The sequence below is a fragment of the Nicotiana tabacum genome, chromosome 2, assembly GCF_000715075.1.
Source record: "Nicotiana tabacum cultivar K326 chromosome 2, ASM71507v2, whole genome shotgun sequence".
NCBI classification, from domain to species: domain Eukaryota; kingdom Viridiplantae; phylum Streptophyta; class Magnoliopsida; order Solanales; family Solanaceae; genus Nicotiana; species Nicotiana tabacum.
Genome location: NC_134081.1, coordinates 110,225,573 through 110,297,661, shown reverse-complemented (window position 1 = coordinate 110,297,661; position 72,089 = coordinate 110,225,573). Strand labels below are relative to the sequence as shown.

At 38.1% G+C, this 72,089-nt stretch overlaps 3 protein-coding genes and 1 long non-coding RNA gene across 5 annotated transcripts in view; 2 read left to right on the top strand and 2 right to left on the bottom strand.

Moving 5' to 3' along the window:
• The window catches only part of LOC107818964 (uncharacterized), a 12,421-nt gene extending 3,577 nt beyond the window's left edge, over positions 1-8,844 (top strand). For both annotated transcript variants that reach the window (XR_012702448.1, XR_012702442.1), the window contains exons 5-7: positions 5-67; positions 8,246-8,440; positions 8,556-8,844. This is a non-coding gene — a long non-coding RNA (uncharacterized LOC107818964). The remainder of the gene's footprint in view (positions 1-4; positions 68-8,245; positions 8,441-8,555) is intronic.
• Positions 8,845-41,090: 32,246 nt separating this feature from the next.
• On the bottom strand, positions 41,091-45,064 carry LOC107807565 (MYB-like transcription factor ETC2). The gene is made up of 3 exons (XM_016631974.2): positions 44,902-45,064; positions 43,850-43,937; positions 41,091-43,725 (listed from the first exon to the last, which is right to left on the bottom strand). Exons 1-3 carry the CDS (start codon positions 44,951-44,953, stop codon positions 43,569-43,571), a joined length of 297 nt encoding a protein of 98 aa, XP_016487460.1. The 5' UTR covers positions 44,954-45,064; the 3' UTR covers positions 41,091-43,568.
• A 1,984-nt stretch (positions 45,065-47,048) lies between these two features.
• On the bottom strand, positions 47,049-47,819 carry LOC142167855 (polyubiquitin-like). The gene has a single exon (XM_075228058.1). The coding sequence runs from the start codon at positions 47,817-47,819 to the stop codon at positions 47,049-47,051; it is 771 nt and encodes a 256-aa protein (XP_075084159.1).
• Positions 47,820-54,988: 7,169 nt separating this feature from the next.
• Positions 54,989-56,646, top strand: LOC107807567 (peroxidase 3). Its single transcript, XM_016631978.2, has 4 exons — positions 54,989-55,264; positions 55,375-55,572; positions 55,847-56,009; positions 56,088-56,646. Exons 1-4 carry the CDS (start codon positions 55,055-55,057, stop codon positions 56,504-56,506), a joined length of 990 nt encoding a protein of 329 aa, XP_016487464.1. The 5' UTR covers positions 54,989-55,054; the 3' UTR covers positions 56,507-56,646.
• Positions 56,647-72,089: the final 15,443 nt, after the last annotated feature.

The following is a 72,089-nucleotide window of genomic DNA, read 5'->3' as shown; positions in this document are numbered from 1 at the left end:
TTAGGCTCCAGCTCTGGTGCACCCTATGAACAACACCATGTAGAGACATCTATCGTCGCAAACAAAGGTTTGTCTCACTTTAATCTTTTAACAACATTTACTACTGCTCTCTTCTCAACACTAATAAGATATATTGTTGCAACTAATGTACATAGGTTATAAATCAAAAATAATATGTTTGAACTGGAATATTAGAGAACTACCCAGTGATGCAACCATTTTAAAAACTGTACCGAACTGTAAATATTGTGGAGCAAAAAGATTTGAATATGAAACAGCAGAATTTTATTGTAACAATGGTTCAGTTAAGTTGATGTCACATGAAATTCCTAATGAACTCTTGAATCTATATTTAGGCAATACCGAAGAATCTGAACACTTTCGTACCTACCTTAAATTTTACAATAATATGTTTGCGTTTATTTCACTTGGAGTGAACTACGACAAAGCACTGGCAAAAAGAAACCAAAGAATTTATACATTTAAAGTACAAGGTCAAATGTATCACTTCATAAATGATCTGATTCCAACAAATCGTCAACCACGAAATTTACAGTTGTATTTTTATGATGAGAACACAAAAATATTGAATCGAATGGCTTCTTCAGATATACTTCGACAGTCGATTGTTGAGAAACTAATGGGTATACTAAAGATAAATCCTTATTGTATCTTCTTGAAATCTCTTATACATATTCCAGAATTATCAAACTTTTATATTGCATTGCGATGTGGCTCTGGCTTAGATCGACGAATATACAACTTTCCAACTGTGTCAGAAGTAGCAGCATTATTGGTAGAACAAGAAACGAACAATAATAGTTTTGCACCCCATATCTGAATTTATACTCACAGTAACAAAAGCCAGTTAGTAAATTACTACTATGGCTGCTATAATCCTTTGCAATATCCGTTTTTACTTCCTTATGGTCAAAACGGCTGGCATTGCGGTATTCCAAAAATCCTGCAACCTAGAAATAAATTGAGAAAGCGAGCTTACTATGAGACCGAACAACTTTCAAGTGTCGCTAACATGTGCTCAATTTGTGGACTACTTGATATAGAAGAAGATGTTTTGCAAAAGGGAAAACGAAAAAGAAATAATATTTCTTGTCGTGAATACTACTGTTACAAACTCTAGATGAGAGACAATGAGGAAAATATCATTTTACATTCTGGTAGATTATTTCAACAATATTCAGTTGATGAATTCATAAAAGTAGAAACTCAGAGGTTGGATTTTGCCTCATTTAACCAAGATTTATTTCGGGTTAATGTACTACAAGGAATTGTAGATATCTTAAGACTTGGCGAAAGAGAAGCTTCTAAGATAGGAAAATAAAACTTTCTTCCGACAAGTTTTACGGGTGGTCCGAGAGATATGCGCCAACGTAGTGCAGTATTTTGAAAAGCCTGATATATTTCTGACGATGACATGCAATCCCTCTTGGCCCGAAATAAAGTAACATTTGCTCCTAACAGACGAAACTCAAAATAGGCCTGATTTAATTAGTCGAATGTTTAGAGCAAAGGTAGAAGAGATGAAGACAGATATATTAAAAAGAAACATATTTGGAAACGTTGCAGCTTATATGTACACTATAGAATTTCAAAAACGCGGTCTTCCACATGCTTATTTCCTTATTATACTTACTGATGACTATAAATTTTTAACGCCGGAGGCTTATAACAAATTTGTTTGTGCTGAGCTGCCTGATCCTGATACAAACTCTTACTTACATAAGCTTGTTATTAAACACATGATGCATGTGCCTTGTGGTAATTTAAATCCTGCAAATTCATGTATGAAAAGAAATGAGTGCAAATTTAAGTACCCTAAGAGCTTCGCTGATGAGACAACAAAAGGAAAGAACTCATATCCAATTTATAGAAGACGAAACACTGGTAAATCTGTAAAAGTTAGAAAATAACTTCTTGATAACTCATGGGTTGTTCCTTATAATCCTTATCTGTTGTGTAAATATAATTATCATATAAATGTGGAAGTTTGCTCTGATATTAAAGTTTTGAAATATATATACAAATATATATGTAAAAGACATGATAAAATTTCATTTGGCTTACACGAAGATAACACAAATATACAAATAGATGAGATAAAAGAGTATCAATCTGCTAGATGGGTGTCACCTCCGGAAGCTATGTGGCGTTTATTTGCATTTTCTATCAATGAAATGACTCCAAGTGTTTATCACCTCCAGTTACATCTTGATGGACTACAATTTGTCTCCTTTAAAAAAACTGACACAATAGACAGTATCCTGAAAACCCCTATGATTAAGAAGACGATGTTCACAAAATTATTTTTGATGAATGAAACAAACGAAGATGCTAAAGAACTTAAGTTGTTGTATAAAGATTTTCCACAATACTTCGTATGGTCATCTATCTACAAAATGTGGACTGGACGACAACGAGGTCATGTTATTGGCTGCATTGTAACATGCCATCCAACAGAAGGAGAAAGATATTACCTTAGATTATTACTAATGAATATGAGCGCACCAAAATCATACGAAGATCTTCTGAGAGTAAACGGGATATGTTGTGACACATTTAGAGAATCTGCGGAAAGAAGAGGGTTGTTGCACTGTGACAACAACTTGATTCAATGTATGTCAGAGGCTGCATGTTATCAAATGCCTTATAGTTTAAGATGTTTATTTGCTACAATATTAGTACATTGTAGCCCTGACAATCCAAGGGAACTGTGGAAACAATTTGAAGATTCAATGTCCGAAGACTTTAAGAACCTAGCCAATATAACGGCAAAAGATGTCCACCTTGCTGTCCTAAATCACATCAATGATATATTACATTCTATGGGCTGTGATATTAATGAGTTCAACCTTTTTTCAGAAACTATCACATCTTCGAAAATGGCAAATGAAGCGAAGGAAGAATATTTCGAAAGAAACATCATTGTGAGCGACGAAGATTTATTGTTGCATAGAAAATTGAATACAGAACAGAAAATGGCATACGGCGTAATCCTTCAGAGAGTATTTGCTAACAAATTATGAGCATTTTTTATTGATGGTCCTGGAAGAAGTGGTAAGGCATTCTTATATTGTGCCTTATTAGCAACTGTGAGATTTAAAGGATTTGTAGCATTAGCAACAACAACTTCTGAAGTTGCAGCTTCGATCCTTCCAGGAGGACGAACAGTTCATTCACGTTTTAAATTTTCAATTAATATTGATAAAAAGTTTTCTTGCAATATCAGCAAGCAAAGCTCACTGGCGTCTTTGATTCGCGATGCAAAATTAATTGTGTGGGATGAAGTATCCATGGCCAAGAAAAATATGATTGAAGCTTTAGATTTTCTTTTGAAAGATATAATGGACACAAATGTATTTTTTGGTGGAAAAGTTGTGTTTGGAGGAGATTTTAGACAAACTCTTCTTGTGGTTCGAAGTGGAAAAAGGAAGACTTCATTCGGAAAAGCATATTAAACTCCGAAATATGGAATGAGCTTGAAAAACTTCGATTATTAGAGAATATGCGTGCGAAAATTGATCCCTCTTTCTGTGAATATTTGATGCGGATTGCAAATGGAAAAGAAAAGACAAACATGGATGGTAAAATAGAAATTCCGAGGTCTTTTATTTTTCCTTATGTTACTGAAAAAGAATCGCTGGATCTTTTATATCCTGATTTGCATGCATCTTTTCACGATTCTTCTTTTTTAACTTCTCGTGTTATTTTGACGACAAAAAATGACTTTGTTGATGAAATAAATGATAGACTTATAGCTCAATTTCCTAAAGACGCCAAGACATTTACTGCAATGGATAAAACTCTTGAACCAAATGATCAAAGCCAGTTTGAGAATTTTCTACATTCATTAAACCCTGCTGGTTTACCTCCTTACAAATTAATTTTGAAGGAAAATTATCCCTATATGTTGTTACGAAACTTAAATCCTTGTGAAGGTCTATGCAATGGTACACGATTGATATGTTGTGATTTTAAGAGCCATGTTATAAGCGCTAAAATTGCGAGCGGTGATTTCAAAAATACACATGTATTTATTCCCATAATACTGTTGTTATCTTCAGATGATGAGAAGTTACCTATCCCATTTAAAAGAACACAATTTCTGGTGTGCCTGTGTTTTGCAATGACGATAAATAAAGCACAAGGACAAACATTATATTATGTTGGTATTTATTTACGTGAGCCAGTGTTTTCTCATGGCCAGCTATATGTTGCTTTATCGAGAGCAAAGAGTTCAAGCCGTATAAAAATATTAATCCGACTACCTACGGTGGATAACGATGATGACCAGTCTACATATAACATAGTATATGATGAAATCATTCAAAAAGCCTTCCTATAATTCCACAACTTTCTTGTTCATATTCCTTGATTTACCATACATTGTTTATTTCAATGATTTTCTTGGGGCCTGAAACAATTTCTCTGCAATTTTATAAGCACTAAATAATAATTGTTTTGTGTACCTTCAAACGCTTGCTAAATTTTTAGTCTTGTGATATAGTTTTTCGTTGTGCAATATACAATCAAAATGCTCATTGTGAAAATTTTCAAGGACCAATCAGTGAAAAATCTATAATTACAAAGGCTTGTTACATATTTTCACGATTTTCGTTGAACTCTGTGAAGCTAACCTACCTACTACTTGGAAAAAATCAAGTTTTTAACTCTGCCTGTATTTTAGTTACACTACTGCATCACAGCCGGTCCCAAGCCCGGACAAAAGAGGAGGGTTTACTGTCTATCTGTGTTTTACAATTCTAAAATGCAGGATGATTACTGAAACAACAAATGTTGCATATTCTAAAACCTATACGGTATATCACAATGCTTCTCTCACCCAGAAGAACTTTTTGTCGCTACCTAAACTCTGTTCTTACTGACTGGCCTGGCTCGAGTACCCCCTCCTAGGTGACTCACAAATGTTTATCTCCATTTTGCTTACAAAAATATCAATATTTTATCTTTTTCATTTATGCAAAATTTGGGGTTATTTTGGATGTGCCTTTTTGTTTAAAACTTTTCATCATTTAAATATAGTTATTGCAAGTGGTTTTGGAGGAGCACATGTTCATAATTTTAATTTTGGGTAAAACGTGGGCGGTGACGTATTTTGCTTTGTTTCTTCGACTTTGTTGCTGTCATGATTTGATTTAATAGCTTTTGGAGTGAGTTTGTTCATACTACAACAATTCCATAATTTTCTTTTTGGTTTTCTATGTGTTTGATTTTTGTTATTAATCTATGTCAGCCGGATTTGCGGTCGCTTTGGATGCCATTTGGCATTTGAAGATGTTTCATTGTAAGTTACTCCAGAAGTTAAGTTTATTTCTATTATCTACATAAATGAATGGCTAGCCATTTATGTAGTACTAATATGATAACCCTTTCACCTATTCATATAAGTATATATATAGATCTTACACCGAAGTCAACTCTTGAATATTTGAGACATTCGTGTACCATAAAAGCTGTCTAGCTTTCTTTCCGTGGTCTAAAGGAATAATATGTTTTATTTTCAAGCCTTAGATTTTCCTTGGTGACCTTTACTTCCATAAGATAAGTATTTTTATTTTTAGTTCTTCATACAACAGAACTGAGCATTTTGATTTTCATCAAAGGAAGAAGGTTTATTGTCTATTAGCAACAACTTTCTCATCTCTTTCTAACCTATTAAAGCCATTATGGTTGAGCAATCGGTTCCGTGTTAGGTATTTTAGTTGATGCTGTCCATGGAGTTTTATTAATATATTTACTTTCGATATCAATTTCTTTATCTAAATGTTCACGTTTCACACTACATTTGTTGACTAATTTTATACTTTTTTTAGCAGAATTTTTTTCGTATTATGCACCATTAAGCCATGATAGCTTAAGGAAGTGAGATTGGACCTGAAATGAACGACACGTAAGCTATATCAAACTACGGTGATGGTATAACCATTGTTAAAAAGGCTACAATGCATTAGCAGAGGTTTCAATCTTGGAAGATAGAAACCTTGGAAGATGCACTACCGCTTTTTTAATAATCGTTATATGCTATCAAAAACAAAACTCTAGAGTCAGTGCTCTTTTTTCTAATCTCTTCATCTTCTTATCCGGTATGCTTTTCTTTCAATTTTTTGCTCACTGATTTATTGAATGGCTATTTAGTGTTTGCTTTCTTGAAAACTATATTGCAGAATAACTTAGAGGTATTACTTTCATAGAGGTATTTGCATATCCTCTGACGACTAAATTTCTGTGAAATTTTTGGATAGAGACAATGGCATACATCCTAATACCATATGTTTTGAAATATAACTTTGTCACCACGTAGGTGAGTTTCATCTAAAATATTTTATTTTAATGATTTCTCGAAAATATAACTACCTTATGCTAAAGTTTATCAGACGCACATTTAGAATCAATTACAATCCCATTGAACCTTAGATAGCAAAGGCAGGACCTGAGGTCCCCAAATTTGACTGAAACGTAAAAGATTTCATGCTTGGTTGGTGTCAGGTAAATGATAAATTATTTCATATAAGCGCACTTTATTGAACTCTTTTAAAATACAAACACTTGGGAGTTCGGAGTATAGAATCTACATACAAGGCTGTTCGAGAAGATCTGACCCCTTATTATACGTTTCACAAATGGTATGAACTTTAATTTACTTCATTATTTTTAGTTTTACCATGATTTCATTTCATTGACTTTGTTATAGATATAGTACTTTTATTTTGTGGATATCTATTATGCTGGAGTAGTATCTTCAATTCTTGGTAGGACATATTTTTAGTTGACAGTGGTAATCGTTGGCTAATACATGAACCAATCAGATGGGTTGATTTAGAGAAGAGAGGCTAGGAACCTTTGTTTTAGGGGTGAGTGAAGTATAAAATGATTGAAAATGTTACTACTGTATTGTTAATAGTTTCCAGGATTAGCTGTTTAAAAGAGAATTTATTTAGCTTAACAGTTTCAGATATCTACTAACCTTCCATCGTGAAGTCATCTTCTGAATAAACATGTGAGAGCGAGGCCATTTTGTGAATTACTACTGAAAATAGTTGCTGGTAGACTATTAATATTGGACAACTTTCTCCACCAAATATCAGACCAGAACTTAATTCTGTTGGTACCATTGTATATACAATATGTTGCGTAAGTACCTCCCCACTTATTAACGATCCATTACAAATCATGTACTATAAGTCTATAATAGAGTCTAACTTATTTAAGTTTTCCGGTTTACTTCCTCATGTTTGTATTTACACCTAGCTTATTTAAGTTTGCCTGTTTCCTTCCTCATTTTGTATTTATCGCGCATGACCTTCCCACAAATAGGATACTTAATTTTTCTCTGTTTCTTTGAATTAATTGCTTTTAACTAATTGCTTTTGCTCTTCCATTCCGGTTGATCATTAAATTTGTATTGTTAATCCCCACAAATTGCCTTCCTTCGCTTTGACCATACTCTTCACTAAAACTTTTAGACTGTAATTCTATACTGACTTAGGATATGATAGTCACAGCATTGTAATGCTTACTACTGTTTTAGGCCTTAAAGGTAACTGCTTATTTCTTCATGTAAGCGCTTGGGCCTAGAAATGATATCTTTTTCTTCAATTTTGTCACAGATTTGAGCCAATGGACCTAGAAATGAGGTTTCAATTCATATTTATAGTTCTTTCATTGTATGATAATCTTCAATTTGCCTCAAAGTACACAACTCTTTCCTAATACGAAATTGTAGTCAGCCTTACTAGGAGTTTAGAGGTAATCAATGAAAGTTTGACAACACTCAATTTAGGATTTAATGAAATTAGAGTATGTAATTCCTTCACAGTACAACCTTGTACTTCTCTCTCGAAAACCCAGCTTCATGCACCAACTTAGTTTAACTTGTGCACAAGATGAAGAAGCTTGCAGATAATGAAATAAAAACTCTAGTTGCACTATATTTGGACATAAGGTGCTACTAAATTCTGTTACTACATCACTGATCCTAGCCATTCAACATGAAGAATATATGTCAAAGCATTATCGTGCCTCAAATATTTATCTTTCTTCTATAAGCTTAATTTGTTGCACTAAGTGCAGACATTGAGAACCTTTTTATGCCGGTACAGATTCTGGTGGAGAATCATGTGGAGTGCTTGCTCAAACCATATTTTACGCTCCCACAGATAATAAAGCTAAGTTTTGGTAATTAACTATTCTCTGTCATTCATTACAGATTACGTCATGTTTCACTTTTGCATACCAGACAACGAGCATGACTACAGAGAGGGATCTGAGCAATATAGATTATTGAACATTGTCTTGCATCAGTAGACAGATTAAAGCAACCTTGGCTGATTTTTCCTTCTCATTCTGTGCAAGCCTTTGTATCGCATAGTTAATTCAACTTCTCAGCTATCCTACTTTGCAGGTATCTTTCTATGTAAATATTGTACTCTTTACATTGGCAAACAATATTTATCGAAATGAAACACGCTCTAATCCAAACTGTTGGGCCCGTGCAAGCACGGGCCAATCCTATCTAGTTAAATAAGATGCAGGACTTGAGCGGTGTCACATGGGAAGAGAAGCAGAGTCGAGGGAGGTGGGTAGGACAAGGCCGAGTCTTGTGCTACACAATATGCATGCCTAAGCCAACAGTAGCAATGGTTGAATACTATAGGAAATAGGAATAGTTACTCACATTAGTAATATATAAAATATGAAGGGTTACACCCCTTCAAATATATTTAAATTATTTATTTATTTATTTAAATAAGTAAAGAATTTAGATTAATAAGAGGGTAATTTGGTAATTCAACTTTTTAGTTATGAGCTTTCCCACTTTTAATATAATATAGATATGAGTACACTATTTTTTGATTTTTCTCTTTATGCATGTGTATTATGTAATAGTAGTATAGTCATATATAGTTGCCTGGAATTAATTAGTAGAACTGTATACCCTATTGGTATAATTATGTGTCATATTGGTATCATATGGTAGTTGAAATATTTTTTGGTTGTTTTAGCTGTATTTTTAAGTGAATTCTATTCTTAAATGATTTATATGATCATGTTTTGCTGTGTTGGATTTTCTTGTACCTATGGACATAGATTTTGTATATTATGTAATAATTTTTATATTTATATGCAGTTGTTGGAATGACCACGTACAACTATATACCCTATTAGTATAGCTATATACAATATTGGTATCATATGCTAGTTGAATTATTTTTTGGTTGTATTAGCTGTATTTAATTGGTACACTATTTGATTTCCTTTTAATAATAGTAATATAATACAATATCTTGAAATATTTTATTATATTAATATGTGGTACACTATTTTTTTATTTTTCTCTTTATGCATGTATGTTATATAATAGTAGTATAGTCATATAATTACCGAAAATTAATCAGTAAAACTGTATACCATATTGGTATAGTTATATGCCATATTGGTATCATATGGTAGTTTGAGTATTTTTTGGTTGTTTTAGCTATATTTTTAAGTGAATTCTATTATGAAGTTATTTATATGAACATGATTTGCAGTGTTGGAATTTTTTTGTGCCGATAGACATAGATTATATGTATTATGTAAAAGTTTTTATAGTTATAGGCAATTATTGGAACGATCCCATACAACTATATACCATGTTAGTATAAGGAATGAGCAAGTTATTTTGTGAATATTTAGCTTGCAATGCGAGCATGCAATTTTCTCATACTTTTATTGTATCCTTTAATATTTTGGTACAGTAGTATAGTCGTAGATAGTCGTAGCAATATTCTAGAGCAATCATATATTCTTTTGGTATACATGTATACCATATTGGTATCATATGGTACTAGAAGTCTTTTTTTTTTACTTATATTTTTATTGCATTTTTTAATATTTTATTATCATTTCTATTCTAACTACTATATATGAAAATTTAATGGCCGTAGATTATGTTTTCTTGCTCCATGACTAGTTGTGTTACTGCTAATGGTAGAGTGTGTACTGATATTTGTAGGGAAGGAGGTCAAGGTTTGCATGGCAATCACGTGGAATTAGAAAAGGAACAAGAAATAAAGAAAAAAAATAAAAAGGAGTAAAATTTGAGTGTGAAATAAGTTATGATAAAAATAACAATAATACGATTTGGACAAAAATAAATGAATAAAAGATAAAAAAGAAAATAATAAGAAGAAAACGAGAAAAAAGAAAAGGAGAAAGAAAGAAAAAAAGGAAAAAAGAAAAGAGGCATAAAAATAAAAAAGAATTGGAAAAAAAGGAAAAAAGAAAAGAGGCATAAAAATAAAAAAGAATTGGAGAAAAAGGAGAAAATTTCTCACAAAAACTACTATGGGTAGGAAATGTAATTAGTTTGATGGGTAAAAAAATAAATGGGCAGATAAAGATAAATAGTTTTGTTTTTGTGGGTAACTATGTCTTTCACCCTGGGCCTTTTTCATGATTATCCAAGCAGCCCAAAATGTCATGATGTATTAAAAGCTTTATTTACTTAAACAAATGAATATAATTTTCCCCAAATAATACCTGGCATATATATATATATATATATATATATAATAAAAGGAGAAGCCTAGCCTGATGCACTAAGCTCCCGCTATGTGCGGGATCCGGAAAAGTGTCCGACCACAAAGATTTATCTTGAACCCGTGATCTCCTGATCACATGGGAACGATTTTACCAGTTATGCCAAGGCTCCCCTATATATATTTATATAATCGGTGTATAACTTTATTATTTAGCTAACGACTGTTTTGTATAATTTGTTTTGGTTAACCGACCAAATCTTGGATGATACCGATGCAATTTTTCCTATTTCATTATCTACTCTTTTATTGTTTTTATTTTCTTTTTTACTTTTTTATTTTTCACAACGAGTGAAGTCCTTTCAATTGTTATATACTCTACTCTAAAACAAAGAGCCAATAAATTTAACACAGTCATTTTCTTTTTAAGCAAAGGGAAAAAGAATGATGATCTGTTATGAGTATTAATGTATTACCATCTTTTGTTGCGTAATTGTTAACCCTAAAAAACGGATAACAATTAAATTTATAAGTGGTTTTAAGGATACGTGGGTTAATTCAATACAAATACTAAATTGCGTTAGATTAAACAGATAAAGGACGTAATAAATTGTCAAACCAATCAAGAGTAGTGATCCCAGACTTAGTAACACCTTAATGAAATGTCTGCCTTCGTTTCCAGGCTCACGTTATTGAAGAATTGATGAACAAAAGTAAGAACTTTGAATAACACATAAAATAAGAATATATTGCCTTGATATGCATGTTACAGTATACCTAATAAATAATTAGACCCCCATTTATATAATAGATGAGTTTTACCCTAAGTGCAATTCCACAAAAGTAAAAATCTTCCGTTTAACTAATCACCGGTTTTCTGCCGATACGTGTCGAGGTTCACGCCGTGACATCCGGCTGGTCACAGATATCACAGCCTTTTGTTGGTCATGCTTGATTATCTGGTAATGCTCTCCGAGATATTTGGGATTCGAACCGATTCTCGGGGTCGTGGCCCCGATACTCCCGAGGGCAGATGTTTTGCCCGGACCCCGGCTTTAACTAATCACCGATTTTCTGCCGATACGTGCCGAGGTTCACGCTGTGACATCCGGCTGGTCCCAGATATCACAGCCTTTTGTTTGTCATGCTTGATTATCTGGTAATGCTCTCCGAGATATTTGGGATTCGAACTGATTCTCGGGGTCGTGGCCCGGATACTCCAGAGGGCAGACGTTTTGCCCGGACCCCGGCTCGAGGGGATCCTTGCCTCGATTCCGGTCCCTTATAGTCACGTCTCTTCCTCCATTTATTTCATCGAAACCGATCCCATAGGCTCGGGTTCACCCGTACACAGATAGTCCCCTCGTTTCTCGGAGAGTAAGTTTACGGTAACAACGAGAAACGATATGTGCACTTCAATTCCTTCTTCAATACTCTGTGACAGAAACGACAAAGAATCCAAAATTAAACGCGTGTCAGCCATCGGCAGGTCATCCCTGGATGTAAAACGATGCAAAGTCTCTAATAAATACTCCCCTCATTCGTTCACTTTTTACCTTTTGATCAAGCTTCTACCTTCGAGTCTTCAAGATATCACTGCCCTTCTTCATACTCTAACATTTTTACCTCAATTCTTCGAGATTCCTCAGTAAATTGCAAGCTTCTACTTATTTTCTATCCAAACCAGCGCATTTGACTTTCTCAGTAAAGCTTTTACCTATCATCTCCCAATTTTTATTCATATTTTTCAAACTTTTTCCAGATATCAATGGCTAAAACTTCCAAAAATGTTCCCCAAATAGTTGCTTCCTCTTCTTCACAGCTGATCGCCGAAGTTGAGGAGACCACTCTCGATGTGGTCGTCCTCGAGAGAACCACTCCAGGCGTGGCTACCGATGAACCGGCTACCGCGCCTCCCTTAAAAATGTTCATCCCCTGGGGGTACTCGGTCGAGGATGATTTTAAGGTCGAAAAGCCCTCGTCGATGCATGGCCGGTGTGAGGCGGTATCTAGGTACATATGCTCCATCACCGAAGACGTCCTTCATGCGGTTCGAAAGGACTGTGGCTGGGCGGATAAGGATGTAATAATCCCCGGGCCCGAGGACGCCATTACTACTCATGTGGAGGGGTATCTGAGTGTTTACACTTATCCCTTCACACTGGGTCTGGTGGATTCAGTTATTCTTGACTACTGTACGAGGTATGAAGTATGCCTCGGTCAGATTCACCCATCGTTGTGGAGGATCGTAATCCTTCTTTGATACTTTGTGAACACAATCGACTCTTGTCGGTTCACCATCGATCATCTACTCCGTCTGTACAGTCCTCGAATCTTCCAAGGGGAATGATAAAGCTCATACGATGGTCTAGCAAAGCCCCATTCTCAAGCATCGATGAGGACCGGGATCGGGGCTGGCAGGGACGCTTTGTCCGGTGAGGACAGTAGACTTGATCCCTACTGAGTTTAGGCCATTCCCCGAGAAGTGGAATGTATCACGTAAGCATAACTTTCCTTTAAATGTCGATTTTACGTTCATCTTCTTTTTCCTCTCCAGTATTTGCGGTGGTGTAGCTGTTGCTCGAGTCCCAAATGCCATTTCTCGGCTCAAGGAGTGGATCGAGGGAATTTATTCGTAGATGCCTTATTCTGAGCGCATATGGCGCGAACTCTCGAAGGGCCGTTGGGAGGCTTGTTCTCACGGTAAGATTTCTTTCCCGAATAAGTAATATTAGGCTCATTTTTCAGCACCGTATTCTTATTCCCTCTCTTATATTTTCGCAGGCTTGCCTAAGACCATTGAGCTTAGGTCTTTAGTAAGGGACGACCACTTGTCCGTTGATCCCTCCGCTTCGGGGCAGCTTGGGGTCGTAGCAGGAGAGAAGAAAAAAAGAACGCTCCGAGTTCCCCAAGCTCAGAGAAGAAGAAGCCAAGGAGAAGGTTGACATGTAAGCCAAATGAGAGTTCTAGCTCCCGAGCACCCTACTCGAACTCACTTTTTCGGCTCAGGGACGAACCCGAGGAAGGTGATATTTTTATGTCATGTGAGCTGACCTCCCTCGAATAGCGGGCGACAACCGAGGGGGAAATAATGGAGGCTGGTCCCCTTCAGGTTCGGGAAGCCGATGTAGAGATGAGGGCTGAGACCTCTCGAGATGCCGGCTCTAGTCTGCCCGGTGTCATAGATATTCCGGGGTCACCTTCATTCACTAGATCCATGTTTGACGAAGCCCGAGCGGTGAAGGAGCGATCCAACGAAGGGGGCCATGGAGCGGACGATCCCCTTCGTTCTTTTTTTGAAGGTGTGGATTCGACCGCTCTGGAAGACTTCTCCAGGTTTGGTAACTTGGAGGTGCCGAGGAAATACCCATCTTTAGAGGTCGGCGGGCTGAACTCGAGCCCAAAATTAATCAACCAGTTACCGGCTCCGAGCATTGATCCCAGCCGTAAGAGGCCAATAATCATCACCGTCCGGAGAATGCCCGGGTTCTTTCTACACCCGTTTGAGTTGTGAGCTACCTCCGGTGCCTGGTAATCGAAGAAGACCAAGCGAAAATGAACGAGGTGGATACGTCGTGCTTGTTTAACGAAGCACAACATGGCCTAAACTGGGTAAGGCATCATTACGTTCTTCCATCTTCTAACTTAGTTTTTGATATTTCTCACGTCTTCTCTCTTTTATCTTTTTGCAGGCCTCGGTACTCTATCATGAAAGTTTTCTTCGGTACCAGGCTGAGGTTAACCAGCTCGAGGCTGAGGACAGGGAGCTCGCCGAGAAGAGGGTCACGTATAAGCTTCTCAGTGAGCAACACGAAGTAGTTATCAAGAGTCTCCGGGCCGAGTTGGATGCGGCTCAGAAGGAGTATGCCGACCTGGTGGAACAGGTAAAGATTTTTGAAGTTAGCAATGACAACTTAGCCATGGAGACTAACAATCAAACTTTGCAGGTCCAGCAGAAGGTTGACCGGATTGACCAACTCCGGGCTGAAATGAACGAGTTCCAGGCCATGGCCGATGTCTGGAAGGAAAACATGGACCGACTGGCTTTATAGAAGGAGACCGCCAAGGACCAGCTGGCATCGGTAGAGGTCCAACTCCGAGTGGCAAAAGAGAAGTCGATGCACGGGCTCGACAAAATGAGGACCTCCAAGCTCAACTAGGCTCGGCTATTGTTGAATGGGATGCCTTTGGCAAGGAGCTTGAAATAACAAGGTCTGAGTCGTAGATAACCAGGGTAGACGCTGAAGAGATGGTGGCCCAATATAGGGCTGATGTTGAGGCAGCCGAGGCCCGTTTAAAAGTCACTGTTGAGTACGTGAAACAGTTGTCTCGAAGGGAGACCCTCGAGGAGATCCATGACCGAGGTTTCGACCAGTCAGCCGAGATCGAAGAGGCGAAAAGGCTTAGGATGTTTTGTCTGTACCAGTCAGCCCGGTTCTGTGAAGATCAGGCATAAGTGCCTTAGGATTTTTTGTCTGCATTTTGTACTTTGATTTTGTTGAGGCCGTTTTCATTTGCCTTTGTAAAGACATTTTGGAATGTATATATAAGGTTCTTTTTCCTTTTGGCAATTTTCAAGTCTATTACCTTCAACATTCTTTTTACAATTGCAAAGATTTCAAATGCCTTAGCATGGAATAAAACGTAGTAATAAGTTATTGTTCGGAGGTCCGAACAAGAATTGTTTTCGATGTAAGTTTCATTTGAAACTTGTGGGAGTTCGATATGACCGGAATCTTTGCCCAAAGCGTTTGTTTAGATATTTTTAGAATATAATTATGCAGAGGGTAACCTTTGAATCGGTTTAGAATTTTGAAGGCCTTATGTTTTGATTACCGGCTTCGGACGTCTTCGAGTCATTTTTAGGGTTGCCGTAGCCTTTTAAGTTCAGGCACTGCCTAATAGGCTTTGTACCTCCGGGCGTTGATAGCCCGAGCCGTCCGAGCTTGCCTTGGATGATAGTCCCCGAGTGGGGCTGGCCGTAGCCTTTTAAGTTTAGGCACTGCCTAATAGGCCTTTGTGCCTCCGGGCTTTGATAGCCCGAGCCGTCCGAGTTTGTCTTGGAAGACAGTCCACGAGTGGGGATGATCTATTGGATCCATATAGAGATGGCCATTGGGCTCGATATCTTAAGTAACAGAATGTAATAGTCTTAAGGGACAAAATATGTATCTGCAAGGTAGAAACTTTCTTTCATTCATGTGCGTACTATACAAGATTGTAAGTGTGTACAAGTTTTGTGTTGTGACTTAGGTAGTCTACTCGGGAACAGTTCATTTGACCGTTTGTCCCTTACAATAAATCCTATCCACCGAGCTTAGACTGTTCAAGCACAAAGTTTCCGTCCTTGCTAAAAATCATTACTCGAGGGTGATGGCCCCTAGTATTCGAGGCCGATCGTCGAAAGGGCTCGGATACTGTTGATGTGACCATCGACTCCGCTTCATAACCGGTCTTGGATTCTAAGTTAGCATGATCCACTGTTGCCTCGTTAAAAACCTTGCCAGAAAACCCATTTGGGACAAAAATAGTTCAAGAGAAAAGGAGTGCAACGCGTGCTTTCAGGCCTAACAACTACATCATCCTTTTGCTATTTCCTGCAAGTTTTAGTCCAATTCGCAATATATGTAAAAAAAAAAAAAGAATGAATGGGGTCGTACCTTAGCAGTAGTATCGTTTTAAATGGGTTACGTTCCAGTTGTTCGATAGTTGCTCACCGTTCCCTGCTTCGAGTTTGTATGAACCTTTACCGGTAATCTTGATAATTCGATATGGTCCTTTCCAATTCGGTCCCAGCTTCCCTTCGTTCGGGTTCTGGGTATTTAGTGTCACCATTCTTAACATCAAGTCCCTGATATTGAAGTGTCGGAGGTTGGCTCTCCGGTTATAATACCTTTCGATCCGTTGTTTCTAGACGGCCAACCGGACGAGGGCGGCCTTGCACCTCTCATCCAATAGTTCCAGGTTCGTGCTCATGACCTCACCGTTTGACTCTTCGGTCGTATATCGGAACCTGAAACTCGGTTCTCCTACCTTGACCGGTATTAGCGCTTCGGCACCGTAGACCAACGAGAACAGGGTGACCCCAGTACTAGACTTTGAGGTTGTATGGTATGCCCATAGGACTTTGGGTAGAATTTCCTTCCATTTTCCTTTGGCGTCGGTCAATATCTTCTTAAGGTTTTGGAGTAAGGTTTTGTTTGTAGACTCCGCCTGCTCGTTCCCACTAGGGCGATAGGGTGTTGATAGGATATTTTTGATCTTATGGTCCTCGAAAAATTTGCTTACCTTACTGCCGATGAACTGTTTCCCGTTGTCACATACGATCTCGGCCGGCATTCCGAACCGACATATTATGTGGTCCTAAATAAAATCAATGACTTATTTTTCTTTGACTTTCTCAAAAGCCTGAGCTTCAATCCATTTAGAAAAATAGTCAGTCATAAATAATATAAATTGAGCCTTACCGGGTGCCCATGGCAGGGGACCGACGATGTCCATTCCCCATTTCATGAATGGCCAAGGTGACAAGACCGAATGCAGCAGCTCGCCGGGCTGATGGATCATAGTTGTGTGCCTCTAATAGCCGTCGCATTTTCGTACGAACTCCTTCGCATCTTTATCCATGTCGATCCAGTAATAGCCGACTCTGATTATCTTACGAGCCAACGATTCGGCCCCCGAATGGTTCCCACGGATGCCTTCGTGAACTCCCTCAAAACGTATTCGGTGTCTCTCGATCCCAGACATATGGCTAGTGGGCCATCGAACGTTCTTCTGAACAGGGTGTTATCCTCGGACAGGATGAACCTGGCCGCCTTCGTGTGCAGAGCTCTCGATTCTTTAGGATCCGAGGGCAGCTTCCCGGTCTTCAGGTAATGTATATATTTGTTTCTCCAGTCCTAGGTTAATCTTGTCAAGTTTATCTCGGCGTGGCCTTCTTCCACTACCAAGTTCATGAGTTGTACGACTGTTTCCGAGCTGAATTCATCATCATCAACCGACGACCCCAAGTTAGCTAGAGCACCAGCTTTGCTATTTTGATCTTCGGGTACATGTTGCATGGTCTACTCCTTGAATCGATGTAGTGTTAGCTGTAGTTTATCCAGGTATCTTCCCATTCGTTCATCTTTCTTTTCGAACATCCCATTGACTTGATTCAACACAAGGAGGGAATTGCATTTAGCTTCGATCACCTTAGCCCCCAGGCTTTTAGCCAGTTCGAGACCTATAATCATGGCCTCATACTCGGTGTCATTGTTATTCAATTTCATAGGTCTAATAGATTTCCTAACTACGTTACCCGTGGGCGGCTTCAACATGATGCCGAGTCCGGACCCCTTTGTGTTCGAAGCACCATCCGTAAAGATGGTCCAGATCCCCGAGGAGGTCCTCGAGGTTAACAACAATTCCTTTTCGACTTCGAATATTAAGGTCGGCGTGAAATCGTCCATGAAGTCTGCCAAAGATTGAGATTTGATTGTAGTTCGGGGTCGATATTCAATATCGTACCCACTAATTTTCACAGCCCATTTGGCCAATCGTCCCGAGAGCTCGGGTATTTTGCATTATGTTCCTCAATGGGTAAGTAGTCACGACACATATGGGATGGTATTGAAAATATGGCCTTAACTTCCTGGAGGCGCTTAGCAAAGCGAGCGCCAATTTCTCTAGGTGAGGATACCTCATTTCGGCCTCGCCTAGAGTCCTGCTAACATAATATATAGGGAATTGTGTACCTTCTTCTTCCCGGACTAAAACTCCACTTACCGCTATCTTGGATACAGCTAAGTACAGGTACAATTGCTCGTCTGTCTTCGGAGTATGAAGTAAAGGCGGACTCGAAAGGTACCATTTGAGTTCTTCCAAAGATTGCTGGCACTCCGGGGTCCACGAGAAGTTATTCTTCTTCTTCAATAACGAGAAGAACCGATGGCTCTTATCGGAGGACCTTGAAATGAATCGACCCAAGGCGTCTATGCGCCCGGTTAGTCTTTGAACAGCCTTGACATTGTCCACCATAGTGATGCCTTCTATGGTCTTGTTCTTGTCGGGATTGATCTAGATTCCCCGATTGGACACCATGAATCCAAGGAACTTCCCGGATCCGACTCTGAATTCGTATTTATTCAGGTTCGGGTTCATATTGTATTTCTTCAGTATGTTGAAGGTTTCCTGCAAATGTTTCAAAGGGTCCTCTGCTCGCAGGGACTTAACTAAGATGTCTTCAATATAAACCTCCATTGATTTTTCTATTTACTCTTTGAACATCCGATTTACTAGGCGTTGGTAAGTGGCACCAACATTTTTTAGTCTGAATGACATTACGTTATAACAATAGGTGTCATATTTAGTGATGCAGGAAGTCTTTTCCTGGTCATCCGAATCCATCCGGATCTAGTTGTACCCGGAATAGGCGTCGAGAAAGTTGAGTATCTCATGGCCGGCCATCACATCGATCATGCAATCGATGTTAGGCAAAGGAAAAGAGTCTTTAGGGCATGGATTGTTCAAGTCTTTGTAGTCTACACGCATTCTTAATTTATTTCCCTTTTTAGGCACTACCACTATGTTTGCTAACCAGTTCTGGTACTTAACTTCCCGAATGGAACCTTATTTTACGGAGTTTGGATATATCATTTTTGATGAATGCGTGCTTGACTTAAGACTGAGGCCTCCTCTTCTATTTGGGGTCCTTTTGGGCAGGATCAGATTGCAATGGTCGAGGCCACTTAGTATCTTTTATGCGTCCGATGGCTGATATGATCGCGACAGCGTCGACGTTGACGTTGACGTTGACGTTGTACTCCGATAACCTTGGTGCTTCCCTAGACCCGATGGGTCTGTCAAAACTGCTTTTGCTCATGAGTCCATGGTTATTATGACCTCGGTCGCCTCTTCTTTCACTCCTCACAGTGTTGCGTCCGGACCCATTACCCCTTCGATCTCCATTATATGGTTGATACCGGTCTCTATTTGATCTTGGTTCATGATCAATGTCTCTTTTGGATCTGTCACTAGCTCTGACGGGCTAAACAGACCTGGAAGGGGCCCCAAGGTGATTGTCTTCGACCTTGATTTTGGATTGGTACCGGTTATGGACATCGGCCCAAGTTACCGTCGGGTATTCTATCAAGTTTTGCTTCAACTGTTGTGAAGCCAATGAGCCTCGGGGATTGAGTCCTTGGGTGAAGACCTGAATGGCCCAATCATCTGCGACCGAAGGCAGATCCATCCGTTCTATTTGAAACCTCGATACGAATTCCCCGAGCATCTCGTTATCTCTTTACTTTACCTTGAAAAGGTCTGATTTCCTGGTCTCGACCTTGATTGCCCCGGCGTGCACTTTTACAAAGGTATCTGCAAGCATAGCAAATGAGTCAATAGAATTAGGAGGTAAGTTGTAATACTATATCATAGCTCTTTTCCACGTCGTTTCCCTTTACGGCGAACATATAAGAGGTCACATATTCGTTTGGATTTGGTAGTCCCATTATATTTCGGGATTCGGGAATACATAACTTCTTTGGGATTGGCTTCGTTGCTGCGCTTGGAGGGAAAGGCTTTTGGACAAATGTTTTGGAATCCAGGCCCTTCAGTATCTGTCACGACCTAAATCGGAGGGTCGCGATGGGCACCCGGTGCCTTATTCAATCGAGTACCAATGTAACATATCTTTCTTATCACACCATCATAGGTAAATGGGCCAGAAGGTCCATTATGAGATAACTGGAGTAAAATATAAGGGAATACTAGACATTGGACGACCCAACATGATATAGAAACTTATACACGTGACATACGAGCCTATAAGACCGACATGATCATTTGTACACTCAAAACATAGGCCGATAAAGCCATACAAGTCATCCATATACATGACATCTGTCTACAAGCCTCTAAGAGTACATAAACGTCATAAAGGTCGGGACAGGGCCCCGCCATACCAATCAATACATGTCCAAATCATACTGACAAAATAGGCAACTCCGGAGCAAGTGGAGTGCACCAACACCTTCCACTAAGCTAATAGCCTACTAGGAGGATTGTCAATCTCTCTATCGGAACCTGCGGGCATGAAACACAGCGTCCCCAGGCAAAAGGGACGTCAGTACAAATAAAGTACCGAGTTTGTAAGGCATGAAAGTGTAATGATCTGGCCGATCATTTTGAGTGTATTAGCCCCGATCCCCTATTTACTGTTTTTCCCGTATATGTTTCTGCTTATGTGACTTGCCGGGAGGTTTTATTTTTTTGGCTTCGGAGTGATTTGGGACACTTAGTCCCTAAAACAGAAGCTTAAGTCTTAGCATTTTGACCGTAGTTGAAAGTGTGTGAAGACGACTCCGGAATGGAGTTCTGTCAGTTTCGTTGGGTAATTTTGGATTTAGGAGCGTGTTCGGACTGTGAATTTGAGGTCTGTAGCTAATTTAGGCTTGAAATGGCAAAGTCAAAATTTTGGGAAGTTTGACCGAGAAGTTGACTTTTTGATATCGAGGTCGGATTTCGATTCCGGAAGTTGGAGTAGGTTCGTAATATTTAATATGACTTGTGTGCAAAATGTGAAGTCAATCGGACGTGGTTTGGTATGATTCGGCATCGTTTGTAGAATTTGGAAATTTCGAAGTTCATTAAGTTTGGATTGGAGAGTGATTCATCTTTTTGATGTTATTTGAGGTGGTTTGAGGATTCTACTAAGTTCGTATAGTATTTTGGGACTTGATGGTATGTTTGGTTGAGGTCCCGGGGGCCTCGGGTGAGTTTTGAGTGGTTAATGGATCATTTTTGGACTTTGGTTGATGGCTGATATCTGCTGGTGTATATTTTCTGGTTTCCTCTTATGCGTTCACGAGAGGAGCCTCGTGTTTGCGAAGGGTTAAGGTGAGCTGGGAAGATTTTATTATTCGCATTCGCGAAGAAGAGGATGTGAACGCGAAGGTGTGGTCTGCATGTGCATCACGAAAGCATGAGTGATGTTGCGTTCGCGAAGAGAAGTGAGGCAGCTGGGGACCCTAGGTCTTTGGTCTATGCGTTCGTGAGGTATGGGTCGCGTTCGCGATGAGTTGAGCTTGTAAAGCTTCGCGTTAGCAAAGCGTTGATCGCGTTCGCGAAGAGTAAACTGGGAGGCAGTCTGAGTTGGCCTACGCGAATGCGAGAGGACGGTCGTGTTCACGAAGAAGGAAATCTGGGCAGACAGTATTAATTTCAAAAATGAGGGTTTGAACCCATTTTCCATATTTTGAGCTAGAGAACACGGAATTGGGCGATTCGTGAAGCGAGTTTTGTGGAGTTGATTGGGGTAAGTGATTCCTACTTGGTTTTGGTTAAATCCCATGATTTCATCTTTAATTTTATCATCTAATTTGTGATTTGGGGGTGAGAAATTGGGGAAAAAGAGGAAGAGCTCTTGAGTTAGAATTTTGAGGTTTTGAATGGGATTTTGTTATAGGATTTGAGTGAATGGACTTTCAGGTTTTGTGACTTTTGTCAGATTTCGATACGTGGGCCCGGGGGCCGAGTTCGGGACGATTTTGGATTTCTGGCTTATAGTTTCGTGTTTTTCTTGTGGAATTGATTCTTTTAGCTTATATTAATTACATCGTACATCTTGTGGCTAGATTCGGGGAATTTGGTGATTGATTTAAGGGGCAAGGGCATTGCAGAGTAGGATTTTGCGTGGTTTGAGTTAAGTAACAGTTTTAAATCTTGTCCTGAGGGTATGAAACCCTGTATTTTTGGTATGATGTGACTATTTCGGAGGTGACGCACATGCTGGGTGACATGCGTTTAGGAGTGCACCGTGGGGGATTGTGACTTGGTCCGTCCCGTGAGACTGTAAAGTCGAATAGCCTATTGTTAATTACCTGTTCTCTCTATGTTATAGAAATTTGACTACATATCATGTTAGAAATCATGCTTAGGCTATGTGATGATACTGTGGGGACCCGTAGAGGTCGCGTACTTGTTGAAGTATTTGCTAATTTTTGTCTTGTACTCAGTCATGGTTTTACTTGCGTATCATATCTCAGTCTCTTCTTGATTCTTGTTGATACACTATATTATTTTTGTTTGGGCTGATCTTTATGATTTCTGAGAGCCTGAGAGACTAGAGAGGTTGGTGACTGAGTTAGGGCCTGAGTGCCGAGCTGTGAGCTATATGTATGCATATGGATTGGGTTGCACGCCGCAACGAGCCTTAGGGCTGTATATATGGATCGGGTTGCACCCCGTAACGATCCTTAGGGTTGTATATATGTATCGGGTTGCATGCCGCAACGAGCCTTATGGCTATTTATATGGGATCGGGCTGCACGCCACATCGATATAGCGCTTAGGCTGAAGGAGCCCCTCTGGAGTCTGCATACCCCCAGTGAGCACATGTACCTATTAAGTGTGAGTACTGAGGGCTGAAAGCCGAGTAATTGAGTTATTGTAACGAGTTGAGTGACTGTTGCCCTGATAGGTTGTACTTGCTTTTCCATTTGTTGATGCACTTAGTTACTATCTGTATCCGAATTTACCTGCACTTTAACTGAATAAAATTGATTTGACTTGAACTGCCGGATTTGAAAGCATGTCTATTCCTTGCTGAAATTATTGAAAATGAACTATATTGTATAGCTCGTCACTACCTTCTCAGTTCCTTATTTATTTCTGTTACTTGCTGAGTTGGCTGTACTCATGCTATACCCTACACTTCATGTGCATATCCAGGTGTGTTTTATCACGGAGATCGTTGAGTTCGTGCGCGATCGAGTATCAGAGACTACGAGGTAGTTCCTGGCGTCCGCAGACCTTGTCTCTCTTTCTATGTTTCTTTCTTTTTTTGTATTGATACTTAGACACTGTTTGTATTAGACTGGATATCTAGATGCTCATGACTCAGTGACACCCCAATGTTGGGCTATGTTTTCGCACTTACGCTTTGGGTTTTACCCCGTTTTTATGAAAGACTCCATTTATTTTTAAATATTTTAATTTATTTATGTTAAATGTTGAAAGTATTTTGGAGATGTCGGCTTGCCTAGTATCACGATAGGCGCCATCACGACGGGTTAGGTTTTGGGTCATGACAAGTTGGTATCAGATCCTAGGTTACATAGGTCTCACGAGTCATGAGCAGGTATAGTAGATTCTTGCGGATTGGTACAGAGACGTCTGTACTTATCTTCGAGAGGCTGTCGAACCATTAGGAATTTTCACATTCTTGAATTCTTGTCGTGTGAATATTTTGATTCTGGTAACTATATATATGTTGTTTCATTCTCTCACAGATGGTGAGGACTCGTACAATGGGGCAAGACAGACAACCACCAGTACCTCCAGCCAGGGCTGCGAGAGGCCGAGGTCGCGGTAGAGGACGCGGTAGGGGCAGAGGTGCAGCTCGCACCGCAGCTAGGGCAGCACCTGTAGATCCACTAGTTGCCCCAATTCAGGAGCAAACACCGGTTGTGGATGAGCCTGTGGGACCAGATCAGGCACCACCTGTGCCTATTTTGATTCCAGGCCTTCAGGGGGCATTAGCTCAAATTCTGATAGTGTGTACCAGTCTTGCTCAGGCAGTCTCTATTCCGGACGCAACAACCACTTCTCAGGACAGCGGAGGCGCTCAGACTCCCACCGCCCACACATCAGAGCATATGGTACAAGGATTCCAGACACCGGGGGCACCACCAGTCCAGCCGGTTGCCGCTGCTAAGAATTATGTGGTTCCTACTATGCATGAGGATGAGCAGTGTAAATTGGAGAGGTTCGGGAGGCTCCAGCCTCCATCTTTTGGTGGTGCAGAGGGAGAGATGCACATGGTTTCTTGGACAGCTGTCAGAGGATACTCCATACGGCAGGTATTCTGGAGACCAGTGGGGTCTCGCTCACTACTTTTCAGTTCTCAAGGGCTGACTTCCGTGGGTAGGAGGCTTATGAGAGGCATAGGTCGGTCTGCGCAACACCCCTTACATGGCAGCAGTTCTCCGTTCTTTTCCTGGAGAAGTTCGTGCCTCAGTCTCGCAGAGAGGAGCTGCGCAGGTAGTTCGAGCAGCTTCGTCAGGGTGGTATGTCCGTGATGCAATATGAGATGAGATTTTTTGAGTTGGCCCGTCATGCTATCTAGTTGGTTCCCACAGACAGAGAGAGGATCAGGAGGTTCATAGATGGCCTCACTTTTCAGCTGCGATTGCTTATGACTAGAGAGAGAGTGTCTGGTGCTACTTTTGATGAGGTTGACGACATTGCTCATCAAATTGAGATGGTTCGCAGCCAGGAGCGGGTTGAGAGAGTCCAAGAGACCTCGTGGATAGGGTGGATTTAGCAGTGTTCCTTCTGGGGGTAGTTCCACCACGGTAGAGGTCGTCCTTTCAGATATGCTCAGATGGCTCGCCCAGTTCACCGTGGTGCATCATCTGGCCATGGTTCACACAGTAATCAACATGTACATTCATCTCTCAGTGCCCTCCCAGCTCAGAGTTCGTCCCGTGCTCCATCGGGTCAGGGCTTGTCTATGCCAGGTCTTTCTACCAGTTATCCCAGTGCTTGGGGCTTCCTTCAGTCCCAAGCACCAGCACCAGGGAGTTTCTATGAGTGTGAAGAGTTTGGCCACATCAGGAGACATTGTCCCCGCCTTACGGGAGGTCCGGCTCAGTAGAGGAGCCAGTCTATGACATCAGCACCAGTTTCTTTACCACCCGCTCAGACAGCTAGGGGTCTCCCAAGAGGGGGATGCCGATCAGGGGGCAGCCAAGCCCGTTTCTATGCTCTTCCTGCCAGACCAAATGCCATTGCTTCGGATGTTGTGATTACATGTATTGTCTCAGTTTGCCATAGAGATGCCTTTGTATTATTTGACACTGGTTCCACTTATTCATATGTGTCCTCGTATTTCGCTCATTATCTGGATATGCCCTGTGAGTCTCTAGTTTCATATGTTCATATTGTGGACCGTGTATATCGGTCATGTGTGGTGACTATTAGGAGTCTGGAGACAAGAGTAAATCTCTTGTTGCTTAGTATGGTCGATTTTGACGTGATTTTTGGTATGGATTGGCTGTCTCCATGTCATGCTGTTATTGATTGTCACGCTAAGACAGTGACGTTGGCGATGCCGAGGTTGTCGAGGGTTGAGTGGAGCGGCTCTATAGACTATGTTCCCAGTAGAGTGATTTCATATTTGAAAGCTTAGCGGATGGTTGAGAAAGGTTGTCTATCTCATCTGGCTTTTGTGAGGGATATTAGTGCAGAGGCCACTTCTATTGATTCTGTTCCGGTGGTGTGAGGTTTCCAGGATGTGTTTTCTGCAAACCTACCGGGCATGCCGCCTGACAGGGATATTGATTTCGGTATTAATTTGGTGCCGGATACTCAGCCCATTTCTATTCCACCATACCGTATAGCACCGGCTGAGTTGAAGGAGTAGCTTCAGGAACTCCTTGATAAGGGGTTTATTCGGCCTAGTGTGTCACCTTAGGGTGAACCCATTTTATTTGTGAAGAAGAAGGATGGTACTATGAGAATGTGCATTGATTACGGACAGTTAAACAAGGTTACAATCAAGAACAAGTATCATTTGCCGCGTATTGATGATTTGTTTGACCAGATTTAGGGAGCGATGGTGTTTTCCAAGATTGATTTGAGGTCAGGGTATCACCAGCTGAATATTCGGGACTCAGATATTCTTAAGACATCTTTCAGGATCTGATATGGCCATTATGAGTTCCTTGTGATGTCTTTTGGGCTGACCAATGCCGCAGCAACATTCATGCATTTGATAAACAGTGTGTTTCAGCTTTATCTCGACTCGTTTGTTATTGCATTCATTGATGACATCCCGGTATACTCTCGTAGCCAGGAGGAGCATGCTTAGTATATGAGGATTGTGTTACAGCGATTGAGGGAGGAGAAACTTTATGCAAAGTTCTACAAGTGTGAGTTTTGGCTTAGTTCAGTGGCATTCTTAGGTCATGTGGTTTCCAATGAGGGTATTCATGTGGATCCGAAGAAGATAGAGGCGGTGCAGAGTTGGCCCAGACCATCCTCAGCCACGGAGATTCGGAGCTTTCTTGGGTTGGCGGGCTATTACCGTCGTTTTGTGGAGGGTTTATCATCTATTGCATCGCCCTTGACCAAATTGACCCAAAAGGGTACTCCTTTTAGGTGATCGGAGGAGTGCGAGGAGAGATTTCAGAAGCTCAAGACTTCTTTGACCACGGCTCCAGTTCTAGTCCTACCATTAATTTCTGGTTCTTACACAGTGTATTGTGATGCCTCGCGGATCGGCATTAGGTGTGTTTTGATGCAGGAGGGTAGAGTGATTTTTTACGTCTTGCGCCAGTTGAAGGCCTATGAGAAGAACTATCCTATCCATAACCTTGAGTTAGCAACTTTTGTTCACGCCTTGAAAATTTGGCGGCACTATTTGTACGAGGTCCATTGTGATCTGTTCAAACAGAAGGATCTTAACTTGCATTAGCGGAGGTGGTTGAAGCTTCTTAAGGACTATGATTTCACCATTTTGTACCATCCTACGAAGGCCAATGTGGTGGCCGATGCCTTGAGTCACCGGGCGGAGAGTTTGGGGAGCTTAGCATATCTTCCAGCAGCAGAGAGGGCACTGGCATTGGATGTTCAGGCCTTAGCTAGATAGTTTGTTAGATTGGATATTTCTGAGCCGAGTCGAGTATTGGCTTGTGTGGTCTCTCAATCTTTTCCTTATGATTGTATCAGGGAGCGCCAGTGTGAGGACCCCCATCTGCTTGTCCTTAAAGACACGGTCCAGCACGGTGATGCTAAGGAGGTAACTATTGGGGATGATGGTGCATTGAGGATACATGGCAGGCTATGTGTGCCCAATGTAGATGGTTTGCGTGAGTTGATTCTCCAGGAGGCTCACAGTTCGCGATATTCTATTCATCCGGGTGCTGCAAAGATGTATCAGGACTTGAGACAACATTACTGGTGAAGGAGAATGAAGAAGGACATAGTGAAGTATGTAGCTCGGTGCCTAAATTGCTAGCAGGTGAAGTATGAGCATCAGCGACCAGGTGGGTTGCTTCAGAAGTTAGAGATTTCGGAGTGGAAGTGGGAGCGGATCACTATGGATTTTGTTGTTGGGCTTCCACGGACTCAGTGGAAGTTTGATGCATTTTGGGTGATTGTGGACCGGCTGACCAAGTCAGCTCATTTCATTCCTGTGATAACTACCTATTCTTCCGAGCAGCTGGCTCGAGTGTATATCCGCGAGATCGTCAGGCTTCATGGCGTACCAGTATCTATCATTTCTGACCGGGGTACGCAGTTTACATCACGGTTCTGGAGGGCCATACAGCATGAGTTGGGTACTCGAGTGGACTTGAGCATAACATTTCACTCTCAGACAGATGGACAGTACGAGCGCACTATTCAGATATTAGAGAATATGCTCCGTGTGTGTGTGTGATGGAGTTTGGGGGTTCGTGGGATCAATTCTTGCTTCTAGCGGAGTTTGCTTACAACAACAGTTACCAGTCGAGCATCCAAATGGCACCATATGAGGCTCTCTATGGTAGGCGGTGTAGGTCTCCAGTGGGTTGGTTCGAGCCGGGCGAGGCTAGATTATTGGGTACAGACTTGGTTCAGGATGCTCTGGAGAAGGTTAGGGTAATTCAGGATAGACTACGTACAGCCCGGTCCAGGCAGAAGAGTTATATGGATCGGAAGGTTCGTGATGATGCATTTATGGTTGGGGAGCGGGTATTGCTCCGGATGTCACCCATGAAGGGTGTTATGAGGTTCATAAAGAAGGGCAAGTTGAGCCCGAGGTTTATCGGTCCATTTGAGGTATTGCGACGTGTTGGGAAGGTTGTTTATGAGCTTGCCTTGCCTCTCAGCCTAGCAGTGGTTCATTCAGTATTCTATCTTTCTATGCTCCGGAAGTATCACGGCGATCCGTCTCACGTATTGGATTTCAGCTCAGTCCAGTTGGACAAGGATTTATCTTATGTTGAGGAGCCGGTGGCGATCTTAGATAGGTAGGTTCGAAAGGTGAGGTCGAAGAATATTGCTTCTGTGAAGGTTCAGTGGAGTAGGGGTGTTTGTCGGTCGATACGGTATTGTATTTAGATATTTCGGTTCGGTATTTTCGGTATTCGGTTTCTTAAAATGCAATACCAATACCGTACCTAATTAAATTCGGTATGATTCGGTTTTTCTCCTTTCGGTTTTGGTTTACTCGGTTTGGTAACTTCGGTTTATTCGGTTTGAATACTAACTAGTACATAGAGTCATAGAATGCAATATTCTAAACTAAAGTACTCAAAAGTACAAAACTAACAAATATTTGTTGACAAAGGTTTTGTCCAACATTAGCAAATATCAACCGAGACTGAGAAACTTATACATAAAATAATAAATTTGATCATTAGAAATGTCTTGTTACTTGCTTAGAATTAATTGATCAACTTAGAGAATAAAGAAAAGTAAAATTTTAGATTTTTATATTTATGTTATAATTAATAATATGTGTATTGTGTAATATAATATATATTTCGATACGGTATTGGTACTTCGGTATTTCATTTTAAAATACCAAATACCATATCTAATACCAATATTTTTTAAAACTTAAACAAATAATATACCGAATACCAAAATATCGAATACCAAATATCAAAAATTTCGGGTTCGGTACGGTAATTCGGTATTTACCAAATTATGCACAACTCTACAGTGGAGGGGTCAGCCGGTCGAGCAAGCGACTTGGGAGACTAAGCATGATATGCGCAGCCGTTATCCTCATATTTTCACCACTTCAGGTATGTCTCTATGCTCGTTCGAGGACGAATGATTGTTTTAAGAGGGGGAGGATGTAACGACCCGGGCGGTTGTTTTGAGTGTATTAGCCCCGATCCCTTATTTACTGTTTTTTTCGTATCTGTTTCTGCTTATGTGACCTACCGAGAGGTCTTGTTTTTTTGGCTTTGGAATTGCATTCCGTCGGTTCCGTTAGCTCCGTTGGATGATTTTGGACTTAGGAGCGTGTCCGGACTGTGAATTTGAGGCATGTAGCTAATTTAGGCTTGAAATGACGAAAGTCAAATTTTTTGGAAGTTTGACCGGGGGTTGACTTTTTGATATCGGGGTCGGATTCCAATTCCAGAAGTTAGAGTAGGTCTGTAATGTTGAATATGACCTGTGTGCAAAATTTGAGGTCAATCGGACGCGGTTTGGTATGATTCGGCATCGTTTGTAGAATTTGGAAATTTCAAAGTTTATTAAGTTTGGATTGGAGAGTGATTCATGTTTTTGATGTTATTTGTGGTGGTTTGAGGATTCGACTAAGTTCGTATAGTGTTTTGGGACTTTATGGTATGTTTGGTTGAGGTCCTGGGGGCCTCGGGTGAGTTTCGGGTGGTTAACGGATAATATTTGGACTTTGGTTGATGGTTGATATATGGTGGTGTATATTTTCTGGTTTTCTCTTATGCGTTTGCAAGAGGAGCCTCTCATTCGTGAAGGGTTAAGGTGAGGACGCGAAGAAGAGGATGCGAACGTGAAGGTGTGGTCTGTGTGTGCATCACGAAAGCGTGAGTGGTGTCGTGTTCACGAAGAGAAGTGAGACAGCTGGGGACCCCAGGTCTTTGGTCTACACATTCGCGAGGTATGGGCCGCGTTCGTGATGTGTTGAGCTTGTAAAGCTTCGCATTCGCAAAGCGTTGATCGCATTCGTGAAGAGTAAACTGGGAGGCAGTCTGAGTTGGCCTACGCAAACGCGAGATGACGGTCGCATTCGCGAAGAAGGAAATCTGGGCAGACAGTATTAATTTCAAAAATGAGGGTTTGAACCCATTTTACATATTTTGAGCTAGAGAACACGGAATTGGGCGATTCTTGAAGGGATTTTTATGGAGTTGATTGGGGTAAGTGATTCCTACTTGGTTTTGGTTAGATCCCATGATTTCATCTTTAATTTTAGCATCTAATTTGTGATTTGGGGGGTGAGAAATTGGGGAAAAAGAGGAAGAGCTCTTGAGTTAGAATTTTGAGGTTTTGAATGGGATTTTGTTATCGGATTTGAGTAATTTTGGTATGGTTAGACTCGTGAGTGAATGGACTTTCAGGTTTTGTGACTTTTGTCGGATTTCGAGACGTGGGCCTGGGGGCCAAGTTCGGGCCGATTTTGGATTTCTGGCTTATTGTTTCATGTTTTTCTTGTGGAATTGATTCTTTTAGCTTATATTAATTACATCGTACTACTTGTGGCTAGATTCAAGGCATTTGGTGATTGATTTGAGGGGAAAGGGCATTGCGGAGTAGGATTTTGTGCGATTTGAGGTAAGTAATCATTTTAAATCTGGTCCTGAGGGTATGAAACCCCGTATATTTGGTATGATGTTACTATTTTGGAGGTGACGCACATGCTAGGTGACGGGCGTATGGGCGTGCACCGTGGGGGATTTTGACTTGGTCCGTCCCGTGAGACTGTTAAGTCGAATAGCCTATTGTTAATTACCTGTTCTCTCTGTGTTATAGAAATTTGACTGCAAATCATGTTAGAAATCATGCTTAGGCTATGTGATGGTACTGTTGGGACCCGTAGAGGTCGTGTACTTGTTGAAGTATTTGCTAATTACTGTCTTGTACTTAGGCATGGTTTTACTTGCGTATCATATCTCAGACTCTTCTTGATTCTTGTTGATACACTATGTTATTTTTGTTTGGGCTGATCTTTATGATTTCTGAGAGCCCGATAGAATAGAGAGGTTGGTGACTGAGTTAGGGCCTGAGTGCCGAGCTGTGAGCTATATGTACGCATATGGATCGGGTTGCACGCCGCAACGAGCCTTAGGATTGTATATATGGATCGGGTTGAGTTAGGGCCTGGGAGCCGTGTGATTGAGCTGTTATAACGAGTTGAGTGATTGTTGCCCTGATAGCCTGTACTTGCTTTTCCATTTGTTGATGCACTTAGTTGCTATCTGTCATTGTCATGAAATTTCTAAAAGATTCTATATCCGGATTTACCTGCACTTTAACTGAATAAAATTGATTTGATTTGAACTGCCGTATTTGAAAGCATGTCTATTCCTTGTTGAAATTATTGAAAATGAACTATATTGTATAGCTCATCACTACCTTCTCAGATTCTTATTTATTTCTGTTACTTGCTGAATTGGTTGTACTCATGTTACACCCTGCACTTTATGTGCAGATCCAGGTGTGTTTGATCACGGAGGTCGTTGAGTTCGTGTGCGATCGACTATCGGAGACTACGAGGTAGTTGCCGGCGTCCGCAGACCTTGTCTCTCTTTCTATGTTTCTTTCTTTTCTATATTGATACTTAGACATTGTTTGTATTAGACTGGATATCTAGATGCTCATGACTCAGTGACACCACGATGTCGGGCTATTTTTTCACACTTATGCTTTGTGTTTTACCCCGTTTTTATGAAAGACTTCGGTTATTTTTAAATATTTTAATTCATTTATATTAAATGTTGAAAGTGTTTTGGAGATGTCTGCTTGCCTAGTATCATGATAGGCGCCATCACGATGGGTTAGGTTTTGGGTCGGGACAGAACGAAACATGGTGTAAAGAACTCAACATGTAAGTCTGAATATCTCTGTGAATCGTGAAACATTTATAATGTCATGCATATGCGTGTAAATGTCATACCATGCATAGGTATATGAGTACATAACATCATCAAGCCTCTGAAGGCATCCCATCAAATCATCTCGACCTCTGTGGGCGAAATCATCAACGTATACCAACTGATCAGGTGGTGATACGTATATAACGCCATAACCTTTCCCATACCCCATATACATATAATATACGTGTATATAATGTAATCTAGTCATGGGTCAATGTACATGTATAAATGAATGCAATGCATGAGAAGTAAGTCAATAAGATCTCTCGGAATGTCATAAAATCATTATGCCTTAGATTAATATCATGAAATAAACTTTATCAACTTACGCATTTTCTGAGACCCATGAACAGACGATAGAATAGTAGGACACATAGAGAATCAAGAACATAGGAACCCCTAGTACTTTTAAGAATAATGTCATTTGTAAAAGTTGTGCATTTGCTCGTTTCATTTATATCATATGGATCATGCCAAAAGAAAAAAAAGGATAGCCTGTAAAAGTTGTGCATTTGCTCGTTTCGTTTATATCATATGGATCATGCCAAAAGAAAAAAAAAGGATAGCCTTAACATACCTTTGTCGTTTACCTAACCACACAACGTCGGTTCAACCCGTTAGTACTTCAATCTACAACAAACATTAAGGGACCATTGTTAGGCTTATAGAAGCTAGAACTCAACACAAATGAGCGACTAGCTCATCTACAAAATTTTGGACAGCACCTCTCCTTGTTCTTTTCATTTTCCTCAAATCCACAAACAATATCAACATGTCCAGAATGTCAACATATATATATATATATATATATATATATATATATATATATATATATCAATATCTAACCTCATATTCATAACAATACATCACCAAAACATTCCACACCATCTTACCCAACAACCAAGTTCTAACTTGCACCTTCCAAGCCTTCTCTTCTTCCAAACACATCAACCACAATAGCAATAGTATTCTTAAGTTATTTTTACTGATTTCCAGCCATAAAACATCAATAATTCAACTCCAAAATAGTCAAGCAACTACAACACTTCAACATGAAGTTCAATTTACTTCACAAGTTTCCTTTATCAAATCAACTAGATATACATAGATGATCTAAAATACATATAGGAGAAGTTAAACCTTACCTTGGAAGCAAGAAAACTCATCCAACTAAGTTTTACATCAAGCTCAAATAAGCTCTTTACCCCAAACAACAAACTAGAGAGATAACTAGGTGATCTTGACTTCCAGGAGAGAAATCACCTTACCAACTTGTGGATTTGGTCTTGAACCCTAGGATAACTTTGAGAGCGATCTTGGGCTGATATTTTGGAGCTCTTTCACGTTGCAATAGAGAGAGAGAGAGAGGGATTATGAATTGTTTTCTAAGTGAAATTGAGATATATCTATATTTATATGGCCCCGCTAATGGGCTTGGGAAGATGGGTCTTGGGCTGCTCCAAGACTTGCCCATCTCTATTCTTTTTCATTCCCTTTTAATTTGATCCACAAGCTCTAAGTAGGTGATGCACCTACTTGCCACCTAATTAATCAAGTAGGTGATTCATGTTGGTCCTTTTTCCATTTTGAAACATGTGTCTCATCCTCATTAAATAATTTAGACATGTGTCGAGTAGCTCAAGCAAGTAGGATGGAAAATAAGTTGGTGAAGCAAGCACATCGGGTAAGCAAGTAGCTCGTTTTTATTTGTCCAAAATCTCCTTTATCACGTTTAAGTGCATTCGTCCTCAACCTAGTCGTTTGTATGTTGAACGGAAATACGGGATGTAATATCATTAGATCACTTTATATACTTTCAAAGAGAATCTCATTTATGAGCTTACATCAATTGACTTATGGCGTACTTTCACGTTCGAAAACATGGGATATAACATCATTCCCCCCTTTAGAACATTCGTCCTCGAATGTTGACTGATGCACTTATCATTCTCATAACCTATAGCTCTTGCAAATACTTTAATTCTCTCATTTCCATCTAGGCAACTGTTCTGTGAATAAATCCAAAGGCCAGGGCATTCCCCCCTTTAGGCCTCTTTCTCACACCATGACTTGTGGTCGTAATTCTTCCAATCTCGTAACTATTGGTACCTTATATCATGCAGTTTGTACCACTTTGTCCTTGTATGTGCGCCTATGAGACTCTTCTCTCATTTTTCATCTAGCTTTTAGCCAATCTCCAGGTCTCACTTTGTGAACATATACAGAATTATGACAAGTTGTCCCTCTAGGCGTTTATGGCTTTACTACATCTAAGTAGGTCATACTATACCATAACTTTTACTTCAGTTTATTGTTACTGAGGTCTGCTACCAAACTCCAGGTTACTCTCGTTGCTTATCCTATATGTATAAATCTAAGTCCTTTAATGCTTCCCCATTACTCAATCAAATGTCTAAATGTCATCCTCTTTTCTTTCACAATTACACCCTTATTCTACTACTAGGGCAACATTTCATTTCTTCTAAATACTCATAGTCTTAGACTCCTCTGAGTTCACCCATGCTATATTAAGCTTTCTATAACTTACGAAAATCATCAGCTCTCTTGCTTTGATGGGCTTAATCCCGAGGACTTACCTATTCTCACTCGTCTTTTCTTATCCTTACTCATGTCTTCCTAAAACCTTGTCTCTCTACCATACTTTAACTTGCGACCTACACATATATATTTATACTACTCGCAATCTCTTCTAACTTGCTTGCACCATAGATTTCCTTATGTTATTCTGGAACCTCAAGCGAGACATCACATTGTCTCTAACTCTTTTTTACTCTCTTAACTAGACCTCTCGGTACCTGGAAACCATAGGCTGGTAGATATATCACTGTCGACACCGCTAACATTTCTTGATACTGAATCTCAGTGCTTCTAGCCCTCTATTTGAAGTACGGACTATTCACAACTTTCTGCACGTGAGTATCTCATACCTTCTTTACCTTTACCTTACATACCTTAAAATCCCGTATCGTATCTTCCATCTTTATCATAACCTCCCTTTCACATAGGTATAATTCACATCCACAAATTGAAGCTCTACTATAATACTTGCACCTCTGGTGCATACACAATCCGATGGAAGCTTCATATTGACTTCCTATGAGGCTGGTACTCTTCTAACTGGATCTATCGTAGAGCCATTATAGAATATGGTTGATGTACTATCTCTCTTGTACCTCTGATATTAAGAGTGATTCTGCAATGGTTTCAATCACGATTTCTATAATTATTTAGGTCCAATAATCAGACTCCTGGTTTACTTAGTTGATGTAACTCGTTAGTTTCCTCTTCTCTCACAGCCTTTATGTAGGCTTAAGCTATCTTCCGATCTTTGGCTCAGGGTATTAGTTATTACTTTAGCCTTTCATGGACGCTATGAAATATCCATGATATACTCTTCTAACAATTCAATCCTTTGTCTATGACCCGGGATCAATTCTTTCTTTTAACTTATATCGGAGTCTTCTACGACTGTATAAATGTTAACATATATGTTGCATGGATAATACTCCAAAATCTTAAATGTGTTTATAACGTAATAACTATGGGTCATTGATAAAATAATTCCTTTTGTTCCATCTCAACTTTCTTTAAACGTAAGCAATTACTTTTCCTGGTCATTCTGCTACCTGCTGCATGAATAATTGGCTTATCTTAGTGCCCACAAATACTAGAATTTCCTGTAACTCATATGATCTCAAATGTCACTTTTGGATTTTTTTTTTTTCACTTCCCTTTCATTAGCCATGGTAGGTGCCGCTTTTTTATGGAGTGCATACAATGTTGTAGTGAGACTGTTGATTATATTGAGGGATGGATCTTCCCTAGACATGGATCTTGTCTGAATCATTTATATTTGGGGATGGATCTTCCCCTGGGCTGGATTGGCCTTATGCGGTACTGAGTGACTGACTGTCTGTTGATGTGTGTGTGTGTGTGTGTGTATGTGTGTGTGTGTGTGTGTGTGTGTGTGTATATATATATATATATATATAGGATGGATCTTCCCTGGGTTGGATTGGCCATAGACAGTACTGAGTGACTGAGTATTCTGAGAGTATGAGTACACGAGGCTTTCAGCGTGGTGCATCGCATACAACATGTGCACTGGCATGTAGATGTAAAGAGGTCATACTCCTCATATCATTAAGAATTTGATCTATTTTACTTTACTTGAGTTTAACTGTTAAACTTGAAAGCATGCCTACATTTTTGTACTGTTATTTCTATATTGAACTGTACCTACTGAGTCCGTCACTACCTTTCAGTCCAAAGGTTAAATTTGTTACTTATTGAGTTGGTTTTACTCACGCTACACCCTGCACCTTGTGTGCAGATCCAGGTACCTCTGACTCTTGTAAAGCTGCGAGCTTATTACATCGTATACTCGACGGATTTTTTTTGATGATCTTCCTCGCCTATAATTATCCTTAGTTACTTACCTCCATGCCCTTGTGCTTGTAGGGTTGCTTTTGAACCGATATTTTGACTGTCTTGCCAGTGGAACTCTCTTTTATTTCCGTAACACCTATCCGAATATTTCTCAAGGATTACAATGTCATAACTGCGAGACTGAATTCACCATATTGGGTTTCACTATGTTTATCTTGCACGATCTACTGGTTTGTCTGTATCCTCTTGTCTAGCCATAACTAGGCTCTTCCTGAATCAACTACTAACTACTCGTTGGTCCATTCTCATATCTATATTCCGCGTAATCTCTCTTGGGATATGTCCTTTGACTTAACTTACCTCTCGCACTGGCTCCTTATGTATCAAGTATTCATTCGTACTTATTTATTAATAAAATCCTCCCTGCCATCATGCTTGCGTAATGATCTGGAGTCGTAACCTATCAGTGGGATTTGACTAAGTGCAATCTCATCCCTTTCTCATTTTTATTGCATTCTTACTTTACTATTCCATTGTTCCCTGAACCATATAACTCCTACTTAATACCATATCATACCATCTTTCCCCCTCTCTTCATCTTTGGCATCTTTTCACATATTCACTGACTCTTACTCGCCTTATAGTAATCCTTCTATATCAAAGATAACGAAATTTCTTACTCACGAGGGTAACACCTAGTGTAAGTGGCACACTTAGTCCCTTAAGCCTAATTCTGCTCACAATGCTTGCTTTAGGGAAGCGTCTTCCTGAATGAACTTTAAAGGTTACTCCTTTGTTGTCCATTGTATTATAACCGGAATGCTATCTCTGAAATTCTCACGATGCCGACTATTATAAAATCCTTCGGTCCCTCATTCATGTTCAGTTTATCTTATTCACTAGCCCATACTGATTTCTATTACTCCGTGGGTCTAACTTTTCCTTCTGGTAATCACGTTGGAGTCACAAACTCATTTCTCAAAATGGAGATATGACTTTATCGCTTATACTCTTTTATTGCCTCAAGGCCTGTCACCTCTTGTCTTTTCCTTCATTTGACTATAGATTCTATCATCCTATCATATTTTGATTTGCCGTTATCACTCACTTATCACACCATGCTCATAATGCTTCATTTACTCTCTTATTATTCTCCTTCTAATATTTTTGTCTATCACTTTATTCTGAAAGCTTTAACAAAACATTCTTTTGCTTTTAGCTCCCCTTTCTCCATCCACTAGCTCTTCGGGTCGCCTAACATTCTCTCTTTACTAGGGACATGAGCCATACTAAGGTAAATATTTATCCCTTCTAGAATTCAAGTGCCTATCTTTGTAATTTTTGAACATTCTAGTATTCATATCTAGCTGTACTATCCTAGATTACACCATCTGGGTATATCACAAGGACAATTATTACCACGATTGTAATATCCTTCGGAAATGTCAGCTAACACTAACAATCCTTCCACCATTATGGGTTACTCTAACCCCAGCTGGATCCTGGAATCCCGTCCTTCTTTTAAACTATATCTGTTGGCTCCCATGAAGCTTAACTGAGATGGGTGTGGCCAATTGTACATACCTCTATTACAATTAAAGGTAACTCAAAATACTTATATTTCTCTGGCTGAATTGTAAATACTGATAATCTTCACTAATTGGGTACCTCGTACCCTTCTTCACCTTGCTTCTTTTACTTGTTGAAACTTGTATCGACCTTATAATTCTCTCGTTGCTTTAAACCATATGGGTGGATAGATATTCATGCCTTAGGGCTCCTTATCAAGAAGCTTAGACGTCTTAGTACACACAAGATCTACTAAAGACCTCACATTTACTCATCATAAGCTTGATGCAAAATCGAGTTCCTCTGACTCAACTCTTCCAGAACCACAGTCAATCTCTTACCAGCTGTCTTTCTAAATGTAGGTATCGCTGTATTACGAATAAAATAGAATTTAGAAGTTTGAATTCTTACAGCTGAGCTCTATCACAAGATCTAGAGTAAGAAGAAAGAGTGATAGTCCTAAATGCCCTGTAGCCTCCTGCTTATAAGTGTGGTGCACAACACACCCATTAACAAGACTCTACTAGACACGGCTTGTAGATTCCCTAGGACAGAACTACTCTGATACCATTTTTGTCACGATCCAAATCGGAGGGTCGCGACGGGCACCCGGTGCCTTACTCAACCGAGTACCAACGTAACATATCTTTCTTATCATACCATCATAGGTAAATAGGTCAGAAGGGCTATCATGAGATAACTAGAATAAAATATAAGGGAATACTAGATATTGGACGACCCAACATGATATAAAAACCTATACACGTGACATACGAGCCTATAAGGCCTACATGATCATTTGTACACTCAAAATATAGGCCGATAAAGCCATATAAGTATCTATATACATGACATCTGTCTACAAGCCTCTAAGAGTATATAAACGTCATAAAGGTTAGGACAGGGGCCCGCCATACCAATCAATACTTATCCAAATCATACTGACCAAATAGGTAACTCCGGAGCAAGTGGAGTGCACCAACTCCTTCCGTTGAGCTGATAGCCTACTAGGAGGACTGTCAACCTATCTATCGGGACCTATGGGCATGAAACGCAGTATCCCCAGGCAAAAAGAATGTCAGTATAAATAAAGTACCGAGTATGTAAAGTATGAAAGAAACCTGATATAAAGAACTCAACATGTAAGTCTGAATTTCTCTATGAATAGCGAAACATTTATAATATCATACATATGCGTGTAAATGTCATACCATGCATAGGTATATGAGTACATAATATCATCAAGCCTCTGAGGGCATCCCATCATATCATCTCGGCTTCTGTGAGCGAAATCATCAACGTATACCAGCTAATAGGTGGTAATGCGTATATAACGCCATAACATTTCCCCATACCCCATATACATATAATATACGCGTATATAACGCCATCTGATCATGGGTCAATGTACTTATATAAATGAATGCAATGCTTGAGAAGTAAGTCAATAAGATCTCTCGGAATGTCATAAAATCATTATGCCTTCGATTAATATCATGAAATAGACTTTATCAACTTACGTATTTTTCTGAGACCCATGAACAGACGATAGAATAATAGGACACATGGGGAATCAAGAACATAGGAACCCCTAGTACATTTAAGAATAATGTCATTTGTAAAAGTTGCGTGTTTTCTCGTTTAGTTTGTATCATATGGATCATGCCAAAAGTAAAGAAGGGATAGCCTTAACATACCTTTGTCATTTACCTAACCACACGACGTCGGTTTAGCCTGTTAGTACTTCAATCTACAACAAACAATAAGGGACCATTGTTAAGCTTACAGAAGCTAGAACTCAACACAAATGAGCGACTAGATCATCTACAAAATTTTGGACATCACCTCCCCTTATTCTTTTCACTTTCCTCAAATCAACAAACAAGACCAACATGTCGAGAATGTCAACAAACATATATATCAATATCTAACCTCATAATCATTACAATACACTACCAAAACAGTCCACACCATCTTACCCAACAACCAAGTTCTAACTTGCACTTTCCAAGCCCTCTCTTCTTCCAAATACAACTTGCACTTTCCAAGCCTTCTCCTCTTCCAAACACATCAACCACAATAGCAATAGTATTCTTAAGTTATTTCTACTGATTTCCAGCCATAAAACATCAAGAATTCAACTCCAAAATAGTCCAGCAACTACAACACTTCAACATGAAGTTCAACTTACTTCACAAGTTTCCTTTATCAAATCAACTAGATATACATAGATGATCTTAAATACATATAGGAGAAGTTAAACCTTACCTTGGCATCAAGAATACTCATCCAACTAAGTTTTACTTCAATCTCAAATAAGCTTTTTACCCCAAACAACAAACTAGAGAGATAACTAGGTGATCTCGATCTTCCAAAAGAGAAATCGCCTTACCAACTTGTGGATTTGGTCTTGAACCCTAGGATAACTTTGAGAGAGATCTTGGGATGATATTTTGGGCTCTTTCACATTGCAATAGAGAGAGAGGGATTATGAATTGTTTTCTAAGTGAAATTGAGATATATCTATGTTTATATGACCCCACTAATGGGCTTGGGAAGATGGGTCTTGGGCTGCCCCAATACTTGCCCATCTCTATCATTTTCCATTCCATTTTAATTTTATCCACAAGCTCTAAGTAAGTGTGATGCACCTACTTGTCACCTACTTAATCAAGTAGGTGATTCATGTTGGTCCATTTTCTATTTTGAAACATGTGTCTCATCCTTATTAAATAATTTAGACATGTGTCGAGTAGCTCAAGCAAGTAGGACGAAAAGTAAGTTGGTAAAGCAAGCATGTCGGGTAAGCAAGCAGCTCATTTTTATTTGTCCAAAATCTCCTTTCTCACATTTAAGTGCATTCGTCCTCAACCTAGTCGTTTGTATGTTGAACGAAAATACGGGATGTAATATCATTAGATCACTTTATATACTTTCAAATAGAATCTCATTTCTGAGCTTACATCACTTGACTTACGGCGTACTTTCATGTACAAAAACATGGGGTGTAACAGTATCGGTGGCACTCCCGGGATTTGGTCGACCCTGGAGTTATAGGTCTCTACTTGTTTGTCGTTGGCTTCGATTTTCTTTTCTCCCGATTCTACCCATTTTGTCAGTTACTCAAGCATCTTTATTATCTCGGGGTTGGTCTCAGGTTCTGCTTCACCCGACCTTGCTATGGCCGGTTCATTTCTGCGAGCGTTTTCCTCGGACAATTCAGGCTCAACTCTTCTGAGGGCTCGACTTTGGTTCTGCAACTGGGCTATCGCTGTCTGTTGAGCCTATAACATTTCGAAGATCACACGCAAGTTGATCCCATCACCTTCGTCATCGTGTGTACTCCAGGCTATCAACCGGGCTCCCTCGCGAATGCTGTTTTCGGGGTCACTAGGTAAGTTTGCTTCGATAGTCACGTGTGAGTTAGCATCGATTGGATCAGCGACTGGGACTCCGTTGGGGTCAGCAGGGGACACCTCGTTGCTGGGTACCACGTTGTTGTTTTTGCCATGGCGGCCGGACTCAGCATCCACGTTTAAATGGGTAGATTGGGAGTTCGATATTTTTAATTTGACCTGAAATTAAAAGCTCAAAGAACAAGTGTAAAATAGTGTGTGTTATGAAAATTTGTATCAAATTGCCACTATTATTCTTATCCCCACGGTGGGCGTCAAATTGTTTACCCTAAAAAATGGATAATTAAATTTATAAGTAATTTTAAGGATACGTGGGTTAATTCAATACAAATGATAAATTGCGTTAGATTAAACAGATAAAGGATGGTAATAAATTGTCAAACCAATCAAGAGGAGTGATCCCAGACTTAGTAACAGCTTAATGAAATGACTGCCTTCGATCCCAGGCTCACATTATTGAAGAATTGATGAACAAAAGTAAGAACTTTGAATAACACGGAAAATAAAAATATATTACCTTGATATACGTGTTACAGTGTGCCTAATGAATAATCAGACCCCCTTCATATAGTAGGGGAGTTTTACCCTAAGTGCAATTCCATAAAAGGTAAAAATCTTTCGTTTAACTAATCACCGATTTTTTGCCGATACGTGCCGAGATTCACGCAGTGACATTCGACTGGTCACGGATATCACGGCCTTTTGTTGGTCATGCTCGATTATCTGGTAATGATCTCCGAGATATTTTGGATTCGAACTGATCATGGGGTCGTGGCTCCGATACTCCCGAGGGCAGGCATTTTACCCAGACCCCGGCTCGAGGGGCTCGTTGCCTCGATTCCGGTCCCTTACAGTCACGCCTCTTCCTCCGTTTACTTCATCAAAAATCGAGACGTCTCATGGGCTCGATTTTACTTGTACACAGTAATGTCACATTTGAGTTGACGTGATGCTACAACTTAAACCACAAACCATAATAACCAGACGAAACTTAGATTGCATTGGCACCGGCTAGTTTGATAAAATTGTATATACCTATGTTGAATTTTCTTAAATTATGTTAAATATAAGATCCTGCTACCCGCAATCACAAACTAAACAAAGGTGTCATGGTTGAGAGACCTTTGAAAGCTTTTTTGTGTAAGCCCCAAGTTCAAATTTATGTTAATCTTTATTTGGCTCCCTTTTTTGTGCTTTTTATTTCCTTTTGTATCATACGTTTCCCTTTTCAGTTATCTCTCAATTTCCTTTTTTTTCTTTTCTTATTTTCTTATTTTCTCTTTTCTTGATTCTATTAGTTTTTCTGTGACTTCTAGCGAATTCAAAATAGAGACTCCAAAATTTTAAAATCCCATAAATATAAGTATTTCTCTTAATCTCAAATTTACGAGTTTTCTTCTTTCAAAATCGAAAGACTTGGGTCTCAATAAATTTGTAACTAGTTCAATGGAAATCTCCTTACTATTAAATTATGATAAAATTTTGTAAATATTGCTTAGAAAAAACATGAAATTTATGATTTTGATTAGTGAGAATTTATATTTCATCTAATTCTAGATTTACTTATATATGAGGGGGTAATTTACCAATTGAAAATGTTTTTTTTTTATTTTTCTTGTTCTAATGGGTGTAATTATTAAATTGAAGATATTATTCTACTTGCGCAAACTTATTTTAAATATACCAAAAAAAAAGTAATTTTTCTAGTGAACGTGTTGATTTTACTTGTGTTGTTAATAATAAAGGTATGATTTCGGTATAAAATGCTAATTACATTTGTCTTGATATTTGAGATATAATTTTCACCCGTGTAAATAAAAAACGCCTATTAAGTTGACCCGAATAATCTCAAAAGAGACGGAACCGAACCGAGTATACATTCCTAACAATCTCTATATTAATCATTAGAAGGTGTATATTAAAGAAATTTATGGCACCCGCCATCTTTAAATCCTAGATCCGCCTCTAAATTTGCATGTAAAATTTCAAGATTAGGAGAGGTTGTTTTCAAACTTCCGTCTTTCTTCATTAACGGAGGAGGAAATTTTCAAGCATTTTGCTGGCTTATGGATTACGTATCTCGAGTTGCAGTACTTCTCAATTTCTTCAGGAGTTCTTCCTGGGATTCTTCCAGCAATTAATGACCACCTAAGGAACCATAATAATTTTTAATTAACGTAAAAAATGAACAGAATTAAATATTGGAATAATTACAAGTTATAGAAAAGAAGAAAACATAAAACACACAGAGAGATTCAGATTATGTACGTACCGCTGCCCAACCAAGTTAAACATTTTTGCAATGAGCATTTCCTCATCTTCTGAAAATTGAAGTTTAGAGGTTTCTTCGGTGGTGGTCTCTACATGCAAAAGAACATGAATTCATAAATATCATTTGTCATATTCACAAGCGGATGTAGAGTATATAGTATTTTGGAATCCAAAAGTCTAGCAAAGGAAAATATTTGTTATTTGTGCCATTTAAGTATAGTTACATTGATGTACGGAATTATATCATAAAGTTGCTTCTAAAGCTCTAATTCTGAAGGTAGGGGCCGGGTAAGGTAACATACACATTATCATTAAGATAACCACATCAATCATCATCAACCCTTCTTGTAACATTCCGGGCGAATCTTTCATCGACAAAATACGGGAGAGATATTGGATATATAAGTAAACAAGTCTTGGACCCTAATAACGTATTTTTAAGACGTGCGGGTCTAGTCCCAAAGCAGACAATATCACTAACCGGTTGGGCTGTTACATATGGTATCAGAACCACTCCGCATGCAATCTTGAACGATGGTGCGGCAAACCTCAGCGAGCTGAGTCCCTAAGGGGGTGTATGTGACACCCTAGATGAATCTCACATCGACAAAATACGGAAGAAATGTTGGGTATATAAGCAAACAAGCCTTAGATTATAGTGACGCATTTTAAAGCCGTGCTCGTCTAAGCCGAAGCGGGCATATCACTAATGTGCTGGGCTGTTACAATCAGCATAACTCTTTTGCTTGGAGGGCATTGTACGCGGCCACTCTTGATTCAATTTCACTTTCTCCAAAACATCATGATTCAAATCATTGCCCAACAACTTAGCCTCACCAAGCTTAAATCAACCAACCAGAAAATAACATCGCCTCCCATGTAATGTGTAACAGAGAAAATATCAAATATGGAGCTATGAGCTAGCACCTCTCTCCTCTCAAACGATAATGAAAAGTGTACTTATTATAATTGTGCTCTAAATTCCTTAAAATAAACTGACAAGCAGAAAGAGAAAGAGCTTTTGCTAGAAAAACAAGTACTATGAAAAGTTACCAGCTGAGACCACGCAGGCATTATTTGATGTGCTCGATTGTTCATCTGCCATTAGAATAGCTAGAAATGGAGGAGTAAAGAAGAGTAGAAATAACAAGCTTGAATAGGTACATTATGTATATATAGAAATAGAAGAGCAAAAAGAATCTAAAAGAAGGGGTCCTCGTGGGTGGTTCTGATTTTGCAAGAGACTGAGAGTTCAGTGAATATAAAAAACGACAAAAAATAAGAAGAATGGTAGTTACAGAGAAGTGTGTGGTGGTCCAATAAATTGGGGTAGGTGGATACATAAAATCAAAGGGTTAGTTGGAAATTCTTTGTGGAGATTTTCACCAAACAAAAAGCGTTACTACTAGCTAACTAGTTCTCAATGTCAAAATTATTTTTGTTTTGACTTAACTTTTTGATTTACAAGACGAGTTAAAACACAACTTAATACCCCTTATTTATTGGATATCATTATAGGTTAATAACAATTTCATTTATACCTTCTACAGTATTTTTTTTATGACGGGGTAATAGTCAGGGGCGGATCTAGAGCAAACGTTATGGGTTCTCGTAAACCCAGTAACTTTTACATAAATTTTGTATTTGAACTAAAAAATTCATTAAAATTATAAGAATATTTAACTTGGAACCCAGTTCGTTGGTCCAGTTATCATGCAGATTAACTTGAGATTGATATAGGAACTCATAAGCTTAAAATTCTGGATCAGCCTCTGGTAATAGTGATATTGAAGACATAATTAGTAAGTAATGTGTTATCTTGAATAACTTAAATTTTTAAATGAGGTTCTTGTTACGAGTCTCATCGGCGTCCATTATCCAAAAGAATTTTTACATGCTTGGCACATGAAAAAGAACAAGACCTACATATGAATGGATGTGTTAAAGACAAAATTCTAAAGAAATACTATCTATTTAATATAGGCAAAATACATAATTTACTCATCGACCTTACAGCGAAATCTCTGTTACACACCTCACGTTCACGGAAAATCTTTTACATACCTTTCAAAAGTGTGTCTAAGACACACCACTTTTGTGCTTGATCAATTTTTTAGATAACATGAAAGTCACGCCCTAATAAGGTCGTGACACATGTCATTGACTCTAAAAAGGAAAAAATATTAAAAATTACAATTAAAACTGATCTTCTTCATCTTCCCATTTTCTATCTTAAGCACCATTGTTGCTTCTACCATAGTTGTTTGTGAGAAAGTTTTCAACAACATCAAAATTCAATCACACTATCTAAACAACTAGTCGAAAATAATCGAGCAACAAATTGAATTCAACAACCCAATAATCAACAAGACCCAATTGAATTTTCAAGCTTTTTTTAATCCCCAACAATGGTGGATTCTAGATTTTTTTTACCAAACCTTCAATACTACTGTTAAACCTTTTAAATCTATCACAAATAAATGGTTTCACAAAATTTGGACAATAAACCAACAAAAATCGCTCAATTTTAGATCTTAAATTTTATGTTCTTTCAAAAATTCTATTTGGGGAAGAAGATGAGGGGGAGGGTGGTCTGAGGAAGAAGACCAGAGGGAGGGGGAGGGGTTCATGTGGGGAAAGAAGACAAAAAATATGAGTTTTTACGGGTTTTACGTGCTTTTTTTGTGTGTAAACACCCAAGTGTTATCTGGTCAAAAGCAGTGTGTCTTAGGCACACTTTTAAAAGGTTGAGTGTGTAAAAAGTTTCTCGTGAAAGAGAGGTGTGTAACAGAGATTTCGCTGAAAGGTTGATGGGTAAACTATGTATTTAGCCATTTAATATATATAGCTTAAACTTTTTGATAAAATGGCCATACAGATAAACACTTAAAGAGATTGGATTATACTTGTTTCAGGAGACTTATTCAAATCTAAACACAGTAAAAACTAACTAAATGATAACTCTAATCTATAAGTTACTTTAATATCTATATAATCTAAAGGATAAACACAAACGACAAATACTAATTCTAAATGATATTACTATCTGTTAACAAGAACAGATTATGCCAATAATACACTTAAACAAGTTACCATTCAACATAATGACATAGATCATTAGCCATATACTAATAGGCATAAATATAAAGTCAGGAAATAGTGATTCTTTTTTATGTTACTAATTAACATAGGCTGTTGTCTCAACATGCTTCCCTACTAACAGACCCTTTAAAAACATAGACGAAATCCCCATTTTCAACACCATGCCAACGAAGACTACAACTATCCCTCATAATTCTTTGTTTGTGTATGAAAATATATTCATCCATAGGCAGAATTTTTCGATCCAATAATAGTTGTCTCAAATTATTAACAGTACCCAAATCACTCATTTCCACTGGAATTTTTGCTGCATTTAGCAAACTAGACGAAGTTTGCACCACTAGACTCAGTCCTCTTGAAGGTGGATCAGTAACCATTCGCGACATAGTCTTTAAAAATACAATTATTTCTGAAAATTCTTGAACCCCATATTCAATTAAACTCCGATAATCATCGTTTAATTCATTTCCAGAGAAGTAAAGAGCCATTCTCCTTATTGGGGTTCCATCAATTATGTGAATTTTTTCTTTTAGGCTTCGGACAGTTTCAGTCCTGTCAATGTCTATGTTGATTTTTCTAGCTGAAATGTTCACAATAATTTGGAATTTTCCAATCTGTTGTAAGGATGTTTCTGCAATAGTAGTACTATTTTGGAATATAGTTAGATGGATTTTTGTACCTTGAGTAATTATTGGATAACCTTGGATGTATAGTCCATCCAATAATTCAAATCCAAAAACTGAGAGATTTTGGGAAGCCACTGGCACACCTAAGAGGTTTTCTATTTTTTGTTTTGTTTCAAGAATTGACTCTTGTGGGCTTACTTCTATAGAAAATTCACTTTCACCCATAACAATGGTGATATTCATCATTGTACGAACTGATTGTTGAAAGTAAAGTGATTGGAGAAAAATAAATGAAAGTACATGTGTTGTGTATTTGCATTGTTCAAGAAATTGGATGAAATATATATCGAAAGATCATGTAGGAAGAATGAGAATTACTTTTTGCATGTCCTATCGTGCGAAAAGAGTTTACATTATGTGCATTGCGAGGGTATAAAAAAATTTTACCATTAGATTAGTTGATTTTTAGCAACATATAAATCTTGATTGTAAGTTTGATATGATAACCTAAAAAATAAAATAATAATATATTGTAACAAGTTAAATTAACTGATGGTGTAAAAATTATTTACACTATCGAAATGGTATTCTACTGTGGTGCATTTACTTATTGACATGAAGCATGCGTAAATATAGACATGCAAAATTTACCTACACGGCAGGTGAATGCAGCCCTTTCATGTATGTTCACAAATATTTCCTGATTTGTCAAATTGAAGTCATGTTAGAAAATGGTTTTGACCCCTGTTTAGAGAAATTTCCAAAGGTAATTAACTTATCATTAATTGGTTTGGGTGAGGGAGAAAATGAGACATCAGAATAATATATTTTAATATTCAACGGAATTTAGTAGTGAAGAAACGCCTCAAAGCTCTTGCAAAGGAGTATTTCTCTTCCTTCGAAATTTGAAAACATGACTGCATTAAGCAAATGCCATGCAGTAACAGCCCGGGGGGAGGGAGGGGGGGGTAACACATCAAGATTTTGATGTGAATCTTGATGTGGACGGTTATAATAGAAAAGATTTGATCTTTTTACCTAATTCACCTAAAAACAACTAACCAATTGACTAGTCTTTTACTTTTGTATGTCACTCTAAATCTGCTTATTTTGATAAATATTTTTTTTAAAAGTGTTTTTCAAATAAGTACTTTTGTAAAGAAATAATTTGTGTTTGACTAATTAATCTGAAAAATACTTTGGAGCAATAATTTGTGTTTGGCCAAGATTTTTAAAAAGTACTTTTTAGTATCAAATTATGAATAAGGACATGAATAAATTTACTTAATACTTAATATTGTATAAATAAATAATTAATCTCAACTATTTATTATTAAAGATAATAATTAAGTTTTTTCATTTTTATTTAAGTAAAACATGAAATTAAAAAGTACTTTAATTCTTTCGAGATGATTTAAATATATCAAAAAATAATTCAACAAATATAAAAGCATTCATCCCAAAAGTCACCATATATTAGAAAGTTATCCTAAAAATAAAATAAAAATATTTATACATTAGGAGAGTTCGATAATATAATCTCTAATTCTAAGTGTTAGGTTTAAAATAAGTAAGTTATTTTGGTATATATCATATTTTACTAAGAATATTTTTGGTAAGAAGAAAAATCAAAACTGCTTCTGCCTTCTCGGATAAATTACTTTTTTCTGTTTTTCTAAAAATACTTCTGTTTCTACTTCTTAATTCCCAAAAACACCTTCCCCAAAGCTTGGCCAAACACGTGAAGTTGGGGGAAAAAGTACTTTTTGAGAAGAAAAAAAAAAACAACAACTTTTGGTTGTCACATAACGTTGTCTACTTTTATTTATAGAAAACGTTCTAAAGCACAACAGATAAAAAAAGATCGAAAAGTTTGAGCTTCACTTTAATTTTTGAGACTTTTTTGCAATAATTGTATTGTAATGACCCGATCGGTCGTCTTGAGAATAGTAGCCCCGAATCTCTATTTATTGCTCCCTTTATTTCATTTTGTGGTTACGTAACTTGCCAGGAGGATTTATTTTTGGTTTCGGAGTGTTGTGGGACACAATCCCTAAAATGGAAGTTTAAGTCGTAGGAATCGACCGTAGGTTGAATTATGTGAAGACGACTCCAAAATAGATTTTCGACAGTTCTCATAGCTCCGTAGGGTGATTTTGGTCTTAGGAGAGTGTTAGGATGTTGAATTGGAGGTCCGTAGGTCATTTTAGCGTCAATTGGCGAAAGTTGAAAAATTGGATAAATTTTGAAAAGTTTGACTGGGAGTGGACCTTTTGATATCCGGGTTGGATTTCGATTCTGAAAGTTGGAGTAGGTCCGTAATGTCAATTATGACTTGTGTACAAAATTTGAGGTCAATCAGACTTGATTTGATAGGTTTCGGCGTCGGATGTAGAAGTTTGAAGTTCTAAAGTTCATTAGGCTTGAATCGATGCGCAATTCGTATTTTTAGCGTTGTTTGATGTGATCTAAAGGCTCGACTAAATCCATATGATGATTTAGTACTTGTTGGTAAGTTTGGTTGAGGTCACGGGGGTCTCGGGTGGATTCCGGATGGTTAACGGAGCAAATTGGACTTGGAGCATAGCTGAAGCTTTGTTGTGTCTGGTGCAATCGCACCTGCACATTTTGGGCCGCAAGTGCGGTACCACAGAAGCGGCCTTCGAGCAGCATAAGCGGAATGGGGACTGTCTAGCTGAGCGGCAGATGCGGTCATGGCCCCGCGGAAGTGAGAAAAAGGGGCGCATATGCGAAAGGAACACAGGTGCGATGGGGAGTTCCGCACCTGCGGTTGCGCAGATGCGAGGGTGAAGACCACAAAAGCGGAAGCCCAGCTCCAGTGGCTCACCGCAGAAGCGAAATTTTGGTCACTTCTTCAACACCGCAAATGCGATTAAGTATCCGCATAAGTGGAAGTGCTGGACAAAAAGTTAAATCAAGGGTTCGTGATTCTTATCATTATTGGACATTCTGAGCTCGGGTTTGGCGATTTTTGAGAGCATTTTTGAAAGATTTCTTGAGGTAAGTCCCTTGTGCTTATTTTTGAGCAATAATCTTATTTTTTCATTGCTTTTTCCACTTAGATTGTGTGTGTTTAAGGTTGAATTTGGGAGTTTGAGGCTATGAATTTGGAGGGTTTAATTTGGGGTTTGGAGTGGCAACTTGGTGTCGGATTTTGGTAACTTTGGTATGGGTGAACTCGATATCGAATGGGTATTCGTATTTTGTGACTTTTACCTGATTTTGAGACGTGGGCTCGAGTCGACGTTTTGAGGCGATTTTTTGATTCTTTGCTAAAGCCGTAGATTAATAGTTAAATTAGTTTCTTGTAGTTGTATTCATGGTATGTAATTACTTTTGGCTTGTTTTGGACCATTCGGAGTCGGAAAATCGAGGGAAAGGCATCCTTATCGATTGATTGAGCGAGATTTGAGGTAAGTGACTTGTCTAACTTTGTGTGGGAGAAATCCCCTTAGGATTTGGTACTATTGTAATAATTTGTGATATGTGAGCATCATGTACGCGAGGTGACGAGTGCGTAAACTGGCTAAATATGGAAATTTTCGGTTCATGCTGAGTTGTCTTCTTTTAAATTCCTTAACTGAGTTGCCTTAGCATATGTAGTGATCATGTTTAGCCTTGTATCGCATGTCTACGTGCCTTAAGTCTTACTTGTAATTTGTGCAACATGCTTAGTTGAATTACTTGTTGTTCCTTCGGTTACATGCTGCATATTTATTTTGGGACTACGAGACGGTTCCTCGGGAGATCCCCCTTGTACTGCATATTTACTTTGGGACTACGAGGCGATTCATCTGGAGATCCCCATGTACTGCATATTTACTTTGGGACTACGAGGCGGTTCCTCGGGAGATCCCCATGTACTGCATATTTACTTTGGGACTATAAGACGGTTCTTCGGGAGATCCCCTTGTACTGCATATTTACATTGGGACTACGAGGCATTTACTCGGGAGATCCTTTTGTCTTGCATATTTAGTTTGGGACTACGAGGCGGTACCTCGGGAGATCCTCCTGTCTTGCAAATTTACTTTGAGACTACGAGGCGGTACCTCGGGAGATCCCCCCTGTCGTACATATTTATACTTGGGACTACGAGGCGGTACCTCGGGAGCTCCCCTGTTGTTACCTCTATTTGTTGTGCTGTTATTTTTTGGAACTTCTCATTAATTAAACTCTCAGTCATTTCAAAATATTATTATATCTTTTGCCTTACTTTCCTTTTAAACTAGTAGGGCCCTGACTTAGACCCCGTCACTACTCTACTGAGGTTAGGCTTGACACTTACTGGGTACCATTGTGGTGTACTCATACTACACTTCTGTACGTCTTTTTATGCAGATCCAGATTCTTCCTACCAGACCATATACTAGTGAGCTGGACTGTACGTGGAGACTTCAAGGTATATCTGCCAGCGTCCGCAGACATCGGAATCCCCCTCTATCCTTATTATGTTGTTTCTTTATTCCCTTTAAACTTTGATGTATAGATACACTTACTACTTTTTCTTAGAAGCTTGTGACTTATTTTCACCGAGTTTTGGGAGTTGTAATTATTGATTTGCAGTTGTATATTTATTTCATGTGTTGAGATTGGAGATCAGTTTATTATTCATTTATTCTGCAAAGTGTTAGACTTACCTAGTGTTAGAGACTAAGTGTCATCACGATATCCTACGGAGGAGAATTGGGGTCGTGACATCTCTCCTTTATCATGTTATTGTATGACACAAAAGTCAAAATATAGGCCCCTCGTTATCTTTAGACAAATACTTTAGTAAACAGTACTTCTCTTCATAATCGTGCCGAATCAAAATGAATAATTGTTTGAAACCGAAAGAATAACTTTTTTTTATTTGTTGATCTTTAGACATGACTGTGGTAACATAATATTTCACCTTGTTTTTGCTAAAATATAATCAAGTACAATAGAAAAGTAATCACATCCTAAAACTAACAAACCAAAAGATAACCCTTTGCATATCAGGAGGCTGGTGTTCCTCAAAGATAATTTGGGGTACTTTAAAATAGAAAAGGAAAAAAGAAATAGAAATAGAGAAACAATTTCAATCATTCACTTTCAATGACAACTGAGAGTTTACCTAATTAAGAAACTAATCAGACACAGCCTGGAAATTAAAACGCCACAAATACAACAGTTGGCAAAAGGACTGGGACAACAAGGAAGAAAGAAAAAGTGAAATACTTCTTAGCACTTTATTCTTTGTTTTAATCACATAAATAAATTAAAGATCTATTAGACGTCTTTTATTAGCCATGCACATTGTTATATGCCCAAGAGAATAGCCTATAGTCATAAATATGCAAAAGATAAAGCCAAATTGTAGATTATTGATCTATCGCTTTAATCAAAAGAATCCTAATAGTTACTGTATTAATTACTACTTGCTCGCTGGAAAGTTAAATAGGAAATGCAAAATAAATTATAAAATTTATCATTAAGAGTTTTCTTTATGTCTTCATATTCTCAAAAGCACTTTCTTTTACAGCTGCGATTTCTGATGTTAGAAGCAATTGAACTTTGAAGAGAGAAAAAAAGATCTTTTAATTTTTCCCATTGAGCCACGATCAACTGATATTTTTCCAATTTGAAGGAATAAAACTAAATTAAAGAAATAGAAAGAAGAATACAGAGGAATAAAAGGTGACAAAAGGAATTGTTTAAATTGCCTATAGGTTTAGACCCCTTTGAGGTGCACATGCATCTACAACAAGCTCAACTATCGACTTCATCCAAATAAATACACGAGGAAATAGCGATTTTTATTTATGTTGTTTGGACTCTTTAAAATTATTGTTAAACTCGAATCAAATTCTCCAAAAATATTATTATTTGAACGATCCGATATATACTTAGTGCATGTTTTAAGAGTTCGAACTACATAGCTTCCTATTCTTTAACCACGAGGCATATCAATATCCAATTATTACAATTTACAAGTCTTTCGTTTAATAATTTCTTGGTAGCAGTACTAGCGTAACGAATGAAGCCAAGTTTCAATTTTCTTCCAAGCCAAGTGTGTTAGGAGTATTTTTCCTAATGTACTCGTATACAGACACAACGCAAATTTATAATTATTACTTAAGACGGCATATACTTAAAAAATAAGGGTTATATCTGTAGAAAACTCAATATATATATATATACCTTCGACAGAGTACGCTATCAATAAAATTTAAATAAAAAGTTCGAAGAACAATTTTGGAGGAGCTAGCAAGGGAATAATTTGTTTTACCGCAAAGTTAAAGTAGCAGGAATCTTGATCTTAGCTTTAAGTACAGATTGAGAAATTATTGAGGGCCTTGCCCATTGTCGTCTCAAATATACAACGAACAAAATAAATATCTTGAGCATAAGGACAGTCAGACAGACATTGGGATGCTTCTCTAGAGAAAGGGAAGAACACTTCTAAGGTTTTAATAATTATAATTAAGGATTTAAAACATTATAAAGAATGCTTACATTATGGGTGTATTTTAATTTACTGTGTTACGTAATTAATTACAGTATTTACGGATGGTTATAGTTATTTTTTAGGTGAGAGTATAAACTTCCCTTTACACTGTCAATATATAAAACTTAAACTCATTCGTCAATGTAAAACGACGTATTAATTAATTACTGCAGGCTTTGTCCCTATATTACATTGTGCTGTTTATACCAAATACCTGATACAAACTGAATACATCAGAAATAAAACAATTAGCAGAACAGCTCCACCAATTAATTTATTTGTGGTTTCACAAAGATATGCCAAAAACATATACATGAGCTGTCAAGATTGACATGGTAGCAGGTATTCAAGTTTTTAATTATTGAAATAACTTGTACCTCGCATGCATCCACCCTCATAAACATCCATATCTTTGTAGGAGCAGGTGACCAAGAATTAATAGATTTTTAAAAAAGCAGCAAATAAAGAACGATAATTTTTTTGTTTAATTTTTAAGTGTACTCTCACTGCTGGCAAAAATTTAAAGGAAGACGAAGAGGGGGTTGTTTATGTATCAAAAAGGGTCGGTCAACGTAAATAGGATATACAGTCATACATCTCTGTAACAGCATCCCTATATAACAACACTTCTCTATAGAAGCCAAGCTTTTTCGGAACCAATTTTTTTTTATATTATAATATATGTTTTGTATAACAACATTTCGCTATAACATCCAAAAATATTCGGAACAAACGAGGCTGTTATAGAGAAGTTTGACCGTATACATAAATCTCCGAATGAGTCCAATACGAAACAGTCTATAACCAAACCATTTTCTATTGTTATAAAGATTTGAGATTTTAATAAAATAATTACATGTTAGTTATTAGCTTGATGACCAAGTCGGGAAGTTGCCTATAAATTTGCTAGGATGCAATAGGAGTTGATGTGTGTAGAGAAACACATTAAAGAAAAGAAAGGTTTCTTTGAAACAGAGAAACAATGGCTTCATTTGGCTATTTGAGTATTCTGGTATTATGTATCCTTGGATTTGTAAGCTCTGGACATGCTCAATTACAACTTAATTTCTATGCCAAGAGCTGTCCAAATGCAGAGAAAATCATTAAAGACTTTGTCCAAAAGCAAGTTCCAAAGGCTCCAAATACTGCAGCTGCCATACTCAGAATGCATTTCCATGATTGCTTTGTTAGGGTAAGTATAGTATGATTAATTTGCCCTGTTTCACTTACATAATTGCTTTATATACTTAATTAATGTGCTTTGTTCTGATTCTTTTGTCTTCTCTGTTTTGTTCTTTGCAGGGTTGTGATGGATCTGTACTTCTTAATTTCACTTCAAGTACAGGAAACCAAACTGAAAAACAAGCTAATCCTAATCTAACATTGAGAGGCTTCTCCTTCATTGATGCTGTGAAGAGACTAGTTGAAGCTGAATGCCCTGGAGTTGTCTCTTGTGCTGATATTATTGCCTTAGTTGCTAGAGATGCAGTTGTAGTCACAGTAAGTACAAAACTTGAAGAAATTAACAAAATACTCTCTTCTAGAACCATCAGACCCCACCGGTGAGAATATATTGCGTATGTTATTGTTGTTCTACTCTCTTCTTGAACTCCAGACCCCACCCGTGAGAATATACGGGGTCTGTTGTTATTGTTGTACTCTCTTCTTAAACCCTCAGACCCCACCTGTAGGAATATAGTGGGTCTGTTGTTATCGTTGTACTCTCTTCTTGAACCATTTTCTATAGCTATTAATTATCTTCTTGGCATAATAGGGAGGTCCTTTTTGGAATGTGCCAACTGGTAGAAGAGATGGAAGAATATCAAATGTTTCAGAAGCCAATGCTGATATCCCAGCTCCAACTAGTAACTTCACTAGACTACAACAATCTTTTGCGAAAAAGGGTCTTGATCTGAACGACTTGGTCTTATTATCTGGTATGCACTGTATATAATATTCTTACATCATCAGGTTAAGTTACACCCGCAATAACATATAACTTGTTTTTATTGTAGGTGCACACACCATTGGAGTTTCTCATTGCTCCTCGTTTTCGGAGCGTCTATACAATTTCACAGGGACTCTTGGTACACAAGATCCATCTCTAGACAGCGAATATGCAGATAATCTCAAGTCCAGAAAATGCAAGTCAATTAACGATAATACCACTATAGTTGAGATGGATCCAGGTAGTTTCAAGACATTTGATCTTAGCTATTACAAGCTTCTGCTCAAAAGGAGAGGCCTATTCCAATCTGATGCAGCTTTAACAAAACGTACCACAACGAAGTCATTTATCGAACACCTTGTCGAGGGATCACTCAAAGAATTCTACAGTGAATTTGCTAAGGCAATGGAGAAAATGGGGAGAGTTGAAGTTAAAACAGGCAGTGCTGGTGAAATCAGGAAGCAATGTGCATTTGTGAATAGTTAAAAGTTCACTTTTCTTTATTATTTCAAGTTTAAATTAATGATTTTGTGAATGTATTTGTTTGTTTCCTCTGAGTGAATAGTTTGGTGTAATATGTATCATTATTCATGTACTTCTATATTTACTTTATCTTAATTTTGCAACTTGCTGTGTTCTAGCAATAAAAATAAAAATAGTAATGAAATTGAAAAGGTGGGAATCTTTCCTAGCTGGGGTATTGTCTTTATAACATATATCTCCTTTAACCTTTAAATTGTTAACATTAAAATAAAGGAAACAAAAGTTAAATTCCAGTGAAATTAGTACTACTAAAGTACTTTATTCTACTTAAGATTCTCAGAAGTTGCCAAAACATCCATCTATTTAGTATATATACTTTTTTTTGGGCAAATTAAGTAAGAAAATATTAAAATAAGCAATGGATACGTGTTCTTTTCCTCGCTTAAACTTTTCCTGGAAACACTGAAGATGCTTGTAATTTGTATATATGAAAACGGAAAAATTAAAATACTTATAAAGAGAAAGATGGCAAAGCTTGTAAACATGTACTTCAAGCGTATAAGCAATACCTTTTAACATTTGAGAATTCCCAATCTACTAAGAGCCCGTTTGGACATAAGAAATTTTTTCTTTTTTTTCAAAAAAAATTTACTTTTTTTCGAAATCAGCGTTTGTTCATAAAATTTTTAATTTTCACTTTAAAATGTATTTTGAAAATTTTCGAAAATTTGAAAAACTCCAAAAAGTTATTTTTCAAAATTTTCGCTCAAATCACTCAAAAAAATTCAAAAATAACCCAAAATTATATTCATGTCCAAACACAACTCTAAATTTCAAATACCATTTTCATTTCAAAAAAAATTTTCCTCTATTTTGGAATTTTACAATTCTTATGTCCAAACGCCCAATAAGTTATTGTTCTTTCGAAACAGACTCCTATTGGCTTATCACTCTTATGTATGCGCAAGACTGGCATTAAACCATGCTTTATAACAAAATTACATAGTACAAAGAGTTGATATTCTTATTAAAACAGGTCAGATATCCTTTTAACGTACGTAATGTAAAGTGTTGTTGAAAATTAGCAAAGTACAAGTTCTCAATAAAATCCTTGTTCTTAGATAAGGATTTTACCTTATTAATTTTATTTAGAATTGTATGGGATCAAACCGCTGATCCTTTAGGGATATTCAATAAAATTAGCAAAGAATTGTATGGGATCAAACCGCTGAACTTGTACTTTATTAATTTTATTTAGAACAAGACGTACTAGCTAATCAAAAATCCTTGTTCTTAGTAAAATAGAAAAGACGTACTAGCTAATAGTTTACTTACTCTATAAAGTTAAATATCAAAGTTCTAGAAATATTTAGATGTGTTGGAAAAATTATTTTTATTAACTTGAATATCTAACATTTACAATTTTAGGAAGTAAATTGTATGATACACATATTGTTCTCATTGACTTTAGCAAGTTTCAAGAGACATGCCTTTGAGATTATAAACCTCACAACCCTATTCTTTATGATGGAAGCATAAAAGCAGTTGAAGTTAGAAATTTCTCCAAAGTTCAAATTTAAAAGAAAGTGAAATAAATTTCCGACAAAGAATATTCAATGTGTGTTATATACCTCTAAAACGTAATATTTTATTTATATATACAGTGCAATTTTTTGACGAATGGTGATATGAGGGACGGGTTTATGTAGAGGGGCGTGGGGTAAATACACCCATGCTCCCCTCCCTAGGCTATGTATAAAGTACTAATTTTTTCAATTATGCACTTAAATATATTTATGGCAACTCATGCTCAAGTGGCTGGTTTGGTGCATTGATGACTAACGTCCCTTTTTGTTTCCTTTTTGTCCGAGGTCAGCGGTTTGATCCCATACAATTCTTTTTGATTAATTCTTTTTATAATTAATTAATAAATATCTTCCTGCCCTTTTCAATTGACAACAATCCCTAGACTCTTAACATCTTTCCAATTAACAAACAAATACGTTTATTCTACTCTTTTTATAAATAAAAAAATCCCTGCCTACGTCATCTTTATTTTTTTCCTTTTAATCATTTTTTTGAGTACAAAAACTTTAAAATCCCTAAAAATAAAGTACTCATGACTCGTCTTTCTCGACTCTGAGTCTCTCTGTAGATTCAAAGCAGCAAAATCCCCTGCTCAATATTAAGCGTTGCTTTTAAAAACTTTTTTGAATAATTGTTTAATTTACTATATAGAGCGTGAGATATTTAAAACCGTAAGTAATGATGCTATTATTGACCGTTTTCAAAGTATAAAAAGAATTCGTTGAGGACAATTGTAAAGTGAATGATATGTTTTGCGAATATAGTATTAATATAGTTTGCTCGTCAACTTGCCGTCACCATAAAATTTTATATAATAGAACCAAACATCTATTTTAAAGATAATAGTGCACTCATGGTATTAAAGTCCTGGATACGCCTCTGCTTATGACCACGTGGCTTCGCCACTGCATAAAAGTTGCTGGAATATATATATATAATGCCAAAACAAGAAGTACGTTGAACTCAACTATGACAAATGACAAGCAAATTCACATCATTAGAGTTGTGGTTATAGTACCATATACCTAAATCAAAGAACGTGAGAAAATTAAGAATTACATTTTGCAGTGAGAAGCCTGCACAAATAATTATGTCCATACTAAACACTTACAAGGGGGAAAAAAGAAAAATAAAACAGAAGACTAGCTCTTGGTGCCAAATATAGGAAAGTTTGACAATTCAAAGAATTATTTTAATTTCTTAAAATGTTGATGTATCAATGTGTTAGGTGATTAGATCTTTCACTCTTGATTCATGACTAATTTGGCCATGCACATGATTGCTAGAGAACATAACTCCCCAACCTCACTTTTCCCTCATGCTCTGTCAAGCCTCTGCAACCTTTTAGGCAAGAGGAACGTCCTATTCTACATTTAAATTTTAGCCAAAAACTTTAAAAGTAAAATTGTGACATCCAACCTATATTACAGTTGAAGGAGAGGGAAAAGGGTTAGATTTGCCTCTGCACTATTCAAAATTGAGTAAATTTGTTGTTCATTAAACATTAATTTTATCTATACCGCCGTTAGGAGAAAGTTTTATTTTTGTCCTTGACCTAGTTTTATTTTTGTCCTTGACCTCTAATAGAGCTTTAACTATTAAAGGATAATTGTACACCACAATCAAAAGTTAAGGGTTAAGTAAGATTTTTTTTTCTTGAAGAATTTGAACATGTAGAACTTTATTATATTAAGGGTAAATACGAAAAAAATTGCTAATGTAAAGTTATGGATGAACCAAAATTTAATGTAAAGAAAAATTGAGCGGATAATACATGACCAAATTTAGAAATTTCCCTTAAAAATAAGATTTCGTAAGTAGTTCAAAGGCCTAACTGGTACAAAGAATGTATGTTTTCCACAAATTGGATCATTTAGTGCCACTGTTTATTTTAACCCGGTTAAAAAAAATAAAAAATAGTTCAGTGTCTGTATTTTAAAGCACGTTGTTAGAATTTTGAAGCACGCCACTAGAATTTGAAGCACGCTACCAAAATTTTGAAGCATCTACAAGAATTCTGAAGGGATTTTTTCGTTCTTATATAATATTTGAAACTTATTTATCAAAATTGTCCTAGTTTTGTATATTACCCGCCCTAAACAAGTTTTTCTTACAATTTATATACAGCTCATTATTAGTGCCTTAATTTGAGGGATTCAGTTACACATTTTCTCTCTTTTTCTCTCCTCTCCTCTTTCCCTATCCTATTTTCATATTACACGTAGCGAGGGATATGCTAATTACTAACGTTCCGAAATTCATAGAATTTCAGAAAATTAAAGCACTTCAACAAAAAAAGGAGCAAACGTAACTGTTGATCCCCAATTTTGCCCTCATATTTTCCAATATATATATATATATATATGTGCCTTCAAAAATAGCATATTTGCATCATTATATATATATATATATATATATATATATATACCTTAAAAATAGCATATTTGCATCATTATTTAGTATACAAACCTATGCAAGCATTTTCTATAATTATTAGAGCTTTAAATTAATTTTTCCTTGTATTTAAATTATCCTTTTAAATTATTTTGTGATGAGTTAGTTACCTAAAATAATTATTTTTGCACCTATGATATATGTTTCAAATATTTTATTTTATTCCATATAATTACAGTAGCATTTTTAAGCTATTTATCTAATTTTACAATAATGGCCTATATTCATACATAAGGGCTCTTTATTTTATATTATTTATGTCAAAATAGCATATTTTATATTTTTATAATACTAAGTTATTATTTTAAGTATTTCAGTGCATAAATAATATTTTTATTTATTAATTAATTATTTTTTATAAATTATTTTTATAAAATTTTGGGTATTTAAATAATAGCCCATTCTAACCAATTTTGGACCACATTGGTGGCCCAAAACTACCCAAACCTTAGCCCAGTCCATCCCAACCCAAAGCCAAGAGACCCTTAGTCTCAAACCCGGACGGAACCTGTCTCAAATAACCCGCCCCGTTTTCTTTGTGATCCTGGCCGTTGATCTCAAATGATCAACAGCCCATAATTAACCCACCCGTTTTATATTACCCCTCACCCTCTAACCCTAATCCCTATTTCCTTAAAGACCGACGCCCCGTTTCCCTCCATCTTTGTTCTCTTCTCCTCTCAAACCCTAGCAGTCGCCTCTTCTAAATCTCCCAACTCCAGTTCTAATATGGAATCTCTCCACAATTTGCTTACCATATCTGCTCCATCTCCGTGTTACTTACACGATTTTTGGTATCACTTAGTACTTGCCTATTTTTGGTAAGTACTATGCCTGAATCAGGTGAAAACCGACTTCAATCTTCAAGATCTAGACGTTATTCCGTCTATATACATTCATGACAAGGCGATATGAAGTCGGTTCACCGAAACCTTTGGTCGATTCCTTGATTTATGTCGAATTAGGGTTCGGAATTTTATACTTTTCCTTTTATCCATTCTATTAGTGATTGCATGTGATAGTTTCTTTCTTTATTTGCGCTTGATTGACTATTTTCCATGTTTGTTCGTTCAATTCCTACTACTGTATAAACCCCTCCACATTCCCCTTTAAGATAGATTTTTTCACCCGGATTCACTAAAAATCAAAGCTATTACTCTATTGTTCTCTCTTATTATCTTGTTCTATACTCTGATTCTTGGCCGGCTGAAAGCCAAGGCCATTAAACGACCTCCTCCAGTGCAAGCACTTCTCGAAGCCCATTCTCGAGGCTCTTGTGAACTCTGAAGCATCGGAGATCTGGGGTTCTTGCTATTACGCTCTTTATTACTCTTTTGATTTTGCTACTAGTTAGTGCTTTTAACCCTTGCAATGTTAAATTTTCTTCTTTCCTTCTGCATGCCTATATGTGTTTGAATTACATAAGCATGATTTAATTGCGAGTCCCTAATATTGCACTACTGTGATAATGCTCAATACTCTTTGTTATTTTGTGTTGGTTGAACGCATGAGATAGCTTACTGCTTTGTCCTTAGTTTGTATTAGGTTAATCTGTAATCTTCACTACGGTTTGTACTTCTATGTTGATCCTTTATTTTTCTGGAATGAGTTCAGTACCTCTAGCATCTGAATATGTTTAGTTTTGAGTTTCAATGCAAGTCCATTTTGATATGAATCTGACTACTATGACCATATGATGTTAGTTACAAATTTTCTGCATATTTTGTTTTGGATACAACCCCAACTCTATGGAAGCCACCCCCACTTGAATGAATCCTTTAGTGCTATGTCATATGTCTGCTTGACTGCTCTTTGTGTATTAGTCCCAACTATATGGAATGTTGCTTCAAAGTTTGCTCTAAATTTGTTTCCTTGCTATCCTGATTTTAAGATAAATACTCCATTTTTTATCAACTATGACCTTGCTTCTATGCTATTATGTTTCCCCAGTATGCCTTTGGCTCATTTGCTACCCTGTCCTTTCAGTAAACATCATAATGTGCCCCCATCATGTATACATACTCATTAACATGGCACTAGGATGTATATTTAACTTAATTTAGATCTTTAGGTCTCAACTAGTTTGACTTCATGCATCTGTACAAGACAATCTATGTATGCATGTAAACATGTTCTTCCTCTAATTCTTTCAATATGATGTTGTCTATGTAATACTTTGCTATGTGTGAAATCATGCTGAACCTGCTGGCCTGCTTGACTAGTTGTTCTATATGCTCAACTTGGTGTATTACTTGATTTATGTCCCTCTATCACTATCCACTCTCCTTACTTGCTACTCATGCTATTCTGAATTCTCATTCTTAGCCGGCTGAAAGCCAAGGCTATCCAGGTTCTATTGTTGGCCTCCCTAGTGTGAGCACTGCTCGAGGTCCAATTGAGACCCATGTGAACTCTAACACACTAGGGCTTGGTCCTTAGTCACTCCCTCAATCTCAAACTATTCCTATTCATTCTACTTCCCCTTGTTATGTGCTGTGTACTTGAATTGACTTATTTAAATGGTGCAACACTTGGTGCCATGGTTGAGTAAACTGGTTCTAGACTCCTCTATGGATCCCTGAGTCGTGTATTGAATATGGCTCTTTGTTGAAGGCCTGGGTATGCTATGTAAGAGCTATTGAAGGCCTGGGCAATGCTGGGTATTTATTAGGCCTGTTGTGGGCCTCTTATCATTGTTATGTAACACTGTCACTTTTACTCATTATTGGTCCTCTAATAACCTTTGTATAAACAATTGGGGTGTTAGCAAAAAGGGAATGGGTAGAATTCAATATGTAAGATGGGTAGATGACATGCCTATATGACTTGATAATGTGTTTGCCATATGTGTTGTTCAATTGCATGAGCACTGTAGAGGTAATGACATTAGGAGAAGCACGCAAACACTACCTGTTTACCATTAAACATGAGTTCAAATGCTATGTCTGCTACTACGTGTTTATAGACAGCATGCCTATAGGAAGTGAGCACCCCTTCAACTTGCATGATTACTTTTGAATATACTAGAAACCTGCCTATAGGAACAGATGAATTTTCCTTCAATTCGCTTCAGTTATTCACTAGAAATTATGCCTATAGGATTTTTGATCACTTTATTTGCTATTGTACCACATTAATTATTAGAAATCTTGTTTATGGGACTAAGTATAAATAAAACAAGCTCTGAAGTACTATGCATTAGAGATCCTGCCTATAGGAAATAATTGCTCGTTATAATTGGTTAATGCTAGACCATTCAAATACTGCTTCATGCACATCGTATGAATAATTCTGGGACTCTTTCCCTAGCAGATTCTGTTGTACCCAACCGTGTAGATCACTTAGGTATCGCACATATAGGATTGGTAACTTAAAACTCTCAACAATTAACTTATGATACCCGCATGATTCTATCTATAAGCTACATCCTACATCCAAAATTACTTGCATGCTTTGATCGCCTAGAAAGCATGTCTATAGGATTCTGCAGATTCCTGATTGGCATATCTGTTTGCATGCATTTACTGCTTAAGTGCGAAGGCAAACTTGAGCCCCCTTTATTGCCATATTTGAAGTCCAATGTGTTATGTATGTCGCCTAGTTTTATCATTTTGAGCAGCTTAAGTTTAAGTCTAGAACCATCCTAAATAGAGGTCCAATTCCCTTCTGGACCATAGGGACGGGTAGTGTACGCATAAGATACGACTTATAATTGAATTAGTGCGCTTTAGATAACAACTTTAACATAGTAATCGGGTAGCAGGAGATTATAGTCTGTGCCCGCTGAATAATGCGAGTAACACCCCATCTTGAGGGAGTTACAAAGTATTATTTATGTTGCACGGGGTGATCCTTTAGGCTAAAAAATTTAGGAACCCCCCTCCGTCTTTTCTTTAAATATTAGATCTAAATAGTTGTATCCCTATACTCGCGCTAAGATCTGATGTTGTAATAAAGCTCTTTGACTTCTGAATTCCCTTTATTTATTTGATCACTTAGCTTAATTGTAATCCACATAATCTTAAGTTCGGCCGGAACCCACAGTTGTGGATCTCGAGGAGTGCCTAACACCTTCTCTTTGAGGTAACTTGAGCCCTTACCCGATCTTCGGTGACGTTGATTAATAAAACAGAGTCATTTGCAGAATAGGTGCCCTAACGCACCTTAAATCATTAGGTGGCGACTCTCCTCTTTTAATACCTCCTTAAAAGAGTTGTCACATGTCGAAATCTAATTTCGCGAGAAAATGGGGCGCGACAGCATGGCGACTCTACTGGGGATACTTAGGTTCTTACCATAATTAACTTGGCTTATGTGGATTAGTTTTCTTTGTTATAAAACGCACATTCCTTTTCCATCTTTATTTGCTAAATTTTGCTATTACATGCACATCCATTTCCCGTTCGCCTTTACTTGCTTAAACCCGTTATAACATGCACGTCCCTTCCCTTCTCTACCTTTATTTTCTTAAATTTGTTACGACATGAACGCCCCTTTCCCTATTCGCCCGTATTTGCTCTAACTGCTCTTCATTTGTTTAAAAACTACTATATTGCTTGCTTTATTACATTCTCACATATATTCCGCGGACTAACTTCTTCCTTTGTCTCTCTTTTATGTTTTACCTTAATACTGTATTTACCGCTTTTTACATATTTATCATGCAAATACTTGGCAATGTGTTATTATATTTGTACAAAGCATGCTCCACATCATATTCCACTCGTGCCCAACTAATACTATAGTGGCACTTGATGAGTGTCCGCGCTCTTCCAGAAATTACCCTTTTAATTTAGAAAGGCTTATTTGCGGTAAAACTAGTCGATCAGCGGTGCAGTCGATGGTTTCGTGCCTTTCCCTCTCAAGTTGTCCACTTGAGGGTACCGGTCTAGACTCTTCTAGAAACTTTACTCCAATATTAACTGTGCATGTATCATATCAAACCTAGTATGGATTAGAACGTTGTCCAAGTGATAATCCACTAAGACAAGCCTTGTCCAAAGTCCGGCGGGATTTCCATAATCTCAATGGACAACATCACGTTATGTGCATTACTTGGAGAAAACATGCTGATATGTTAATCATTAATATGTAAATAGTCAGACCCGGAGGGGGAAAGGGCTAACCCTATTTGTTTTGTAGAAAATGAGGCACAAAGTTCCCAGGTTCGGCATGGTTCAAAACATCCCACCTTTGCTGCTTGATTGGTGGAAGAACCTCTCACCTAGTGACCAGAATCATGTGAAAAAGGTCCTCGGATATTTACCTTCCTTATTGGACATTCGGCCAAATAACGCATTGATTGAGGCTGTCACTATGTTTTGGGATGAGAAAAGAGTTGTCTTTCACTTTGGTAATGTAGAGATGACCCCTCTCTTAGAGGAAATAGGAGGCTTCGCTAGGCTTCCATGGGATAGTCCGGGTTTATTAGTACCAGAAAATTGCACTCCCCGCGAGTTTTTGAAAATGATGGGTTTCAAGAAAAATGATGAATTACTCTGACTGAAGGAATCATACATACCATTTGAATTCCTTTATGAACATTATGGGCATAACAAGTCATATCGCCTTCACCGTGATGAACTTGCCATTACTTATTTGGGTTGGACACACCACCGAGTTTTTGTGTTCATTGTCTGTTTCTTGGGGTTGCTGATACTTCCGATGAAAGGGGGAAGGATCCACACTCGTTTAGCCATGGTCGGTAGGACTCTAATGGAAGGAATTAAAGGACAAACTTACACTATCATCCCCATGATCTTGGCCGAAATGTACCGAGCTTTGGATCGATACAAGCAGGGGTATGGGTATTTCGAGGGCTGTAATTTGTTGCTACAGGTTTGGTTATTAGAGCATTTCCAGAGAGGTGAATATCGTTAGGAACTTCTGCGATGACCATTGAATGACTACACAGCCTACAATCATCCAAAAAGAATGACATTTATCCGAGATAGGTTCGCGCAACCCGGAAATGCTGTGAGATGGGTGCGTTTCTTCAGCAATTTGACTAACGAAAGGGTACATTGGACGTTCGAATGGTTCCCTAGCAGCAAGTTCATCATCAGGTCAAGAGAAACCACTCATTTAGTGTTGATCGGGTTAAGAGGAATCTATCCTTATGCTCCTATAAGAGTAATAATGCAAGCAGGAAGAAAGCAGGTTATACCTCGAGTTTCCAACACGGTCCAGTATAAAGCAGACTTTAAAGGGAACATCATTCTGTTCAAGTTCGAGGTGCAGCATATGTGGAATCAAAAGGTCGTTGTAGAGAAAGACACTATCGAGCCAGACAGGTACCATGCCGGCCATGTATACTTTTACCCATCATGGTTGGTAGATGATATAGCGGGAGATGTCAAGCCAGGGATTAATCTGAAAAATAGGGTTATAGATGACGCTGCTGAAGCACAAGTCAAGTATAGGATGCTGCGCAAGAGGGTTTTCGAGTCTGAAGCTAGACATTTGGAACAACACAAAGTGGATATGGAAGTTGTCGACAAATGGAAAGAAATTGCTACTAAATCAACAGAAAGATTGGAATATTTGGAGCAAGGGTTAATGGAACTCGAGGGGAAGATGAGGAAGAGGCTCTCGGATTGTCAGAATACGGAAGGCAATGAGTGAGGGAACTTAGCAAGGGCTTACCTACTATTGGACATGCGCGACCTGGGGAACTTGATTGATGGATCCAAGAAGGCCAAGCATAAAGAAGGTCCCTCCGGGGACAAATAGATTAGGAAATGATGTTCTTTACTACTTTTTTAGTCTAGTTTTAGATTTCGATTGTAATAAGGCAAATGCCATTAGTAATTTTCTTATTATTGTCGTTTTAGTATGGATCTGACTCATTTTCGCATTAATGAAATGACATAATTATTGGCATCAATTTTCTCCAAGTCTATGTGTCGCTTACGCCTACTTCGGGCACAACGAGGTCCCCCAAATTAGGATGTGAATTTATTTACTGATTCTGCAACACATGTTCAATATCGCAAACATCCTTTCAATATCCCTTACTGACTTGGTTACCTTTTTTTTGTTTATTCCCATTCCCCAAAGGTTGGTTCGTGCATACTGGCATCATCCGCATATCACAATATATCCAGAGGTCCTCCATCTCCTCCTCCACCAAGTGATCCTAAAGGCAGAAGCAAAGTGAAAGAAAAAATGGACGATTTAAGCTGTATCAGAAAGGACAACGCAGAGAACGTTGAAACCTCGGAGGGTCAGAATACTCCAGCACAAAATGAATTGGTCCTATGTCTAGAACAAAAAATATTAGAGCTACAAGGGGAACTTAAGCAAGTGCGGAACTTGGCAAACCTTTCCCTCACCCTAAACGTCCCCGACCTTAACCAACAAAACACAAACGCCCAAAACCCGGTACCTCCCCAAAACACACAAAATCCGCAAAATCCTTCCGCACCACATTAATACGCCACACCTTCTCAGAACTACAACCCTCCATCGATACCTACTCCTCAACAACACCATCACCACCCAACTCAATACCCGCAAACAACCACATACCACACCCCTCAGAATGCACCACAGCCTACTCCTGACCCACAAAACTCAACCAGTGACCACCATTACGCCAAGATTCCCGGAGTCCACTAAAGCAATCCCATATATGTGGAAACCTAACCCCCACACCATACAACAGACCCTATACATACCCGAATCTGCCGAGAAGGACCTGTTCATCAAGAACATGGCGGAAGAACTCAAGAAACTTAATGGCAGAGTTCAAAGTATCGAAGGGGCAAATGCATTGAGGGTTTGAATTATGAAGATTTTGTATTCAACCAGATGTAGAACTACTAGAAGGTTACAAACCTCCTAAGTTCAAAATGTTCGACAGGACTGGTGATCTGAAGGTGCACTTGAGAACGTATTGTGACAAGCTTGTGGGAGTTGGCAAGGATGAAAGAATCCGCATAAAGCTATTTATGAGGAGCCTCACCGGAGATGCCTTGTCTTGGTACATCAGTCAGAACCTAAATAAATGGGTTAATTGGGTGAGCATGGCATCAGATTTCATGGATCGGTTCAGGTTTAACACAGAAAACGCACCAGACATTTTCTACATTCAGAATCTCAAGAAGAAGCCAACGAAAACTTTCCGCGAGTATGCTACTCGGTGGAGGTATGAAGCTGCCAAAGTAAGGCCAGCACCGGAAGAAGAACAGATGAATAAGTTTTTCGTCAGAGCTCAGAATCCGCAATACTACGAAAGATTGATGGTTATTGAAAACCATAAATTTTCTGACATCATTAAGTTGGGAGAGAGAATAGAATAAGGGATCAAAAGCGGAATGGTTACAAATTGTGAAGCACTCCAAGCCACAAATAAAGCCCTACAGTTAGGAGGTATCTCCAATAAGAAAGAAGTAGGTGCAGTAATGGTAGCCCAAGGTCCAAAATATCCTCTCACATACCAAACATCTCCACCCATATATCAGCCTTCACCTCCCAGATACCAAAAATCTACCGCCACTTACCATACCTATAACACTCAACCAGCATACTACTACTCACCACCAACACGCCAAAACTACCAAAAACCTAGACCAAGTTTCGACCGCAATGACCACCCAGATAATACACCCCGATTGCTGAACCTATAGACCAATTGTACGAAAGACTGAAGGTTGCCGGTTATATCACTCCCATTCCCACTATTGCTATGGAAAACTCCTCCCAGCGGATTAATCCAAATAAGACATGTGCCTATCACTCAGGCATGAAGGGTCATACTATTGATGAGTGTCGTACTTTGAAGGATAAGATTCAGACATTAATTGATACCAAAGTTATACAGGCAAAAGAGGTTGCACCCAATATCCGTAATAATCCTCTCCCAGATCACAGGGGTGGAGGGGTAAACGTGATAGAGACCGATGAAGAATGGGAGTCAGAGGGGTCAATTGGACTCATTCGAGAAGGGGATAATTCTGAAACATCTCCAGTCACTCTCACACCTATCATGGTGCAGACTCATGCACTAATTGAAGTTGAGGTAGCTGCACCAACTCCGTTTGAGGTTGAAGTAACAACGCCATTCACCGTGATGGTAGTACCTACGCCTTCTTATAAGTCTAATGCTATACCATGGGATTATGTTGCGGAAGCAAGAAGGAAAGGAAAGACAAAAATGGAAGAAACAGGTGCAGCGCAAGGCATGACCAGAAGTGGTAGGATTTATACACCCGAGTATTTGGGAGGAACAAGCAAAGAAGCTACCTCTAAACCGCCTATCATTGAGACTGGCCCAGATGATCTTTGGAGAAAGGTGCAGACAAGAGAGTATTCTGTGGTTGATCATCTGAACAAAACCCCTGCTCAAATATCCATTTTATCACTGCTGCAAAACTCCGAGGCACATAGGAATGCCCTAATGAAGGTGTTGAATGAAGCTTATGTACCAAATAACATCACCAGTGGAGAGATGTCCAACATGGTAGGGCGAGTGTTAGAAAGCCACAAGATCACTTTTCATGAAGACAAGCTGCCACCGGAAGGACTAAGTCACAACAGGGCACTACATATCACCGTGCAGTTTGAGGACAAATTCTTTGACAGTGTCCTGATAGATGGGGGTTCGAGTCTCAATATGTTACACCCTATATTTTCATACATAAACGTACGTCATGAGTAAATTGATGAAAGCTCAAAAATGAGATATTACATCCCGTATTTTCGTACGTTAAAGTTTCGTCGTAAGTTAATCGTTGTAAGTTCGGGAATGGGATTATTTTGAGCTTATAAGCATTATGCTATTTCAAACAAGTGATGAGTAAATTCGTGAAGGTGAGAGGGTAAGCAAATCGAAAATAAATAAATTTCGTCAAAATTTGATATTTAGGATAAAATACGGCCCGAGCTAAAATACCCGATATTTATGGACTCGTACCATACAAGGTACCACATGGCCATGATAGTAAGATGTATAAGGTATGTAAAAAGTGAGTAGTATTTTAAGTAAGTGGAAATAATTCTTAATTATGTAGGTAATTAGTTAATTATTGAGTAATGGGACATTACCTAGTTAATTAATAATTAGTGGTGGAGTAATTAAAGTTTTGGATAAAGATTAAACTCAAAAACGTGGCAGCAAGCCACTCTTTAACCAAATGACTCTTAAGTCATTAAAAGAGGTGGCAAGAGTAAGAGAGGTGGGCAAGTCTTGAACGTGAGTCACCTTACTCATTTAAGGAAAGAGATCCATTTTAAGTTCTTTACAATTCAAGCACCAATGTTACATAGAAACTTTACAATTCAAGCTTTACATAGAAACATTACAATCCAAGTTTTACATAGAAACTTTACAATTCAAGCACCATCGTTAATTCACTTTCCAAATAGCAACGTTGTTGCTAAGTTCTTAAGGAAAGGTTTCGGTTAAGATTTTCTTTGAGCTTTTCATACGACTTGTTCCGTGTTTTGTCATAATTAACGTGTATTAGAGGATTGTCAAGAGAATCAACTTAGGTATATTAAGGATATCCCTTCTTTCTTTTGAAATGATCTATATGACGCGAACGAAATGAGCAAATGCACAATTTCTATAAATGACTATATTCATAGATATATTAGGGGTATCTATATTCTTGATTCCCCATGTGAATTATTATTATATCTTCTGTTCATGGGTCTCAGAAAAATACGTATTTGATAAAATTTATCTGACAGGCATATTATTTTTATGATATTCCGAAAAAATCTTATTAACGTATTTCTTAAGGCATATTATTTTTATTACATTCTGAGAAAGTATTATTAACGTATTTCTTATGCATTTCATGCATTTATACATATACATTGACCCATGACCAAATGGCGTTATATATGCGTATATATGTATATTATATGTATATGGAATATGGAAAAAGTTTATGGCGTTATATACGCACCACCACCTGATCAACTGGTATACATTGATGATTCGGCCACAGTGGCCGAAATGATATGATGGGATGCCCTTAGAGGCTTGATGATGCTATGAACGCATATATTTATGCATGATATGACATTTATATGCATATCCATGACATTATAAAAATGAAATGACTCACAGAGCTATGCACACGTACATGTCGAGTCTTTTACTCCATGTTTCTCTCATGTCTATTATTTACTGATTTTTATTCCTTACATACTCGGTACATTATTTGTACTGACGTTTCTTTTTCTTGGGGACGCTGTGTTTCATGCCCGCAGGTCTCGATAGATAGGTCGAGAGTCCTCCAAGTAGGCGATCGGCTCAGCAGAAGATATTGGTGCACTCTATTTGCTCCGGGGTTGCTTGTTTGGTCGGTATGATTTAGAGGTGTATGGTTTGGTATGGCGGGGCTCTGTCCCGACCTTCATGACAATTATGTACTCTTAGAGGCTTGTAGACATATGTCATATACGTGAAAGATTGTACGGCCTTGTCGGCCTATGTTTTGAGTTTATAAATGATAATGTTGGCCTATTAGGCCCGTATTTCATGTGTATATGATGATGTAATAAGAAAGATACATTACGTTAGTACTCGGTT

What these genes read in the sequence shown, in the direction of transcription:
- LOC142167855 (XM_075228058.1), bottom strand. Translation starts at nt 47,819, where the DNA reads ATGAATATCACCATTGTTATGGGTGAAAGTGAATTTTCTATAGAAGTA.
- LOC107807567 (XM_016631978.2), top strand. Translation starts at nt 55,055, where the DNA reads ATGGCTTCATTTGGCTATTTGAGTATTCTGGTATTATGTATCCTTGGA. An exon ending in TCCATGATTGCTTTGTTAGG is followed by an intron (nt 55,265 to 55,374) that starts GTAAGTATAGTA and finishes TGTTCTTTGCAG; the next exon opens with GGTTGTGATGGATCTGTACT. An exon ending in GAGATGCAGTTGTAGTCACA is followed by an intron (nt 55,573 to 55,846) that starts GTAAGTACAAAA and finishes TTGGCATAATAG; the next exon opens with GGAGGTCCTTTTTGGAATGT.
- LOC107807565 (XM_016631974.2), bottom strand. Translation starts at nt 44,953, where the DNA reads ATGGCAGATGAACAATCGAGCACATCAAATAATGCCTGCGTGGTCTCA. An exon ending in TGCCTGCGTGGTCTCAGCTG is followed by an intron (nt 43,938 to 44,901) that starts GTAACTTTTCAT and finishes TTTTGCATGTAG; the next exon opens with AGACCACCACCGAAGAAACC. An exon ending in TTTAACTTGGTTGGGCAGCG is followed by an intron (nt 43,726 to 43,849) that starts GTACGTACATAA and finishes ATGGTTCCTTAG; the next exon opens with GTGGTCATTAATTGCTGGAA.